Source organism: Bufo bufo, chromosome 1 (genome assembly GCF_905171765.1).
Source record: "Bufo bufo chromosome 1, aBufBuf1.1, whole genome shotgun sequence".
NCBI classification, from domain to species: Eukaryota; Metazoa; Chordata; class Amphibia; order Anura; family Bufonidae; genus Bufo; species Bufo bufo.
This window is the reverse complement of record NC_053389.1, coordinates 144,016,378-144,088,466: the sequence shown is the minus strand read 5'-3', so window position 1 is coordinate 144,088,466 and position 72,089 is coordinate 144,016,378.

Sequence of the window (72,089 nt, the reverse complement as noted above, 5' to 3'; positions counted from 1 at the left end):
AGATTGCTGGGTGGCCACCCTGATGGATCCCCGCTGCAAGGACAACGTGCCATCCTTACTTTCATGAATGGAGCGCAAACAGAAGATGCGCAAGTACCAGCGCACGCTGGTAGATGCACTATTGATGGCGTTCCCACCTGACAGCGGGGGCTCAGAGGAAGCACAAGGCGGAGGAGGAAGTCACCAATGCAGCTGGGGCACCACCACCACCACCTCAGAAGGGAGGGTTAAAATGGCCAAAATGTGGAAAAGCTTTGTCATCACGCCACAACATCCAGCACAACCATTTGATTCGAGCCGATTTTGCAGAAGGCAGCGTTTCAGCAACATAATGGAACAGTAATCTGCACGTACTGACTGATGGTCTGCCCCATTTGACTTCTAGGTCTCCATATTGGGCCTGAGCTTGCCCTTTACGCCTTGGAGGTGCTGGCTTGCACTGCGGCAAGTGTATTGTCTGAAGGTGTGTTTATCATTGTGGGGGGGGGGGGGGGGGGTTTGAACACAGACAGGCGCATCTGTCTGTCCACAGCCAACATGGACAACCTGACGTTCATTAAAATGATCCAGGCATGGATCCCACAGGACTTGTGTGTACCTTGGGTAGATTAGAGAGGTATACCGGCCGTACCCAGCTATTGTTATACTCTAGCAAACTTTTTGCACTCTCTTTGCTATTTCCCAATGTTTTAGGGTCTCCACAAACCAAAATGTAAAGAAAAATAATACAAAATAAAATAAATGTAAACATTTTTTGCTGGTGATTGTGTTTCATGTAAATGAGCCTGAGTTCCCACAAGGTTGCATAGGGAGGGGGAGGTTCTAACAAACCTCCTAGGGATTACTTCACCCTTCTCTCTCTAAAAGAAAGGAAGTCAGTACAGGACAGTGTGTGTTGTCTGAGGTAGAAGCAACAAATCAGCAGCCATTGTGGAGAATTATGTAGATTCCAGTGATAGTTTCATGCACCAGCCCCTAGAAAGCAAAGATTACAGAAGATCCAGGCAACCCAAAGAGGAAGTAAGAATATTTGCAAAGGAAGATAATTGTTGTTTATCAGGCTCTAGCCTCATCTGCATTTAGTGGAGACATTCAAAGCTACTAGCTGCCCACCATAACTAAAGACAGAAAGGCCACCTGTATTCCTAGAGAGGATACTGAAGCTATTGTGAACCAAAGTATATGACTACACAGTAGAGCAGAGCTAGCACATCCCTCCAGCCAAGAGAAACAAGACAGGAAGATTGATTGCTATAGAGGAAAACAACTCCTTATGCAACTTTTGGGAACTAAGCTGAGCCATTGTAGAAGTTGCCTTGCTGTAAATGACTTATGTGCATTGATGACCTTTGGATCAGCCTCAGTAAAGTACTGAGAATATGTTAAGAAAACTGGTCTCCTTATTGCGAGAACTTATCACCTACTTGCACCCAAGGGTGCTGGCATCACAAATCTCAGATACCCTGCCTTCCCTACACCTAAAACCCATACCACCAAGGGCACCTCGACTACCATCGGGCAGCAGAACCCTCAACGCCAGAGTGTGCCCCAAAGGAATCCGGTGCTATCCTTCCACTCACTGCACACCGAGTGGGAGCTGCATGAGTGTCAACTACTACACCAATCAGGCCACAACACACACACATTGCCTCTGAGGTCCCAATCACTGCAGATATGGACTGTGGGTACAGTCAGGCGAAATATAATGATCTGCATTTGGGCTGTGAGTGCAGTGTTCTGCTTGTGGCTAGTTACAGATGTATATTGTAAGATGGACTGGCACTCTCACCTAGGTAATTCACATGGATACACTGTAGATATACCATATATTTACACTGTGTGCAGAATTATTAGGCAAATGAGTATTTTGACCACATCATCCTCTTTATGCATGTTGTCTTACTCCAAGCTGTATAGGCTCGAAAGCCTACTACCAATTAAGCATATTAGGTGATGTGCATCTCTGTAATGAGAAGGGGTGTGGTCTAATGACATCAACACCCTATATCAGGTGTGCATAATTATTAGGCAACTTCCTTTCCTTTGGCAAAATGGGTCAAAAGAAGGACTTGACAGGCTCAGAAAAGTCAAAAATAGTGAGATATCTTGCAGAGGGATGCAGCACTCTTAAAATTGCAAAGCTTCTGAAGCGTGATCATCGAACAATCAAGCGTTTCATTCAAAATAGTCAACAGGGTCGCAAGAAGCGTGTGGAAAAACCAAGGAGCAAAATAACTGCCCATGAACTGAGAAAAGTCAAGCGTGCAGCTGCCAAGATGCCACTTGCCACCAGTTTGGCCATATTTCAGAGCTGCAACATCACTGGAGTGCCCAAAAGCACAAGGTGTGCAATACTCAGAGACATGGCCAAGGTAAGAAAGGCTGAAAGACGACCACCACTGAACAAGACACACAAGCTGAAACGTCAAGACTGGGCCAAGAAATATCTCAAGACTGATTTTTCTAAGGTTTTATGGACTGATGAAATGAGAGTGAGTCTTGATAGGCCAGATGGATGGGCCCGTGGCTGGATTGGTAAAGGGCAGAGAGCTCCAGTCCGACTCAGACGCCAGCAAGGTGGAGGTGGAGTACTGGTTTGGGCTGGTATCATCAAAGATGAGCTTGTGGGGCCTTTTCGGGTTGAGGATGGAGTCAAGCTCAACTCCCAGTCCTACTGCCAGTTTCTGGAAGACACCTTCTTCAAGCAGTGGTACAGGAAGAAGTCTGCATCCTTCAAGAAAAACATGATTTTCATGCAGGACAATGCTCCATCACACGCGTCCAAGTACTCCACAGCGTGGCTGGCAAGAAAGGGTATAAAAGAAGAAAATCTAATGACATGGCCTCCTTGTTCACCTGATCTGAACCCCATTGAGAACCTGTGGTCCATCATCAAATGTGAGATTTACAAGAAGGGAAAACAGTACACCTCTCTGAACAGTATCTGGGAGGCTGTGGTTGCTGCTGCACGCAATGTTGATGGTGAACAGATCAAAACACTGACAGAATCCATGGATGGCAGGCTTTTGAGTGTCCTTGCAAAGAAAGGTGGCTATATTGGTCACTGATTTGTTTTTGTTTTGTTTTTGAATGTCAGAAATGTATATTTGTGAATGTTGAGATGTTATATTGGTTTCACTGGTAAAAATAAATAATTGAAATGGGTATATATTTGTTTTTTGTTAAGTTGCCTAATAATTATGCACAGTAATAGTCACCTGCACACACAGATATCCCCCTAAAATAGCTAAAACTAAAAACAAACTAAAAAGTACTTCCAAAAATATTCAGCTTTGATATTAATGAGTTTTTTGGGTTCATTGAGAACATGGTTGTTGTTCAATAATAAAATTAATCCTCAAAAATACAACTTGCCTAATAATTCTGCACTCCCTGTATTGTGGTCATTCAAAATCTAATATACATATAAAATATCTAAAACACACATCTAAAATAATATACAGACTAAAAACCTGTGCATAGGCATATGTACCAAGAGGGTTTCTGCTTGATAGGTCGCAGAATCACTCCATACATATCATGTATCTCCACGCATATTTGGCTGCTGATATATTGCAGTATTGTAAAAACATGTAATAGTCCAGTGGATTCGTAGACTTTGCAATGTTTCCTCAATAGCAGGAATAATATGATAGGCTCATATATATTACCAGGGATGCGGCTTATGCTCTCGATTTGATTTTAGTGTATATCCCTTGAAAAGGTATTTGCAAGGATATATGCCCACTTGAATGTATTACTTACAGTTCCGTCGGTCAGCCCGTTGTGGCGTCCCACTTTAGTGGACTTACCTCACACTGTAAAGGGTAGTAGTGTATTTGATGTTAGCAAGTGGAGAAATAAGGTCTCAGCATGATGTTTCAGCCTGATGATGCGGCTGTGTTGGATCTCTGTGTCTCACGCTGTGCTCAGTGTTGGCGGTTCTCGTGATCCACATCTCGCGGGAACAAATTCGAATCATATGATCGTAAGTGTCCGATTTCTTTAGAATTTGCTGAAGCGCTTCAGACTTATTAAACTTTTGTGTATGCTTTCTTTTTTCACAATCATTCGGACATTGAATGTAGTCTATAATTACCAGATGCGTTTCAGGGAGTGTGCTCTCCTTCTTCAGTGGCTACATTTAATGCTTCCGGGTCCGATCTTTTATATCCTATTCCAGCTTCTATCGAATCCTGGTCTGGATTTTCTATATCCTGCAATTTTAGTTCCTTTGTGGTTTCAATGCGATATGCATGCGTTTTTTATGTGTGCATGAGTTTTTTGGTCCATATTTGCAAAATGGTGATTCATATCTCGCCTATAGGTTAAAAAGTCCATAATTATGACATATTGATAATAAAGTCGTAATCGATCGGACCCGGAAGCATTAAATGTAGCCACTGAAGAAGGGGAAAGCACTCCCCCGAAACGCGTCTGGTAATTATAGACTACATTCAATGTCCGAATGATTGTGAAAAAAGAAAGAATACACAAAAGTTTAATAAGTCTCAAGTGCTTCAGCAAATTCTAAAGAAATTGGACACTTACGATCATACCATTTGAACTTGTTCCCCCGAGATGTAGAGTGGATCACGTAAAGCGCCAACACTGAGCACAGCGTGAAACGCCGAGACTGAGCACAGCCGCATCATAAGGCTGAAACTTCATGCTGAGACCTTATTTCTCCACTTGCTAACATCGAATACACCATTACCCTTTACAGTGTCAGGTAAGCCCACCATAGTGGGACGCCACAAAGGGCTGACCGACGGAACTGTAAGTAATACATTCAAGTGGGCATATATCATTGCAAATACCTATTCAAGGGATATACACTAAAATCAAATTGAGAGCATAAGCGGCATCCCTGGTTATACAGTCAGGTCCATAAATATTGTGACATCGACACAATTATAAAATTTTTGGCTCTATACACCACCACAATGGATTTGAAATGAAACAACCAAGATGTGCTTTAACTGCATACTGTCAGCTTTAATTTGAGGGTATTTGCATCCAAATCAGCTGAACTGTGTAGGAATTACAACAGTTTGCATATGTGCCTCCCACTTGTTAAGGGACCAAAAGTAATGGGACAATTGGCTTCTCAGCTGTTCCATGGCCAGGTGTGTGTTTTTCCCTCATTATCCCAATTACAATGAGCAGATAAAAGGTCCAGAGTTAATTCCAAGTGTGCTATTTGCATTTGGAATCTGTTGCTGTCAACTATCAGGATGAGATCCAAAGAGCTGTCACTATCAGTGAAGCAAGCCATCATTTGGCTGAAAAAAATAAACAAACCCATCAGATAGATAGCAAAAGCATTAGGCGTGGCCAAAACAACTGTTTGGAACATTCTTAAAAAGAAGGAAAGCACCAGTGAGCTCAGCAACACCAAAAGACCCAGAAGACCACGGAAAACAACTGTGGTGGATGACCGAAGAATTCTTTCCCTGGTGAAGAAAACACCCTTCACAACAGTTGGCCAGATCAAGAACACTCTCCAGGTGGTAGGTGTATGTGTGTCAAAGTCAACAATCAAGAGAAGACTTCATTTGAGTTAATACAGAGGGTTCACCACAAGATGTAAACCATTGGTGAGCCTCAAAAAAAGGAAGGCCAGATTAGAGTTTGCCAAACTACATCTAAAAAAGCCTTCACTGGAACAACATCCTATGGACAGATGAAACGTGATGGGAAGAGAAGAGTATGGAGAAGGAAAGGAACTGCTCATTATCCTAAGCATACCACCTCATCAGTGAAGCATGGTGGTGGTAGTGTCATGGCGTGGGCATGTATGGCTGCCAATGGAACTGGTTCTCTTGTATTTATTGATGATGTGACTGCTGACAAAAGCAGCAGGATGAATTCTGAAGTGTTTCGGGCAATATTATCTGCTCATATTCAGCCAAATGCTTCAGAACTCATTGGACGGCGCTTCACAGTGCAGATGGACAATGACCCAAAGCATACTGCAAAAGCAACTAAAGAGTTTTTTAAGGGAAAGAAGTGGAATGTTATGCAATGGCCAAGTCAATCACCTGACCTGAATCCGATTGAGCATGCATTTCACTTGCTGAAGACAAAACTGAAGGGAAAATGCCCCAAGAACAAGCAGGAACTGAAGACAGTTGCAGTAGAGGCCTGGCAGAGCATCACCAGGGATGAAACCCAGCGTCTGGTGATGTCTATGCGTTCCAGACTTCAGGCTGTAATTGACTGCAAAGGATTTGCAACCAAGTATAAAAAAGTGAAAGTTTGATTTATTATTATTATTATTATTATTATTATGTCCCATTACTTTTGGTCCCTTAACAAGTGGGAGGCACATATGCAAACTGTTGGAATTCCTACACCGTTCCCCTGATTTGGTTGTAAATACCCTTAAATTAAAGCTGACAGTCTGCAGTAAAAGCATATCTTGTTTGTTTCATTTCCAATCCATTGTGGTGGTGTATAGAGCCAAAAATGTTAGAATTGTGTCGATGTCCCAATATTTATGGACCTGACTGTATATATGAACCTATCATATTATTCCTGCTATTGAGGAAACATTGTGAAGTCTACGAATGCACTGGACTATTACGTGTTTTTACAATACTGCAATATATCAGCAGCCAAATATGTTTGGAGATACATGATATGTACGGAGTGAATCTGCGACCTATCAAGCAGAAACCCTCTTGGTACATATACCTATGCACATGTTTTTAGTCTGTATATTATTTTAGATGTGTGTTTTAGATATTTTATATGTACAGTACAGACCAAAAGTTTGGACACACCTTCTCATTCAAAGAGTTTTCTTTATTTTCATGACTATGAAGGCATCAAAACTATGAATTAACACATGTGGAATTATATACATAACAAACAAGTGTGAAGCAACTGAAAATATGGCATATTCTAGGTTCTTCAAAGTATCCACCTTTTGCTTTGATTACTGCTTTGCAAACTCTTGGCATTCTCTTGATGAGCTTCAAGAGGTAGTCCCCTGAAATGGTCTTCCAACAGTCTTGAAGGAGTTCCCAGAGATGCTTAGCACTTGTTGGCCCTTTTGCCTTCACTCTGCGGTCCAGCTCACCCCAAACCATCTCGATTGGGTTCAGGTCCGTTGACTGTGGAGGCCATGTCATCTGGCGCAGCACCCCATCACTCTCCTTCATGGTCAAATAGCCCTTACTTTCAAAGTTTTCCCAATTTTTCAGCTGACTGACTGACCTTCATTTCTTAAAGTAATGATGGCCACTAGTTTTTCTTTACTTAGCTGCTTTTTTCTTGCCACAATACAAATTCTAACAGTCTATTCAGTAGGACTATCAGCTGTGTATCCACCTGACTTCTCCTCAACGCAACTGATGGTCCCAACCCCATTTATAAGGCAAGAAATCCCACTTATTAAACCTGACAGGGCACACCTGTGAAGTGAAAACCATTTCAGGGGACTACCTCTTGAAGCTCATCAAGAGAATGCCAAGTGTGTGCAAAGCAGTAATCAAAGCAAAAGGTGGCTACTTTGAAGAACCTAGAATATGACATATTTTCAGTTGTTTCACACTTGTTTGTTATGTATATAATTCCACATGTGTTAATTCATAGTTTTGATGCCTTCAGTGTGAATCTACAATTTTCATAGTCATGAAAATAAAGAAAACTCTTTGAATGAGAAAGTGTCCAAACTTTTGGTCTGTGCTGTATATTAGATTTTGAATGACCCCAATAAATATATAGTATATCTACAGCGTATCCATGTGAATTACCTATGTAAGAGTGCCAGTCCATCTTACAGTATATAATACTTACCATTGGAAGGGTGATTCAATAGGACTAGAGCACCAATCCTTGGACATGGAAGAGTGAGCCATTGCCTTATTTTTGCATAGTTACAGATGTAGCAGTGCTAGCGATCACGGTTTTCGCATAGCGTCACTAACGAATCCCGACTTCTCCTCTTTCACAAAACAACTGTAACAGCAATACAAAACAAGACCAGTAGATGGCAGTACTTACTGCAATATTTTCCTTTTATAGGATCTGGCAATCCCACGTATTGTTTTTCTATATTTGGTACTGCGATCCTCCACCTGGATCCAGTGCTGTCACATTCTGTGTAGTCATAATTATAGTCGCTCTAGAAAATTCTATTATATTCTAATTATAAGAGCACAGGGACACAAAGAAACAGTCAGCCACTCTAGGAACCTAGCTAAAAAATACAATCTCAGCAGCCATACACACCGGGGGGAGGGGGAGAACTGCAACATAATATCGCAATCATAACTACTGCTCTGTGCACAGCCAAAGCGGCAGAGTGAGGATCGGAGCCGGACACTGCGGTCCAGTATGTGCTGGGGATTCCTATAGCAACAAGTGGAAGAGCAGCAGAAGTTCCTGTGGTGTCACCGCGCAGCCTTACAGGGGGAAGTCATGAGGAATATGTAAATACTACTCAGTGTCCCCTCACTGGCCCTGGTGTCGGGGGAGACGATGGTGGCCACGACATCAGACAAAGACTTTTATAACCACTACCCATTTGGGTCCGGATCAGGGCTTGTAAACATTGATGACCAAGAACTTGCAGCATGGCCGGCCATGATCCAGCTTCCTTCTGTGATTTATTATTCATTTTTTGAATAACAGCAGGACAATAATAATTGTTAATTAAAAGCTCAGCCCTGCCATGTCAATATGCATTGCAATTTCTATTAAGCATTATTTTAGAGAACATTAGAAAAACATGAGTCTAGTCAAAGTATAGGAGAACAAAGCCGATAAATAGCTTATTTTTCCAGCTTTGTAGATAATTATATAATTTCAACATAAGCCTTAACACATGGGAATTTATATTTTCAGTGTAGCCGCGTAGTAAAAATAAACGATAACATAAAATATATATCTGTATGTATCATTGGCTACCAAGTAGCAGGGAAGCATTATGAAGTTATACAGATGGCAATAGAACTCATACTTATAAAACACTAAGCTGCCGACAGTACTGACTGCACAGTATGTATATAATTTGTTGGTGTCATTATGGAGTGCACAGCACCATTTAAAAATATGTGCCCATTCCTAAAACAATATACATTAGTATATGTTGATTAAGCCAAATCAGAAGACCTTAATCTTACTGTTAGTTCTAAGGAAATTATTAACAGACCTGGACTCATACAGTTAGGTCCATATATATTTGGAAACTGACAGAAATTTAGTTTTTTTTATTACCTGTTTACTAAAACATATTCAAGTTATGGACATGGACATAAAGTCCAGACTTTTAGCTTTCATTTGAGGGTATCCACATTAAAATTGGATGAAGGGTTTAGGAGTTTCAGCTACTTTACAGGGGGCACCCTGTTTTTAAAGGGACCAAAAGTAATTGGACAATTGACTCAAGGCTGTTTCATGGGCAGGTGTGGGCAATTCATTCATTATTTCATTCTCAATTAAACACATAAAAGGCCTGGAGTTGATTCGAGGTCTGGTGCTTGCATTTTGAAGATTTTGCTGAGAAGTAAGCATGCGGTCAAATGAGCTTTCTATCCGGTTGAAACAAGCCATCCTTGATCTGCAAAAACAGAAAAAAAACATCCAAGAAATTGCTACACTATTAAGAGTGGAAACATCTACAGTTTGGTACATCCTGAGAAAGAAAGCACTGGTGACCTCAACAATGCAAAAAGACCTGGACGCCCATGGAAGACAACAGTGGTGGATGATCGCAGAATAATTACCATGGTGAAGAGAAACCCCTTCACAACAGCCAACCAAGTGAACAACACTCTCCAGGATATAGTCGTATCAATATCCAAATCTACCATAAAGAGAAGACTGCATGAAAGTGAATACAGAGGGTTCACTGCACAGTGCAAGTCACATAAGCCTCAAGAATAAGAAGGCTAGATTGGACTTGGCTAAAAAAAAAAAACATCTTAAAAAAACAGCACACTTCTGGAAGAACATTCTTTGGACAGATGAAACCAAGATCAACCTCTACCAGAATGATTGAAAGAAAAGTATGGCAAAGGCATGGTACAGCTCATTATCCAAAGCATATCACATAATCTGTAAAACACTGCGCAGGCAGTGTGATGGCTTGGGCAGGCATGGCTGCCAGTGGCACTCGGTCCCTAGTGTTTATTGATGATGTGACACAGGACAGAAGCAGCCTGATGAATTCTGGGGTTTTCAGAGACATACTGTGTGCTCAAATCCAGCAAAATGCAGCTAAACTGATTGTTCATCTCTATTGTTTCATAATACAGATGGACAATGACCCAAAACATAAAGCCAAAGCAACCCAGGAGTTTATTAAAGCAAAGAATTGGAATATTCTTGAATGGCCAAGTCAGTCACCTGATCTGAACCTGATAGAACATGCATTTCACTTGTTAAAGACTAAACTTCAGACAGAAAGGCCCACAAACAAACAGCAACTGAAAACTGCTGCAGTAAAGGCCTGGCAGAGCATAAAAAAAGTGGAAACACAGCGTCTGGTGATGTCCATGAGTCAAAACTTCAAGCGGTCATTGCCAAGAAAGGGGTTTTAACTAAGTATTAGAAATTAACATTTTATATACAATTATTTAACTTGTCCAATTACTTTTGAGCCCCTAAAATGAAGGGATTGAGTTAAAAAATGTTTTAGTTACTCATAGTTTATGCAATCATTTTGTTCAACCCACTGAATTAAAGCTGAAAGTCTGAACTTCAACTGCATCTGAATTGTTTTGTTCAAAACCAAATGTTGTAAAAAAAAATTAAAAAAGAAAGTATGAAAAAAGATGAAAAAAAAAGAAAAATATATAAACAAATGAAAAAATTGTAATTCATGTGGAAATAGTGATGTGTTACTCAGAATTATTAGTTGATATTCAATTGCAGATATGTCATTAAATGTCCTTTACTTTGCCTAGTGCAAAATAATAAAAAATAAGAAATAAAATAAGTGATAGTGTCTTTATAATTGTTAGTTTTCTTTAGTCTATGTCCCTTTGATTATTTGTTTCTAGGTTGTTCCTTTGTTCGTCTATAGTACAATATTCATACTGAGCTTAGTATCTGTTAAAAGGGAATATTAATTATTGATATTTATGCAAATCTCAATAATTAATATTCATAAATAGGAGTGAGTCGTCTTATGATAGCTCCGCTTATTTATGCCTTACTTAACAACAAATCGCTACAGATTGTCTTACACTAATCACTAAACTAGCTGCATGCGCCTTACTATCACTATACTACGGCGGCGACTACTAAAAACACCATACACTGCATTATGAACAATAAGGAATATTTATTACACAATACAATTATACAAGTCAAGCAATACGCTATATCTATATATATTCATGGAGCAATGGATATGAATATATATATATATATATATATATATATATATATATATATATATACATACACACTCACCTAAAGAATTATTAGGAACCCCTTTTGCCAAGGTGCTGATAGCATTCTTTAGAAATATTGGCCCATATTGATAGGATAGCATCTTGCAGTTGATGGAGATTTGAGGGATGCACATCCAGGGCACATCCAGGGCATGAAGCTCCCGTTCCACCACATCCCAAAGATGCTCTATTGGGTTGAGATCTGGTGACTGTGGGGGCCATTTTAGTACAGTGAACTCATTGTCATGTTCAAGAAACCAATTTGAAATGATTCGAGCTTTGTGACATGGTGCATTATCCTGCTGGAAGTAGCCATCAGAGGATGGATACATGTTCTCATTCTGTTTACGCCAAATTCGGACTCTACCATTTGAATGTCTCAACAGAAATCGAGACTCATCAGACCAGGCAACATTTTTCCAGTCATCAACAGTCCAATTTTGGTGAGCTCGCGCAAATTGTAGCCTCTTTTTCCTATTTGTAGTGGAGATGAGTGGTACCCGGTGGGGTCTTCTGCTGTTGTAGCCCATCCGCCTCAAGGTTGTGCGTGTTGTGGCTTCACAAATGCTTTGCTGCATACCTCGGTTGTAACGAGTGGTTATTTCAGTCAACGTTGCTCTTCTATCAGCTTGAATCAGTCAGCCCATTCTCCTCTGACCTCTAGCATCCACAAGGCATTTTTGCCCACAGGACTGCCGCATACTGGATGTTTTTCCCTTTTCACACCATTCTTTGTAAACCCTAGAAATGGTTGTGCGTGAAAATCCCAGTAACTGAGCAGATTGTGAAATACTCAGACCGGCCCGTCTGGCACCAACAACCATGCCACGCTCAAAATTGCTTAAATCACCTTTCTTTCCCATTCTGACATTCAGTTTGGAGTTCAGGAGATTATCTTGACCAGGACCACCCCCCTAAATGCATTGAAGAAACTGCCATGTGATTGGTTGACATTGCATTAATGAGAAATAGAACAGGTGTTCCTAATAATTCTTTAGGTGAGTGTATATACAGTGGGATGCGAAAGTTTGGGCAACCTTGTTAATCGTCATGATTTTCATGTATAAATTGTTGGTTGTTACGATAAAAAATGTCAGTTAAATATATCATATAGGAGACACACACAGTGATATTTGAGAAGTGAAATGAAGTTTATTGGATTTACAGAAAGTGTGCTATAATTGTTTAAACAAAATTAGGCAGGTGCATAAATTTGGGCACTGTTGTCATTTTATTGATTCCAAAACCTTTAGAACTAATTATTGGAACTTAAATTGGCTTGGTAAGCTTAGTGACCCCTGACCTACATACACAGGTGAATCCAATTATGAGAAAGAGTATTTAAGGGGGTCAATTGTAAGTTTCCCTCCTCTTTTAATTTCCTCTGAAGAGTAGCAACATGGGGGTCTCAAAACAACTCTCAAATGACCTGAAGACAAAGATTGTTCACCATCATGGTTTAGGGGAAGGATACAGAAAGCTGTCTCAGAGATTTCAGCTGTCTGTTTCCACAGTTAGGAACATATTGAGGAAATGGAAGACCACAGGCTCAGTTCAAGTTAAGGCTCGAAGTGGCAGACCAAGAAAAATCTCGGATAGACAGAAGCGACGAATGGTGAGAACAGTCAGAGTCAACCCACAGACCAGCACCAAAGACCTACAACATCATCTTGCTGCAGATGGAGTCACTGTGCACCGTTTAACCATTCGGCGCACTTTACACAAGGAGATGCTGTATGCGAGAATGATGCAGAGGAAGCCTTTTCTCCGCCCACAGCACAAAAAGTGCCGCTTGAGGTGGGCTAAAGCACAATTGGACAAGCCAGCCTCATTTTGGAATAAGGTGCTGTGGACTGATGAAACTAAAATTGAGTTATTTGGCCATAACAAGGGGCATTATGCATGGAGGAAAAAGAACACAGCATTCCAAGAAAAACACCTGCTACCTACAGTAAAATATGGTGGTGGTTCTATCATGCTGTGGGGCTGTGTGGCCAGTGCAGGGACTGGGAATCTTGTCAAAGTTGAGGGACGCATGGATTCCACTCAGTATCAGCAGATTCTGGAGACCAATGTCCAGGAATCAGTGGCAAAGCTGAAGCTGCGTCGGGGCTGGATCTTTCAACAAGACAACGACCCTAAACACTGCTCAAAATCCACTAAGGCATTTATGCACATGAACAAGTACAATGTTCTGGAATGGCCATCTCAGTCCCCAGACCTGAATATAATTGAAAATCTGTGGTGTGACTTAAAGAGAGCTGTCCATGCTCGGAAGCCATCAAACCTGAATGAACTAAAGATGTTTTGTAAAGAGGAATGCTCCAAAATACCTTCAACCAGAATCCAGACTCTCATTGGAACCTACAGGAAGCGTTTAGAGGCTGTCATTTCTGCAAAAGGAGGATCTACTAAATATTGATTTCATTTATTTTTTGTGGTGCCCAAATTTCTGCACCTGCCAAATTTTGTTTAAACAATTATAGCACACTTTCTGTAAATCCAATAAACTTCATTTCACTTCTCAAATATCACTGTGTGTGTCTCCTATATGATATATTTAACTGACATTTTTTATCGTAACAACCAACGATTTATACAGGAAAATCATGACGATTAACAAGGTTGCCCAAACTTTCGCATCCCACTGTATATACATATAGACGTACACACCGCAGTACAGAAACAGTACTACAATAAACACAATACCAGCCTAACTACACTACACAGCACAATCCCAAATTCCACCCCACATACTATCTATACATTACAATAATACATTCATACACACAAATATCAGTAACCCACCCGCCTGACTAATCACTGTCCCTACAGGGTACAAGGGGTTAAACACAATGGTGGCTCTGCAGGGGTTAATACCTGCAGGCCAAGGAACACAGGGTTCTGGGAAAGGCAGGGCAAGGGGTCACTCAGTTAAGGGTTAACTCCTGGTATGGCAGGGGTTATTAGGGGTTAATGCTCTACAGAGACTGGGGAGCAGAGTTGCAGAGCAAGGGACTGTGAACTGGGGCAGCAGGGCAGGGGTTAAGGGCAGCAGCAATGCTGCTGGGATTGCAGGGTCCATTGGGGGACTACTGGGCACTGAAGGGGTTAATGGCAGGGGGGCAGTGAGATCCTAGGGCAATGCAGGAAAGGATTAGGGGTTCAGGGCAGCAGGGGTTAAGGAGGAGGCAGGACAGGGAAAGCGATACGTAGTCTGTTCAGCTTCTGCTCCGTCCTTCTGCTCTCCTCCTCTGGGCTGCTCTGGGCTCAACTGCTCTGGGCTCTCCAACTCTCTTCTCAGCTCTTGTTCCGGGTGCAGGGTTCAGTGCTGCCTGCGCTCTCTCTCTCCTCTCTGTGGGGGTGGCCGGTCATTTCTTCAGAGCGCAGCACATCGCTGCCTGCGCTCTCCTGTATGGAGGGGTCCCGTTCTGAGCACCGGATCCGCTCATCTTCAGGTGGGGGGTGCCGCCCAGCCCGAGCGCAGTGCTGCTGGGGTATTTAAACCCTGCAGCGCTCGCGCCCGTTTTAACGCCCTGCACCAGCCCGCTCTCCCAGGCAGGGGGATCCTTTGATCCTCCCGCCTGTGGAGATATCGCACATCTCTGGCGCTGTAATTACAGCGCCGGAGGTGAGCGGCACACAGGGGCATGGGAACTCTGTTAGGCATACCATCTCCAGCGCTGCCGGAGATGGTGACAAAGGGCAGAGGATCTTTATTGATCATCTGTCCTTTGAAGAGGCCGAAACTAGACATAATCTTCCAGTTGTCAGTCTCTCCCCACCCAGCAGGCACATTCCAGAGGGGCGGGGGTATCCATGGGAGCTTCTGGGGATAGTTTAACTATATATATACACTTATAGATGCTTGGGGCACATCCATAAGTATATATATATATATATATATATATATATAACACAGGGGGTCTCAATGGGCAGCAATAAGCCCACCTATACATATATTATATACATAGAGATGTATGCTGACAAAGGGGCATACATACATCTCTATGTATACACCTACTACCTGGACGGGCCCATGCAAAAGGGCCAATATATATATGCATATATGTAAGGGCACATATACATATATATTTAAATCCAACACTCCCCTCAACAATCCCCCTGTTGTCGAAATACGACAATAAACTTTGGGGAAGTGTTGGGATATATTTGCCCCCTCAAGGTAACAGTTCAGGAAGGACTGAAGTAATATGGCCCTTAGGTACCTAGTCATCACCCATCGCGCACTAACACCTCTGACCTGCCCTTCAACGTAACCAGGCGTCTCCATCCACAGAATACACCGTCTTCTTCTCGGGAACTTTCTTGATCTGTGGTCTGTCAGTGTCAATCTTCAGGTATCAGCCTCTCCCAATGACTCTGGAATGGCTTCACCCTCACAGTCTATGGGTCGATCCACGTAGTCAGACTCTGGGATAGCTCCACCCTCACGATCTCCAGGTAGTACGGTCAACCGTGGAATGGCTTCCTGTTAGTAACGGCACAACTTTTCTTCCGACACTGCTTCTTCCATCTTGATTGAAGAATCAGTTGTTGGGGAGGATCTCCCATGGACGGATACGTAGGTCTTTACAAGGCAGGTCAGAATTTCTGGTAAGAAGTGATGTCATGGTACCTAAATTCTAACTGCGGGAAAGAACACCGCACTGACATTCAGTCCAACCCTTATAAACGTCACCGTTCTTGGGGTTAAAGTGGCAAATGAACTTGGTAAAGGAGGGGGCCTGTCCCTAGGGAATCTACTCTTCCCCATTCACACAAAACCAGGTCACATCCCTCCCAACACCACCAAATTCCATTAAATGTGTGTACCCATAGAGACTCATGCAACCTGGCCTATCTTTCTACACCTCCAAAGACACAGGTAGGTCACAGACCCCCGTGTCAATGGGAAACGACTATAGGATGCAAATGTGTACAGCCAAGTTATAACTCACCGCAGTGTGTTGGGAGAGTTTCCCTGAGTATAGGCTGTCACACATTTGTACCTAGAGTGTCCATGGGTACACAATCAACAACAAACAAAATAAATATGTACATAGGGCTATGGGGTTTCAGGATAGCACAAGTTTAGTCCTGAACCCTTATAGGAAACAAAGTGTGTCCATAAAATTTTTGGCTACAGGACAATGTTTGAGTTATGTCCTGAGCCTCCTCCTCCGGTTAGTTCGGTAAAGTTCTGTCTGGTTCTGGTGTATTTAGTCAATAAGTCCCTTGACCCTCCGATATGACGATGACCAGAACCAGAAGAAGTTTCACTGTGTGAAACAAGTGATAATAAGCTCTTCCACCTGAACATCTCCAAGTCTTTCTCCAGAGCCGGAGATAATGCTCCCGCTGGATTGTGGCACAGTCCTCCATCTCTAGAACACCTCTGAACAAAGGTCGCTTGGTTGCCAAAATCCAGTGAGATCCTCTGGAGCCTCACAAGAGTGTCAGGGGGGGATAGCTAGTCTCTGTGGCGTCATCTGGGTTTTTCCTCTGATCCATATAAACACACCTATGGCAGAAGAAAATACCAGGCGCTCCTGGGGGGTTTCTCCCCTCACGGTGCAATAAATGTCAAAAATCCCAGCACCAATACCTTTGACCCATGAGTAGAGAAAGGTATTGGGCTGTCCTTTATCTCACAGGACCCCTCATTATCCTAACACTGGTGTCTGAACACCCTACCTTCAGAGGATCGCGTCCTCTGCTACACATCCCTCTGCACCAACAGATAAGGATGGCCACCCTACTAGGTTAGGATAACTGAAGTTCTGTGGACAAAGCACCATCTTGTTATTGATGGCACCGCATCCCTGTTCACCCATGTGTACCCAGGCTGATTTCCCCCTGTGATCCCGTCTTGTGGGGGCCCGCAGAACCAATGGTATAGTCATGCCCCGGCTCCCCAGGACCCCACAACACAAGAACACAGTCCACGCTCTGCTGCCAAACACTCTGCGTCCAATCCCTATCAGAGCTGTGCTACCTGCTCGGACTAGAATTAAGTGCGCAGCACAACATTATACCAATGTTGTCTGTCCGCCCCAGTCCCCAGCGCAACACAGCCCTACCGAAAACCTGGAGCACAACAGTGTTATCCGTATCGATCTGAGACCCTGGTTGCCCAGAATAATATCACATCATCCTTTGTGCAGGATTTCCCATGTGAAATTATCTGCTCGCGAACCTATACGTTCTCGATCCACAGTATAACACTGTTCCACTCCAAGGGGACACAGAATGAAACAAAAACAGCAGCGACTGGACTTACAGCAAGGAATGTAAACTACAAAAATCAGCATGGTGGAACACACTCGCAGACAAGGACCACCACCATCAACATCAAGAAAAACTTACAAACAGATAACAAAAACACACAACATGGACATGCACACGGAACAAACGGTGTAACAAATAGTACAGGGGTGTCAAATGTTGCCTAGCCTAGCTTGGTCATTCTGACCCCTCAGCAGCTGGTGATGCTGCCGAGAGGTAACTCCTTTATGGCCAAGCTGACTAGACCCCACTGCACAACTTGTTACCTGGCTAATACTACTGTTGGACACATTGCAATTACTTGCACAAGGGCAATTCCTTGCAATGTGTTCTTTGTTCCCACACCTGAAACACGTGACTCGGTTTCCTGTCCTGTGTGTTATGTTCCTATCTGTTTTGCAGTGTCTCGCTATGTGACCTAGGCCACCACATGCAAAACATCTGATGTTTGCTCTGCATGGCCCAGGTCCATCTACACTGCAGCCGTGCTCCCTTCTCCTGAATTGTTCCATCCTCAGGGACGCACTTTTCACAACCGTTCTTTTTCCAAAAGTCAGGGAAAAATCTCTGTTAGTCTGGACCGGCTTGGTCTGATGATTTGACCGGTCACAGACTACTCTCCCACTTTTTTGCCCTGCACAGGCCATACTTTTGGGAGATTCCGACCCTGACTTTACAGAAAAAGAAAGGGCCGGCACCAAATTGGTGATAACCTGTTGCATGCCAGACATTAGCTGGGACCTTACAGCAACCTCAGCCTTCAATTTGGCTACCGTCACGTCAGTAGAGGCAGCACGCTCCTTGAAGGCCTTGACCTCAGTATAAGACTGAGTCAACTTAGCCTCAATTTCCTCCTTCTGCCTCTGCAGCTCTACTAACTGTGACTCTATCCTAGCCAACTGCGCATCTCTGTCAACAGTAGACTGCACATTCTCTGCCAGCTGTGCCCGCAATGCCGAAACCTGGTCCGAATTACTGGCACAGCATTGGCAGTGAATGTTCGGAGGAATTGTCTCCGTTGACCGAGACACCAGCGCAACTTCCTTTGGCTTGCAGATGCTAACCTCAAATGTTTGCACAAGTTTGGCTAGCATCCGAAGCCGTTTGGTGGCTTTGTTCAACACCGTCTGTTTGTTAAGACATAGCTTGTCGTAACTACAAGCCTGTGTTAACAAATCGGACCACAGCATTTCTGCTGACTTGTGAGTGGTGGGGAGGATGGGGTTAAATGTGCTGTGTTTAGCTAGCTGGTGTAGTGTGGGGAAGTCCATACTCACGTTTTGATGAGAGGCCATCTTCCTTGGTGCTGTCCTTTGTTGTCTCTTGTGGAGAAGGTCCTGTAGTATCTGGAACGCCTTCTCCCGCTCAGCCGGACTTCTCTGTTCAGCTCCAACGGCGATAGTCCTCTCTTCAGTGACGTATGTGACGACTTATCTCCAGTGTTCAGTGGGCGTGCAAGGCAATCAGAAAATCGTTAATACACAAATCAGAAAGATTTAAATTCTCTGCTGTAGAGATTGCTCCGTGTTTGGTTCTGATTGAACAAAACGCTTTACCTGTACGAACTATCAGGCAATGGACGCTCAGAATCCACTGAACGCGTCCCTCCCGCCTGACTAGTAAGTAAGTGATTTTTTTCACCAAAAACAAACACACAAAACAAATTCCTAGCAGTGGGCCTGGCTCGCCAATGTTAAAGGGGAATATTAATCACCAATATTTATGCCAATATCGATAATTAATATTCATAAATAGGAGTGAGTCGTCTTATGATAGCTCCACCTATTTATGCCTTACTTAACAACAAATCGCTACAGATTGCCTTACACTAATCACTAAACTAGCTGCATGCGCCTTACTATCACTATACTACGGCGGCGACTACTAAAAACACCATACACTGCATTATGAACAATAAGGAATATTTATTACACAATACAATTATACAAGTCTAGCAATACGCTATATCTATATATATTCATGGATCAATGGATATGAATATATATATATATATATATATATATATACACACACACACATACACACGTACAGAAACAGTACTACAATAAACACAATACCAGCCTAACTACACTACACAGCACAATCCCAAATTCCACCCCACATACTATCTATACATTACAATAATACATTCATACACACAAATATCAGTAACCCACCCGCCTGACTAATCACTGTCCCTACGGGGTACAAGGGGTTAAACACAATGGTGGCTCTGCAGGGGTTAATACCTGCAGGCCAAGGAACACAGGGTTCTGGGAAAGGCAGGGCAAGGGGTCACTCAGTTAAGGGTTAACTCCTGGTATGGCAGGGGTTATTAGGGGTTAATGCTCTACAGAGACTGGGGAGCAGAGTTGCAGAGCAGGGGACTGTGAACTGGGGCAGCAGGGCAGGGGTTAAGGGCAGCAGCAATGCTGCTGGGATTGCAGGGTCCATTGGGGGACTGCTGGGCACTGAAGGGGTTAATGGCAGGGGGGCAGTGAGATCCTAGGGCAATGCAGGAAAGGATTAGGGGTTCAGGGCAGCAGGGGTTAAGGAGGAGGCAGGACAGGGAAAGCGATACGTAGTCTGTTCAGCTTCTGCTCCTTCCTTCTGCTCTCCTCCTCTGGGCTGCTCTGGGCTCAACTGCTCTGGGCTCTCCAACTCTCTTCTCAGCTCTTGTTCCGGGTGCAGGGTTCAGTGCTGCCTGCGCTCTCTCTCTCCTCTCTGTGGGGGTGGCCGGTCATTTCTTCAGAGCGCAGCACATCGCTGCCTGCGCTCTCCTGTATGGAGGGGTCCCGTTCTGAGCACCGGATCCGCTCATCTTCAGGGGGGGGGGGGTGCCGCCCAGCCCGAGCGCAGTGCTGCTGGGGTATTTAAACCCTGCAGCGCTCGCGCCTGTTTTACCGCCCTGCACCAGCCCGCTCTCCCAGGCAGGGGGATCCTTTGATCCTCCCGCCTGTGGAGATATCGCACATCTCTGGCGCTGTAATTACAGCGCCGGAGGAAAGCGGCACACAGGGGCATGGGAACTCTGTTAGGCATACCATCTCCAGCGCTGCCGGAGATGGTGACAAAGGGCAGAGGATCTTTATTGATCATCTGTCCTTTGAAGAGGCCGAAACTGGAGGGGGCATCCATGGGAGCTTCTGGGGACAGTTTAACTATATACAGTGGCGGAAATAATTATTTGACCCCTCACTGATTTTGTAAGTTTGTCCAATGACAAAGAAATGAAAAGTCTCAGAACAGTATCATTTCAATGGTAGGTTTATTGTAACAGTGGCAGATAGCACATCAAAAGGAAAATCGAAAAAAATAACTTTAAATAAAAGATAGCAACTGATTTGCATTTCATTGAGTGAAATAAGTATTTGAACCCCTACCAACCATTAAGAGTTCTGGCTCCCACAGAGTGGTTAGACACTTCTACTCAATTAGTCACCCTCATTAAGGACACCTGTCTTAACTAGTCACCTGTATAAAAGACACCTGTCCACAGAATCAATCAATCAAGCAGACTCCAAACTCTCCAACATGGGAAAGACCAAAGAGCTGTCCAAGGATGTCAGAGACAAAATTGTAGACCTGCACAAGGCTGGAATGGGCTACAAAACCATTAGCAAGAAGCTGGGAGAGAAGGTGACAACTGTTGGTGCGATTGTTCGAAAATGGAAGGAGCACAAAATGACCATCAATCGACCTCGCTCTGGGGCTCCACGCAAGATCTCACCTCGTGGGGTGTCAATGGTTCTGAGAAAGGTGAAAAAGCATCCTAGAACTACACGGGAGGAGTTAGTTAATGACCTCAAATTAGCAGGGACCACAGTCACCAAGAAAACCATTGGAAACACATTACACCGCAATGGATTAAAATCCTGCAGGGCTCGCAAGGTCCCCCTGCTCAGGAAGGCACATGTGCAGGCCCGTCTGAAGTTTGCCAATGAACACCTGAATGATTCAGAGAGTGACTGGGAGAAGGTGCTGTGGTCTGATGAGACCAAAATAGAGCTCTTTGGCATTAACTCAACTCGCTGTGTTTGGAGGAAGAAAAATGCTGCCTATGACCCCCAAAACACCGTCCCCACCGTCAAGCATGGGGGTGGAAACATTTTGGTTTGGGGGTGTTTTTCTGCTAAGGGCACAGGACAACTTATTCGCATAAACGGGAAAATGGACGGAGCCATGTATCGTGAAATCCTGAGCGACAACCTCCTTCCCTCTGCCAGGAAACTGAAAATGGGTCGTGGATGGGTGTTCCAGCACGACAATGACCCAAAACATACAGCAAAGGCAACAAAGGAGTGGCTCAAGAAGAAGCACATTAAGGTCATGGAGTCGAAAACCTATGGAGGGAGCTCAAGCTCAGAGTTGCACAGAGACAGCCTCGAAACCTTAGGGATTTAGAGATGATCTGCAAAGAGGAGTGGACCAACATTCCTCCTAAAATGTGCGCAAACTTGGTCATCAATTACAAGAAACGTTTGACCTCTGTGCTTGCAAACAAGGGTTTTTCCACCAAGTATTAAGTCTTTTTTTGTTAGAGGGTTCAAATACTTATTTCACTCAATGAAATGCAAATCAGTTGCTATCTTTTATTTAAAGTTATTTTTTCGATTTTCCTTTTGATGTGCTATCTGCCACTGTTACAATAAACCTACCATTGAAATGATACTGTTCTGAGACTTTTCATTTCTTTGTCATTGGACAAACTTACAAAATCAGTGAGGGGTCAAATAATTATTTCCGCCACTGTATATATATATATATATATATATATATATATATATACACACTTATAGATGCTTGGGGCACATCCATAAATATATATATATATATATATATATATATATATACACACATATATATAACACAGGGGGTCTCAATGGGCAGCAATAAGCCCACCTATACATATATTATATACATAGAGATGTATGCTGACAAAGGGGCATACATACATCTCTATGTATACACCTACTACCTGGACGGGCCCATGCAAAAGGGCCAATATATATATGCATATATACATATATATTTAAATCCAACACTCCCCTCAACAGTATCCATATAAACATATGCATATTCAGATTGTTATCACTGCTATGCAGCTTAATTACCGCCTCCTTGCTACTCCTGGTGAAAACAACGAGGCGGTAATTCAGCTGCATAGTAGCGATAACAATCTGAATATACATATGTTTATATGGATATTCTCAGCAGCCGTACACATAGGGGGAAGTTATAAGGAATATGTGGATACTACTCAGCGTCGCTTTGCTGGCCCTGGTGTCGGGGGAGACAATGGTGGAGCAGTGGATACAGATATACACTGCTCAAAAAAATAAAGGGAACACTTAAACAATACAATGTAACTCCAAGTCAATCACACTTCTGTGAAATCAAACTGTCCACTTAGGAAGCAACACTGAGTGACAATCAATTTCACATGCTGTTGTGCAAATAAGATAGACAACAGGTGGAAATTATAGGCAATTAGCAAGACACTCCCAATAAAGGAGTGGTTCTGCAGGTGGTGACCACAGACCACTTCTCAGTTCCTATGCTTCCTGGCTGATGTTTTGGTCACTTTTGAATGCTGGCACTGCTTTCACTCTAGTGGTAGCATGAGAGAGAGTCTAAAACCCACACAAGTGGCTCAGGTAGTGCAGCTTATCCAGGATGGCACATCAATGCGAGCTGTGGCAAGAAGGTTGCTGTGTCTGTCAGCGTAGTGTCCAGAGCATGCAGGCGCTACCAGGAGACAGGCCAGTACATCAGGAGACGTGGAGGAGGCCGTAGGAGGGCAACAACCCAGCAGCAGGACCGCTACCTCCGCCTTTGTGCAAGGAGGAACAGGAGGAGCACTGCCAGAGCCCTGCAAAATGACCTCCAGCAGGCCACAAATGTGCATGTGTCTGCTCAAACGGTCAGAAACAGACTTCATGAGGGCCCGACGTCCACAGGTGGCAAACTCCATGAGGGCCCGACGTCCACAGAGAACACCAAGATTGGCAAATTCGCCACTGGCGCCCTGTGCTCTTCACAGATGAAAGCAGGTTCACACTGAGCACATGTGACAGACATGACAGAGTCTGGAGACGCCGTGGAGAACGTTCTGCTGCCTGCAACATCCTCCAGCATGACCGGTTTGGCATTGGGTCATTAATGGTGTGGGGTGGCATTTCTTTGGAGGGCCGCACAGCCCTCCATGTGCTCGCCAGAGGTAGCCTGACTGCCATTAGGTACCGAGATGAGGTCCTCAGACCCATTGTGAGACCATATGCTGGTGCGGTTGGCCCTGGGTTCCTCCTAATGCAAGACAATGCTAGACCTCATGTGGCTGGAGTGTGTCAGCAGTTCCTGCAAGACGAAGGCATTGATGCTATGGACTGGCCCGCCCGTTCCCCAGACCTGAATCCAATTGAGCACATCTGGGACATCATGTCTCGCTCTATCCACCAACGTCACGTTGCACCACAGACTGTCCAGGAGTTGGCAGATGCTTTAGTCCAGGTCTGGGAGGAGATCCCTCAGGAGATCGTCCGCCACCTCATCAGGAGCATGCACAGGCGTTGTAGGGAGGTCATACAGGCACGTGGAGGCCACACACACTACTGAGCCTCATTTTGACTTGTTTTAAGAACATTACATCAAAGTTGGATCAGCCTGTAGTGTGTTTTTCCACTTTAATTTTGAGTGTGACTCCAAATCCAGACCTCCATGGGTTGAAAAATTTGATTTCCATTTTTTTATTTTTGTCTGATTTTGTTGTCAGGACATTTAACTATGTAAAGAACAAAGTATTTCAGAAGAATATTTAATTAATTCAGATCTAGGATGTGTTATTTTTGTGTTCCCTTTATTTTTTTGAGCAGTGTATAATAGAGCGGTGTATACAGATGTAAAATGTAGCGGTGTACAAAAATATATAGTCCAATATTCCAGATGTACTTAATTAAAATGACGATTGATCCATAAATATTAGAATGTACAGTTAGTACACCGCTCCATTATATATCTGTATCCACCGCTCTATTGTATATCTGTATCCACCGCTCTATTGTATATCTGTGTAAACCGCTCCATTATATATTTGTGTACACCGCTCCATTATATATTTGTGTACACCGCTTCATTATATATCTGTATACACCGCTTCATTATATATCTGTATACATTGCAACAAATCCGCTACACTGTATCACCGAGGGTTATCAAAATGTAATCCACTATAATGTATTAGCAGATGTTATCAAAATCTAATCCACTTGTATCACAGATATAAAGAAATAATTGAGCGGTGTATACAGATATACTGTATAATGAGGCGATGTAGACAAATATATAATGAAGCCGTGTATACCGATATATTATAGAGCGGTGTATACAGATATATAATAGAGCGGTGGATACAGATATATAATGGAGCGGTGGATACAGATAATAATGGAGCGATGCATGCAAATATATGATGGAGCGATGTATACAAATATATAATGGAGCGTTGTATAAAGACATATAATAAGTTCTCTATATGCGGCATCATATAGGGATTTATGGCGACATCACTATATCTTATGTCCACCCCATACCGGCTATATCTTATGTCCACCCCACACTGGGATATGCGATGTACAGTATCTAGCGCTTCACAACAGTGTGAAGTGCCATAGTACAGCACCCCACAATGCACTCCATCATGTAATTGAGGCGGAGATCCCGACACCCTGCTGTTGCTGAGAAGTCACCCCCTACCCTGGATACAGCACTTCGCAGGGACATCGGCTCAATCAGGGCAGCAGCCGGCATCCTCCTGTGACAGGGACGGCAGTGCTCATCCCTCTACAACCAGGGCGGCAGCGTGCATCTCTTGGTGACCTAAAGAACAAAGCACATTTCTCCACAACCAAATACTAAGTATTAATGTCATCACCAATAAATAAATATAACCATGAGACTTAATAAACATCAGTGCACTTCTATAATGGAATCTAGTAGCTAACACCATTGAGGTCTCTGCACTGATACCTAATATTTATTAAAGAACCACGGCACTCTATAGCTGCTTTAAGTTGCTTGTTTTATTTCGTTTCATTAATTCTTTTTCTTTATCCATCCAAAAATTAGCCACTGGCCAACGTTTCAGTCTAGTCTTAGACCTTGTTCACGGCCTGGTGTATAGACAAGTGAATATTAGATCAATATATACAATAATGGAAAGAGTTACTTCATAGATGACATATTATATAGTAGACAATGTGCTCTACGGTATAACATGATTGAGGAGAATACATGTATCTTTTAAAGGGAACACACAACGAACCAAAATCATACATGATTTATACATTTGGATAATATGTTATCAGCATAGTCTGACAATAGAGAGTAACAGTAGTCTAGATTAGGAGGGTGAGATAATAATCCCCAGGTAAAGGTGGCAGGATGTACGTAGGATATCTGTGGAATCCAAACAATACGGTATTAGATATAAGATAAAAGAGTAGTCCAGTCATATGTGTAACAGTGTTCATGTTTATCAGTTCCTGAGAAAGCAAAGTTAGTAGAAGTATAAGTATAACTGAGGCATAATATACAGGCAGACCACTTGAATGTAAAGCTAGTACAGATATAATGGCCATGGTAAGCCTAGATATCTTAAGGGGACACCTAGAGCTCGTTATATTGGACATGGTCACAGATCACAGCAAGATCCTCAGCCACTTGTAGTTGGAGAGCACATACCTTAGTCTTCGTAGGAGGGAGTATATAGGATGGTGTGGGGACGCCATTATCCTGGCCAGATTATATAGATGGCGGGGAGATGAGCATCCCGCGCTTGGTAGGTGAAGTCATGTGCGGGCGCATGTGCAGAGCAAGTCTATGATGCAAGGGGCGGGGAATTGTGTATCTCACGCCAGGTGAATGACGTCATATGCGGGCGCATGCGCAAAACGGATCTATGGTATAAACAGGGAACTGGCAGAGCGCGTTCACATACTAGGGGATGGGTGCATGCGCAGTGGCAATAATGAATCTAATAGAAATACTGGCGTGATGCTAGGAACATGTAACGGGCAATATGTGTCTCATATGGGAAATACTCTCAATTGAAGGTAGTCAATGTCTACTTATTTGAGGTAGGAATTCCTATTAAATAATATAGGGTAGTTACTAAGTACATTATACAGGGTGGGCCATTTATATGGATACACCTTAATAAAATGGGAATGGTTGGTGATATTAACTTCCTGTTTGTGGCACATTAGTATATGTGAGGGGGGAAACTTTTCAAGATGGGTGGTGACCATGGCGGCCATTTTGAAGTCGGTCATTTTGAATCCAACTTTTGTTTTTTCAATAGGAAGAGGGTCATGTGACACATCAAACTTATTGGGAATTGCACAAGAAAAACAATGGTGTGCTTGGTTTTAACGTATTTTTATACGTTATAACTTTATTCTTTCATGAGTTATTTACAAGTTTCTGACCACTTATAAAATGTGTTCAATGTGCTGCCCATTGTGTTGGATTGTCAATGCAACCCTCTTCTCCCACTCTTCTCACACTGATAGCAACACCGCAGGAGAAATGCTAGCACAGGCTTCCAGTATCCGTAGTTTCAGGTGCTGCACATCTCGTATCTTCACAGCATAGACAATTGCCTTCAGATGACCACAAAGATAAAAGTCTAAGGGGGTCAGATTGGGAGACCTTGGGGGCCATTCAACTGGCCCACGACGACCAATCCACTTTCCAGGAAACTGTTCATCTAGAAATGCTCGGACCTGACACCCATAATGTGGTGGTGCACCATCTTGCTGGAAAAACTCAGGGAACGTGCCAGCTTCAGTGCATAAAGAGGGAAACACATCATCATGCAGCAATTTCGCATATCCAGTGGCCTTGAGGTTTCCATTGATGAAGAATGGCCCCACTATCTTTGTACCCCATATACCCCACCATATCATCAATTTTTTTGTTCCAACAGTCTTGGAGGGATCTATCCAATGTGGGTTAGTGTCAGACCAATAGCGGTGTTTTTTTTTGTTAACTTCACCATTCACATAAAAGTTTGCCTCATCACTGAACAAAATCTTCTGCGTAAACTGAGGGTCCTGTTCCAATTTTTGTTTTGCCCATTCTGCAAATTCAGTGCGCCGATCGGGGTCATCCTCGTTGAGATGCTGCAGTAGCTGGAGTTTGTAAGGGTGCCATTTGTGAGTAGCTAATATCCGCCGAAGGGATGTTCGACTAATGCCACTCTCCAGTGACATGCGGCGAGTGCTACGCTGTGGGCTCTGAATGAAGCTAGGACAGCCACTGATGTTTCTTCATTAGAGACAGATTTCATGCGTCCACATTTTGGCAAATCCAACACTGAACCAGTTTCACGAAACCTATCAAGCAGTTTGCTAACTGTAGCATGGGAGATGGGTGGTCTCGTAGGGTGTCTTGCATTGAAATCTGCTGCAATGACCCGGTTACTGCATTTACCAGACATCAACACAATTTCTATCCTCTCCTCACGTGTTAACCTCAGCGACATGTCAATGGCTGTAAACAAAGAGAAACTTGTAAATAACTCATGAAAGAATAAAGTTACGTTAAAACCAAGCACACCATTGTTTTTATTGTGCACACCATTGTATTTATTGTGCACACTCCAACCAATACAGGTTATCATGAAGTCACAGCTTCACTTAACACATGTGACATCCACATAAAATAATAAACACTTGCCCGGCTAGGCTCTAACTAACACAGAGTTTCCTGACTCACCTAAGTCCTTGTTCACACCCTGTGAACACAAGCGGCTTTCTCAGCCAATGTCCCACAGCCTCCTGGCTGTACAGAGCACAGTACGCCCACTGCCTCCAGTCCAGTGTCTCAGCAGACATGGAGAATAGTGGCCTCTCAGCCCTCCTGGCTTGGACCACACAGAGCCTCCAGGCCTCTGTCCACAGGCAACACACTCCCCCCCTTTCTGACACTCTGGGAGGTGCCTTATGCCAGGCTGATTACCTCCAGCTTCTCTCACCTGTGGTGGAGCAGGGGTGTGGACCGCACTATCCACCCCTTCCTTGCCTCTAACCTGAGTGAGACCTGTCACTGTCTCACATATCCCCCCCCCCCTTTGTTCAAGCCTGTGAGGGTGAACACCTGCATAACCACGGGAGGCTGGTGAGAGGGTATCGACCTGGCCTGGACGTGGGGAACAGCCACCCACCCTGCTCTTTGGCTGCTCCCAATAAGAACCGGCCCAGATTGGCTTTACAGCCACACTAAGTAACCCAGTGTCAGCGAGCACTAGCTGCCGCTGACACAGAAAATTACCGGTTCTTATTTCACAGAGGCCAGGAATCTCGGTGACACGTACCCTCCCTTTGTTCTGCCAGACCCACGCCAGCAGAGCTTGGTTTATCACCAAAACCAACATCTTGCCTAACCGAAACTGCCTAAAGGCCTCATGTGCCCATCTCATGGCCAGATACTCTTTTCTTACTCTTTCCCGAGTGATGATGATGCGCTGTCGTATATTTTGATCTCTCTCTCTTTTTAGATCCTCTGGCTCCTGTACATGCGCCTCACGTCCTTTCTTGGACTGCTGCAGCTCTTGCCTGAACTGTTCCGAGTCATGGTCATATCCCAACACTTTCTCCTTTGCTTTGCAGGGCTCCTTCAGCAGAGCATGCTTGCCCCTACTCGCTTCTTTTACGTGCATCTGGGTCACTTCTTCCTTCTTTCTAACAGTAGTTACTCCAGCTACTATGACAGTTTTAGAGACCTCTGCTTCTTTAGCGGCTTTTTCCACTTCGGCCGCGGCTCCCTTTGGCTTAACTTTGGTCTCTGTAGAACCTGGGGACTTCATGTCAACCAACATATCGGCCTTAACTTTTTCAGTCTTTGTCTTCATGAAGTCTCCAGTGTCTTTGACCGCCTTCTCATCCTTCTCGGACATGGCACCATACACTTTCCCTGTTAACCCCTCCCCCTCTTTCTCATCGAGGCAGGAGGCACCAGGGTCTTCAGCAGACTCCTCGTCTTCTGTCATTTTCTCCAGAGGCTCACCCAGGACCCTGTTCTCATTTTGTGGAGGATTCATGAGATACAGCCCATTGTAATAGCCCGGATCCGAAAACTGATCGTTCACCTCCTCGTACTTCTTCCCCAGCAGGCTGCTGGCCATTTGGAAGGCCTTGTATGCAGAGGGGACGTCTTCCAGGCCTAGGCTACACGCTACCACGGGTCTGTGGTCTTCGGCATCCACATCAGCCCCATCATCTGGTTTAGCAGAAGCATCTTCCATCTTCTCTGCCACAGCCAGCACCACAGTGCCACCCTCTCCAGTCCCATTTTTAACAGGCTCTGGCTTCTTGACGTCTTCCAGAGAACTCTCCTCTTCAGGTTTCTCACCTTCCACCTGCTGCTTGAGAGCACACTTAGATTTCTCCAACTCATCTTTTAAGCTCATGAGATTTTCAGTCTCTGCTCTGAGTTGCTTGTTCAGCCTCTCCAATTCAGCATGCTCCTCAAGCGCTTTTCCCAGGGCTTTAGCCAAGGAGAGGGCCTTGGTCTCCCTTTTCCCAAGCATCAGTCTCTGTTTGGTCACGTTTTTCACCATATCGAGCCGAGATGTATTTCTCTTCAGCTAGGAGCCAGTCACACTTCTCCTGTTTCTTCGTTGGATTAGACATAACTTGCTTCTGGTGGTCCAGGTCCACCATCAGATCATCCAATCCTCGCTGAAGTTTGTTCTTGGTTTTTTCCACCTTTTTGTATGTCACACCCTGTTTCTCCAGGCGCTGAACCACCAACTCCATGTTTTTCAGCAGTTTCTTTTCAGCTTTTTGCACAAGATTGTGGGAAGTACCCCGCTTTTGGGCCTCCGGTTCCAGCTGCTCCTTGCTCGGCTCTGCTGCAGCAGATGTAGGAGTATCACCATTCTCTTTCTTTGCCCTTTCTGAAATTTTCTTCAGTTGCTCTGTGAAGACAGCTAGTCCCGTCTCTAACGTTTCTAGGGAGCGTGAGGAGAGAGAGAGAGATCATCCTCCTGTTTGCAGTTGTACTGTCGTGTCAGGTCATCTACAACTGTCTGGATATGGGCTTCAGACCCTAGGCTGATGTCACCCGACTTAATTCCCATCTCGTCAGATAGAACTGTCTGGTCGCTACTAGTAACCACCTTTGTTTCACAGGACCTTGACATGGTAGCTTCACTCTCTGGGTTGCTACCGGTCACAGCACATACGTCACCTATACCGCTCGTGTCATTATTAATTCTGACCTCTAGGGGCACAGATGAGCTAATCCCCACTTGGGACACTTCCTTAGTAACCAACCAACATTGTGGAGACTGCATTTCCACCTCTGGTACATGCGGTACACCCTCTAGCCCTATCATATTTTCCTGCACCTTCAAACACTGAGCTGGAGCTGGGCTTTGCTCCACACTACTTATATGCATGTCTTCAAACCTTTTGATTACGTCATATCGCGCTTCATGAAACATAGCAGATGCAGAAAATAAAGTTTCATCATCATTTACATTTTTACCACCAGGGGCGCGTCTCCCCTGACCACAACCTGCAACGGAAAAGTTATATCACTGTCACATATTTCATATGACATCATATTTTCCTTATGCATTTCCGCACTTTTGTCAAAATCACTTTGCACTTGACCAGCACCATTGTTTCCAATGGTCAATATTCTTTCCCCATGCAGGTCAAAGTGCAGCTCCCTTAGATCCTCACTTAAAGGGACAGGTACAGGTTCTGCAGGAGTTTTGTCACTATCTGCAGAAGTGTCTACCTTACCCCACAGCAACAAACCGATATCACGGCCCAACACTCCCTCATGCATGAGCGTATCTGTAACATCAAATTCATCAGTATCTGTTCTCATTGGAGTCTCACGCTCAGTGAAAATCAGCGGATAGTCCTTATCCGCACGACTGTCCAGCACCTTTAATATTTTACCAGTCTCAGGTTTCAATATTGTGCTCTTACCCGGGCTAGCATGGGATCCCGGATCCTTGTCATCCCAAAACTAGCTTTGGTCATGGGCAACTGAGGTAACACAGAAACCTTCTCCCCTGTAGATTTCTGCGAGGGAGCGATCACAGCAGGCTTATCCGCCTGTCCAGACAGTTTTTTCTCTGTGTGACTTATTACCTACCGGCCCAGCAGGTATCCCCTGCCGCCGGCTCACTGTCACTGGGTCTGACACACAGTTAATAACAGGAACAGTCTTACCCTTTGTAATCAACCATTCTGGTAAACCAGTGACATTCTCTCCCGCGGACTCATCAAGGTTGTGGTTGCTCCTAGCAACAGCGTTACTGCACCTCCACACTTCCTCTCTAGGACTCCGGACACAGTCGCAGGGAAGATATGCACTCCTGAGAACCGCATCACTCTCCACCTCTTTGTCTTCCCGACGGTTTCCCTTGGCAACGGCATATCTTTGCCTTTTATCAGGAACTCCGCTCCACAACTGCCCAAACAATGGAAAGTCCTTGCCCAGTACAAATTCCACTTCCAGTGTCTCACATTTTGACAGCTCCCATTGCACAGAGCCATAGTCCGTCACAAAGGTTAGTGACACCGTAGTTTTGTCTCTGGCCCCCTTGTTACAAAGTCCAGAATTTCAGGCAGGACCCGAGACACTTGCTGGCGGGAGTCTAGAATGACCCTCAGCGGGATTCCGCCGATCACTAACTCGCAGAATTTCTACCACGGGCTATACCATTTTGCAGCCATTTCCACTGCTCAGTCTCTTGTACTAGGCTTCCGTCCCTTTAAATCACTGCACAGCAACACAGCAATTCCTTGGCAACATTCAGCAGCACCTGCTCTTTTCTGTCAGGTCGTTGCCCCTAGCAACCTGCTGTTGTTATTGCCCGCATTCTCCACCAATTGTAAGGGATCGCCTCTTATTTGGGGGTCATTCTCACAGATACGACTTTAGGACACCAGGTTTCAGGTCCAAACCGTGCATTTATTGTGCACACTCCAACCAATACAGGTTATCATGAAGTCACAGCTTCACCTAACACATGTGACATCCACATAAAATAATAAACACTTGCCTGGCTAGGCTCTAACTAACACAGAGTTTCCTGACTCACCTAAGTCCTTGTTCACACCCTGTGAACACAAGCGGCTTTCTCAGCCAATGTCCCACAGCCTCCTGGCTGTACAGAGCACAGTACGCCCACTGCCTCCAATCCAGTGTCTCAGCACACATGGGGAATAGTGGTCTCTCAGCACTCCTGGCTTGGACCACACAGAGCCTCCAGGTCTCTGTCCACAGGCAACACACTCCCCCCCTTTCTGACACTCTGGGAGGTGCCTTATGCCAGGCTGATTACCTCCAGCTTCTCTCACCTGTGGTGGAACAGGGGTGTGGACCGCACTATCCACCCCTTCCTTGCCTCTAACCTGAGTGAGACCTGTCGCTGTCTCACAGTATATATATACAGGGCCGGTACAAGGCAGGGGCCGAAGGAGCGGGTGCCCTGGGCGCTACCATTTGCGGACAGGAGGGGGGCGCAGGTGAAGTGCCAGCCACGGCCCCCCCTACATCATGCTGTGCCCCCCCAACTAAAATGACCCCCCCCCCCCCAAGTGAGCAGCCGCCGCCGGGCACAGGGAGATGAGCGCTTCCATTGCGCTCATCTCCATTGTAAACTGTCTGTGCCAGCGGAGGTGCAGGGGAGGGAGAGGCGTGTCCCTTCCCTTTCCTCTGATAGGCTGCAGGCAGGCACCGAAGTGGAGGAGAGGCCCCGCCCCCTAATTACTCCTGTTTACCTTTCTAAAGCTAAAGGACCTTTGATGATGTCATCACAGGTCCTGTAAGGGAACTGCACAGTGTAAAGTGTAGTTCCCAGGTTAGAACAGTGCATCTGCCAGGACCTGTGATGACATCATCTTCAACATCACAGGTCCTGCAGAATCTAGCAAAGGAACTGCACCAAAAATGGTGTAGTTCCTAGGTTTCAAAGGTACATCTGCCAGGACCTGTGATGACATCATCACAGGTCCTTCAACCCCTAACAGCAAGTATTAAAAGTTCACAAGCAGCTCTGTATTGATCCATACAGACTGGAATGGAGAGGTAAGAGGAGGTCCTCCACTTTTCATCATTTACCCCCCCCCCTCCATGCCCTGTTTTTACTCATTGCTCACTCATGTATACTACTTCAGACAGTTACCACTACCTCATGTACCTCACAGTGACTATAATGCATAACTGACCACATATTTCTATAAACACTGCATCTACAGTATTATACCTTCTATGTGTCACACTGCTCTGTATATATATATATATATATATATATATACGCACACATACATGCACACACACTGCATATATTACACAGTATTATACATGCAATATGTACAGATATATAGTATATACTGCAGTGCACTGATATGTGAGGTATGAGGTATAATAGATGCTGTGTGTACAGATATCAGTACACTTCTGTATATACTATATATGTGAGGTACGAGGTATAATAGATGCAGTGTGTACAGATATATAGTATATACAGCAGTGTACTGATATGTGAGGTACGAGGTGTCAATACACTGCTGTATTTACTATATACCTGTACACACTGCATCTATTATACCTCGTACCTCACATATTACACTACTGTATATACTGTATACACTGCATATATTATACCCCGTACCTCACATATCAGTACACTGCTGTATATACTATATACCTGTACACACTGCATCTATTATACCCTGTACCTCACATATCAGAACACTAGGGAATATACTATATACCTGTACACACTGCATCTATTATACTGCGTACCTCACATAACTGTACACTGCTGTATATAATATACATCTGCATCTATTATACCTCTTTTGTGTGCCAGGGCTGTTTTGTAATCCCATTCCGGCCCTGATGGCATAAATTATAAAACGCAGCAGCAAGAATAGTTCATGGAACAAAGGGAGGGGCTATAAAAGGGGAATGGGGGCCCAATTTAGATTCCTGCTATGGGGCCCAGTGATTTTTATGTACGCCCCTGGCTGCAGGCACTAGGCCGGCAGCCTATCAGAGGCCGGCGCAATGACGTCATCGTGCCGCCTGAGCCTTACATTACAGCGTGGGACACAGGAAGAGGCTGCATCGCATCGCTGACACTTAGGTAAGTATAAGTGTTTTTTTTTTGTTTTTTTTTACAATAGTGTTACTGGCACATTGGGGGGGCTTATTACAAAACTGGCACATGATGATGGGGGGACTTTATACTGGCACATGATGATGGGGGGGAACTTTATAGTGTCTGTGACTTTCAAAGTCCCACAGTCCTTTGTTCTATTGCTTTAAGTATATTCTTGTTTTGAAACAACATTGATTCTTTCTTAAAAACGGGGGGGGGGGGGGGGGGGGGCGCAGTTTGCCATCTTCGCCCTGGGCACCAAATGGCCTTGTCCCAGCCCTGTATATATATATATATATATATATATATATATAAAACATATTAAGGCGATGGCATGATACTACCTGTCTGACAGTGGTCATTTCACCTGTAGAAAATAGAGAGGAGGGGGGCAGGGAGAGGAAAATTAATATCAGGAAACATATCTAATATATATCTCATATATAACAACAGGAACTTTGAACTGTAGGAGTACAGAAAGTTAGTGGAGAACTTGTCCAAATTTCATGGAAATTGGAATGGCAGTTTGAGCTTGTGTCTTCAGTGTCTGTGTGAAATTTCATGTGTCTAAGAAGCATAGTTTTTGAGTTATTGGCCCTAAAACACAAGTAGGTTTTGGAAAACGCGGCTTTGAGTCGGCTAAATTTGCATATTGCGCAGGGGCCCTTTAAGGCAACGGAGTGAGTCAGGTGTCAAAACGCTCGTCTTCGAAGGCCCTTCGAAATTTCACCTTCAGATTTCAAAAATTCTAACGTTTTTTTTTTCTCAACTGGTTGCCAAATGTGACAAAATGTAAAAAACATTGAAAAACGGTCACCGTCTGTGCGATTGTTTTCAAAACGGAAACTTAAGCTAAGGGTTGCGCGAAGTTTCCACTCCACATCGACTCACAAAAATCCGCGCAATTTTGGCCGAGTTAGTCTTTGGGGGTTTGCGCCATATATGGCACAGATTACCGACTTCAGGTCAACCCGAAATCCCATACAAAACTTTATAGTCCAGAATGATCAGGGGGTCCCAAAACATGCCCCCCTGCGAAAAAAACATTTTTGAGAAATCACGCGATAACCCGATGAGTTAGCCTATTGAGGATGACACTATCCGCACCTTCAATCTAATATACCCTTTTATGGATCGATTTAAACTTGGCCTGATACAGCAGAAACCACTGATTTAGGGAATTGCTAAGTTGGGAATTGTATTTCAACCCAGAACAAAAACTGTGCTTTGGCGGACACTAAATGAATTGACCAGCCACAGCAATAACCACAGTCAGATTTAGCTGAATATAAATTTTAGGCCTATTATTTAGGCGCTGGGTGACAGGTATACATTTACGGACAGAATTAAACTTGGAAATGCACGGTAGCGTGTGAAGTTATTGAGGATGACACTATCCGCACCTTAAATCTAATATACCCTTTTATGGATCGATTTAAACTTGGCCTGATACAGCAGAAACCACTGATTTAGGGAATTGCTAACTTGGGAATTGTATTTCAATCCAGAACAAAAATATATCCTTTGCCAGACAGCAGACAGTGATACAATTGGCTAGCCACAGCTGAAACACCCGATTTAGGGTACTGCTATTTTGACAATTGTATTTCACCCCTCAATAAAATAGCAAGCACAGCCAAGCCCCTGATGTAGGATATAGCAAAAAAATAACCACACTATTGATGGTTAAATGGACTTGGTGGCAGCTTGTGCTGGCGCACCACAAGACACAAAAGGGCCGCCGATCACCCAAGAAAAAAGTGACATAAAAACGCTCTGGGCAGCCTAAAAACAGTGAGCAATTAAATAGCAGCAGTTCAATGATCCACAGCTGTAGATCGATCACTGAATTAAGTGTTTTTGCTGAGTTAATCACTGCCTAATCTCGCCCTAACAGCAGCTGCAACCTCTCCCTACACTGATCAGAGCAGAGTGACGTGCGGTGCTACGTGACTCCAGCTTAAATAGAGGCTGGGTCACATGCTGCACTGGCCAATCACAGTGTCACGACTGCTATCCCAGCAGCAGTCGTGTCGCACCAGACGGAGGGGAAGGGGGACCCTTATCTACGGATGGGAAATAGAACGGCCACCCCTGACTAACCCTAAGCTGGCACCTGTCTGCCCTGATACCCTAGACGGGGTGTGAACCCGTGCGGCGAGCAGGATGCCTAAACCCTCAGTCACCCTAACTAGACTAGACTGGGGAAAGGCAGATGGGAGCACTAGTCACCATCACTCATGTCTAGGAGAACAACAGGGGAAGACAGCAACAAACAAACAATCTACAGCAGATAGACTTATCCAGTCACGAGCAGAGAAGGCGATCCCAATCACGACAGTCCACGCCGGACAAGAGCTCCACAGCAACACCGTCAAACGATCTCCTTCAAAGGTCAGAATAGCACTGGAAGTAAGGACTATATCTGGCAATGACTGCAAGTGAAACTGAAACTAATATAGTAGCTGGGAGTGGCAGACAGTACTCACCTGAGAAGGATGCGTACAAACTCCCTGTCAGGACAAAAAGGTTCACAAGGCAAAACCCTGATGACATACCCTGAACCACGGAGCAAACTCACATGCTATCGTGAGTAGCAAGTCGCTGCGACCTTCTCCTCCCAGACCTGTCTGGATCAGTCATAGTCGTGACAGTACCCCCCTTTCTATGAGGGGCCACCGGACCCTCAAGACCAGGCCTCTCCGGATGGGACCTATGAAAAACAGAAGAAGAAAGAGCCCGCGCTGACCTTGTTCCTACCTATAAGGTACACTACTAATGTCACAATGGATGTGGTAGACACTGCCCTATAATTTCTGGTGCCTATTATAGTACCTCTATTTTCATTAGTTTATAATCAATTAGAGCATATGTTCTGTTCCAGGTACATGCGGTAAATATTGCACAGTAATATAATACTACTACTACTAAGATAGTTTGCTGTGGCAGTGGTTTACACTTACTGTTATGTGCCCCGCTCAGTCCGTTCCTGAAAAAAAACGCTGTTGTTGGTAAAGATGCTGGTAATCCTCTTCTCTTGTCCCGTTCTATCTTCAGCTTGCTTTGTGTTGCGTGCGCAGCTCCGGCCGGTAGCTTGCGCGCGCACAGAGCAGCCGTTGTTAGGTTCGTTGTCCTGGAGACCTGCAGTGTGACGTCACACCCGAGGCTACGGAAGCCTCTAGGGTCCACAATTCCTCCAACGCGTTTCGGAATAGACGTATTCCTTCCTCAGGGATGAAAAATATCTGGATTGGGATATTATCCCAAAAGGGTTAAAAATTTACAAAACCCTAGCAGGCGACGTAGGGGATGAACACACGCAAAAAGAATGGGATGAGCTCTTCCATAATTTTTCAAGACAAACAATGCGTTTCATCATTGACAAAAGGAGAAATGGACTAATCAATACCAATAGGGAGATCACCGAACTATTTGAGAGTCTCAAGCCTTTCAAAGATCACCCAGACATCATTTATCTACAGGGATCAATCAAAAATAGAATAAAAATGAAAGAAGATGAAATAATAAGCAAAAAGAAACAAAAATTTGACAGAGATTGCATTCCACAAATAAGTGCACCAGACATTAGAAATTTTATGTCTGAGAGATCCACCCTGAACACAATAGATGAAACCAATTGTGATGACACATATAAAAGTGACTACACACTGCACAACACGAGTATAATAACAACAATAGAAGAAGAGAACAACTTCGTCCCAATAACCCCAGTAGTTCACATATTGAGGAAACATCATACCAAGGAGAAACATAATAGAGGGGATAAAATCATCCCAACCATCCCACCCACTCCAACAGTCCACACCCACAATAGTCAACAGGTGGAGACAGTTCCGAGCAGCCCCTTGGAATTATCAAATAGATACAGTCCACTTGAAAATACATTTACCAATAGATCAAACCCAGATGAAAATAACTCAGGCGTGGGTACCCCAGGCCTTCTAAGTTACAGTGCAGTAGTCCAAAAGAATGATCCAAGAAAATCCCACAGATCCAATTATGCCATGAATACGAGAAACTCATCTAATCAAGGCACAGGGAACACCAGCATAGTGAAAAAATCTATCAGGAAGGATTTTTTTCAACCAAGAACAGCAAAAGAAAAACACAAAAAAGAGGACAGAGGGGAAAAAGACTATCCAAAAAGGAAATCAAAATAACAGGCCAAAAAATCTTCAATCTCAGCAAATATATACTAACCAACAGTGACATAAACCTACTGCAAAAAGGACTTAAGTTCGCACCCTCTGCCAAATTTCACCCCTTTGACGCCTTCATTGGCCTAAAAAATTTTTTACGTCACTTGGCCTTGAAAAAACATTTTTTAAAGAAAAAAGAACCCCAATTTGACTACTACAAATCAGTGAAAGAAAAGAGGCTGACAAAATATGTGAACAGGGTAGTGATTGAAGAAAATAAAAGCAAAAGTACAGAGACTAATTTCCTACACACCCAACTAAAAAATAAATCCTGGTTCAACCCACTGAACGAATATTCAGAATCATTCAAAACGTTTGAAACCCTAGTCACCAGGGATTTAAGGAAAATTAAGTCAAAAAACAACAAACTACGTAAGAATAATCTCAGCAAACAGGAACAAATTAGCATCAAAACACTACAGACCAACAATGACATCATTATTCGACCCGCCGACAAAGGAGGGGGTATAGTGATACTAAATCATGTAGATTACCTAAAAGAATCTAATAAAATACTTAAGGATGGAAAAACATACAGAATAATCAAGAATGATCCTACAGAACAATATAAGCAGAGACTCAACAAATTGATATTAAAGGGAAGGAGACTAGGTATTTTAAACAAAGAAGAAGCTGATTTTATAAATATAAGACATCCCCGCATATCTTGTTTTTATTATCTGCCAAAGATCCATAAATCAGAGTCACAACCACCCGGGCGCCCAATAATTAGCGGCATAGGCAGTCTTACTAGTAACCTCTCTAAATATGTGGATACGATTCTTCAAAAATATGTCCAAGAATTGCCGGCCTACCTAAAAGATACACAACATATTCTACAAATTTTGGAAACAGTAAAATGGGAACCAGACTACATCCTGGGGACACTCGACGTCAGGTCCTTATACACGGTAATAGAAAATAATAAAGGGAAGGAAGCGGCTCAACACTTCCTGGACAAAAAGGGACACATTCCACCAGAACAAATAGACTTCCTTGGGGAATGCATTTTATTCATCTTGAATCATAATTATTTTAAATTTGAGGACAGTTTCTTTCTCCAGACGTGGGGGACCGCCATGGGGACCAGATTCGCGCCGAGCTTCGCTAATCTATATATAGGAAGGTGGGAGGAGCTTACCATCTTTCCCAATGGCGGGCTCCGCGTGAACCTGGTCCTCTGGCGGAGATTTATAGACGACATTGTTTTTATATGGAAAGGGGGGATGCCGTCCCTACAAAAATTTTTAAATGAAATAAATAAAAACGATTTTTATTTACAATTCACGTCCACCTATAATACCCAGGAAATCAATTTCCTGGATTTAACCATTAAAATTCAGAATAACAAAATACTAACCCAAAAAAACACAAAACCTACAGACAGCAATGGCTTCATTGCTCTAGATAGTTGCCACCTTCCAGTCTGGCTTACCAATATTCCACGTAGCCAATACATCCGCTTACGGAGGAATTGTACCCTGAACGAACGGTTCGAACACTAGGCAACTAGTTTACAGCAAAAATTCATGGAAAAGGGGTATAATGCCACCAAACTAGAAGAAATTAAAAATGAAGTTATGAAAATAGAGCGGCAATCACTGATTCAGAAACACCAAAAAAAAGAAAAAAAGAAAGATACAATCTCAGATAGCGAAAAAAACATACCGGAAGAAAATAGCGATTTTGATATACCCATAATAACCCAATATCATGAAAAAGAATACCAGTTCAGAAAAATAATAACAAAAAAAAAGTGGGACATCCTAAAGCACGATAAAATCATTGGAGAGAAATTACCAAAGGCTCCTAAATTTATTTTTAGAAAATCAAAAAATTTGGGAAATTTAATAGCCCCATCAATTAGAACCACAACTAAAGGGAAAAACAAAAAGGCCACTATACCAGACGATAAAAAAGTTTTTTTTCCCTGCAGAACATGTAAGGCCTGCCTAGCGTCAAAACAAAAAGACATTATTAAAGAAATTATTAGTGAAAATAATTCATACAAAATAAAAAACCGCCTGTCTTGCTTTTCAAAGGGGGTCATTTATTATATCAAGTGCCCGTGCGGGAAGGTGTACGTTGGGAGAACAAAACGCGAACTAAAGGTCCGGATATGGGAACATGTAAAAAACATAAGTAAAAAATTTGTGGGCCATCCACTATCACGTCACTTCTCGGAAAAACATAAGGGCAAATTCGAGGGCTCATCCTTCGGAGGTATAAAGCAAGTGAGCCATGATCCCAGAGGAGGTGACTATATAAAAGCAATTAGTGATGTCGCGAACATAAAATTTTCAGTTCGCGAACAGCGAACGCGAACTTCCGCAAATGTTCGCGAACTGGCGAACCGGGCGAACCGCCATAGACTTCAATAGACAGGCGAATTTTAAAACCCACAGGGACTCTTTCTGGCCACAATAGTGATGAGAAAGTTGTTTCAAGGGGTCTAACACCTGGACTGTGGCATGCCGGAGGGGGATCTATGGCAAAACTCCCATGGAAAATTACGTAGTGGACGCAGAGTCGGGTTTTAATCCATAAAGGGCATAAATCAACTAACATTCCTAAATTGTTTGGAATAACGTGCTTTAAAACATCCAGTGTGTGTATACGATCAGGTATGATGTTGTATCGATCAGGTAGTGTAAGGGTTACGCCCGCATCACAGACATTGACAGACCAAACTCCCCTTTTAATGCACCGCAAACAGTTCATTTGCACAACCGCAAACTCCCCATTTGCACAAGGTTGGATACCAAGCTAGCCACGTCCCGGTGATGTCATTGAAGGTTTCTTCCTCCACCCAGCCACGTACAACACCAAGGGTCCCCGAAAGGTCAATTGAATTGATTTTTCGAACGGGGAGATGGTTAAAAAAACGCTGGCTCCCTCCCCTTTGTTTTTATCCACGGTGACTGCGTCTGCGCCGTGCAATTTACTGTCACACCCGATATGAGTGGTATTTTCTGTAGTACTATTCTCATCAGTTTAATCCCTCTAACGTCCCCGACTCCCCAATCTGGGGGCCATTTATTAAACAGATTTTTCGGACGGGGAGATGGTTAAAAAAACGCTGGCTCCCTCCACTCTGTTTTAATCCACGGTGACTGCGTCTGCGCCGTGCAATTTACTGTCACACCCGATATGAGTGGTATTTTCTGTAGTACTATTCTCATCAGTTTAATCCCTCTAACGTCCCCAATCTGGGTGCCATTTATTGAATAGATTTTTCGAACGGGGAGATGGTTAAAAAAAACCTGGCTCCCTCCACTCTGTTTTAAACCACGGTGACTGCGTCTGCGCCGTGCAATTTACTGTCACACCCGATATGAGTGGTATTTTCTGTAGTACTATTCTCATCAGTTTAATCCCTCTAACGTCCCCAATCTGGGTGCCATTTATTGAATAGATTTTTCGAACGGGGAGATGGTTAAAAAAACGCTGGCTCCCTCCACTCTGTTTTAAACCACGGTGACTGCATCTGCGCCGTGCAATTTACTGTCACACCCGATATGAGTGGTATTTTCTGTAGTACTATTCTCATCAGTTTAATCCCTCTAACATCCCCAATCTGGGGGCCATTTATTAAATAGATTTTTTGAACGGGGAGATGGTTAAAAAAACGCTGGCTCCCTCCACCGATATGAGTGGTATTTTCTGTAGTATTATTCTCATCAGTTTAATCCCTGTTACGTCCCATATCAGGAATTGCCTTTTATGAAAAAAAATTTAGGCCGGGTACCTTCGACTGCCTTCACAGTGACAGACCAAACTCTCATACACTAAACTGAATTGATTTCAGGAACCGGGAGATGGAAAAAGCAGCTTGGTCGGTCCTCTTACTCCCAAATTGGGGCACTGCGCGTGCACAGAGCAATGTGCTGTGACACCCTATATGAGTGGTGTCTTAACTAGTACTATTGCTATCAGTTTAATCCCTGTTACGGACCCTATCCGGTCGAATTGATTAACCATTGTCGAATCCCCCATTGACATCCCCCTTATAAGCTGTGTAAAGCATATTTTTTAGTTTGGTTTTGAACTGCTGCATCCTTTCCGACTTTTGGTAATTTGGTAACATTTCTGCCACTTTCTGCTTATACCGGGGGTCTAGTAGCGTGGCCACCCGATCGCTTTTGGTCTGACCATAATGAAGCAACGGCCTTATCATCTGGGGTGTGGCAACATTGCCAACACACTTTTATAGAGGTGATGATGATTGCTTCATTGTGATACGCAAGCCCCTTCACCACAACAAGGTAACGATCACGAAGGGGAATTGACACTTGTATGTGCCTTTTTTTTTTGGTTTGTTTTTGCAGCCACAGTGCTGCACCATAGGACAGAAAAATTAGGCATGTACACATGCCTGAAAAATAATGGCACTGTTGCAGACGCTATTGTAGCAGCGGCCGGAAAAATTTATGTTTTCCAGGCAGAAAAGTGACTAAAACATTACGGCTTGAACCCTAGTTGGTGGTGGAGAATTCACGAAAGTCATCCGGTATGCAGACATTAAATACAGCAGCGTGGGGACCATTTTGAGGCCAAGGCATGTAATCAGGCCTTTTGTTAGTCAAACGTATCCCCCACTGTCAGTCCCTTCGGGATCCATGCCTCATTCATCTTTATGAAGGTGAGGTAATCAACACTTTTTTGACCGAGGCGACTTCTCTTGTCAGTGACAATGCCTCCTGCTGCACTGAAGCTCCTTTCTGACAGGACACTTGAAGCAGGGCAGGCCAGAAGTTCTATCGCAAACTGGGATAGCTCAGGCCACAGGTCAAGCCTGCACACCCAGTAGTGAAGGGGTTCATTGCTCCTCAGAGTGTCGATATCTGCTGTTAAGGCGAGGTAGTCTGCTACCTGTCGGTCGAGTCGTTCTCTAAGGCTGGATCCCGAAGGGCTGTGGCGATGAGTAGGACTGAAAAAGCTCCGCATGTCCTCCATCAACAACACATCTGTAAATCGTCCAGTCCTTGCCGCCGTGGTAGGAGGAGGATTACACTCACCTCTTCCCCTGTTAGATTCCCGTTGTGCTGTGACATCTCCCTTATAAGCTGTGTAAAGCATATTTTTTAGTTTGGTTTTGAACTGCTGCATCCTTTCCGACTTTCGGTAATTTGGTAACATTTCTGCCACTTTCTGCTTATACCGGGGGTCTAGTAGCGTGGTCACCCAGTACAGATCGTTCTCCTTTATCCTTTTTATACGTGGGTCCCTCAACAGACATGACAGCATGAAAGACCCCATTTGAACAAGGTTGGATGCAGAGCTTCTCATTTCCCGTTCCTCGTCCTCACTGATGTCATTGACGGTCTGTTCTTCCCCCCAGCCACGTACAACACCATGGGTCCCAGATAGGTGACAACAACGAGCACCCTGGGGTGCCTGCTGTGGTTGGTCTTCCTCCTCCTCAAAGCCGCCACATTCCTCCTCTGACTCCTCTTCCTCATACTCCTCTTCCAGCGTTGCTGCAGGTCCGGCAAGCGATGATGACAAGGCTGTTTCTGGTGGTGATGGTGACCACAACTCTTCCTCTTCCTCTTCACGCTCATCTACAGCCTGATCCAGAACTCTTCGCAGGGCACGCTCCAGGAAGAAAACAAATGGGATGAGGTCGCTGATGGTGCCTTCGGTGCGACTGACTAGGTTTGTCACCTCCTCAAAAGGACGCATAAGCCTACAGGCATTGCGCATGAGTGTCCAGTAACGTGGCAAAAAGATTCCCAGCTCCGCAGAGGCTGTCCTAGCACCCCGGTCATACAAATACTCGTTGACGGCTTTTTCTTGTTGGAGCAGGCGGTCGAACATTAGGAGTGTTGAATTCCAACGTGTCGGGCTGTCGCATATCAAGCGCCTCACTGGCATGTTGTTTCGCCGCTGAATATCGGAAAAGTGCGCCATGGCCGTGTAGGAACGCCTGAAATGGCCACACACCTTCCTGGCCTGCTTGAGGACGTCCTGTAAGCCTGGGTACTTAGACACAAAACGTTGTACGATGAGATTCAACACATGTGCCATGCACGGCACATGTGACAACTTGCCCAAATTTAATGCCGCCAACAGATTGCTTCCATTGTCACACACCACTTTGCCGATCTCCAGTTGGTGCGGGGTCAGCCACTGATCCACCTGTGCGTTCAGGGCGGACAGGAGTGCTGGTCCTGTGTGGCTCTCTGCTTTCAGGCAAGTCAACCCCAAGATAGCGTTACACTGTCGTATCCGGGATGTGGAATAGCCCCTGGGGAGCTGGGGGGAATCAGTTGATGTGCAGCCAGACGCCGCAGCAGAAGAGGACTCAGCCGAGGAGGAAATTAAAGAGGATGGAGTAGGAGTAGAGGAGGTGGCAGTAGGTCTGCCTGCAAGTCGTGGTGGTGTCACCAACTCCGCTGCAGAGCCACGCATTCCATGCTTGTCAGCCGTCAGCAGGTTGACCCAATGCGCAGTATACGTGATATACCTGCCCTGACCGTGCTTTGCAGACCAGGTATCAGTGGTCAGATGGACCCTTGCCCCAACACTGTATGCCAGAGATGCCATGACTTCCTTTTCAATGACATGGTAGAGGTTTGGGATTGCCTTTTTTGAAAAAAAATTTCGTCCGGGTACCTTCCACTGTGGTGTCCCAATAGCGACAAATTTTTTGAAGGCCTCAGACTCTACCAGCTGGTATGGTAAAAGCTGGCGGGCTAAGAGTTCCGTCAAGCCAGCTGTCAGTCGCCGGGCAAGGGGGTGACTTTGTGACATTGGCTTCTTATGCTCAAACATGTCCTTGACAGACACCTGACTGTGGGCAGATGAGCAGGAACTGCTGAAGGTGAGAGATGGAGTGGCGGGTGGTTGAGAGGGGGCAGGGAGGACAGCAGTGGTTGACGTGGCTGAAGATGCAGGACCAGGAGGAGCATGGTGGCTTTGAGTTTGTGTGCTGCTTGTACTCATGTGTTGATCCCATAGGCGTTTGTGATGTGAGATCATGTGCCTTCGCAAAGCAGTTGTACCAAGGTGGGTGTTGGACTTCCCACGACTCAGTTTCTTTTGGCACAGGTTGCAAATGGCATTGCTTTTATCAGAGGCAGACACACAAAAAAAATGCCACACTGCTGAGCTTTGCAATGACGGCATTCTAGTGGTGGCAACAGCATGCGTTGACTGGCGTGCTGTCTGGCTGACCCCAGGTGCCGATACATGCTGTCTGACTGTGCCACTAACTCCTTGCGACGACCTCCCCCTGCTTCCAACTCGTCTCCTCATTCTCTCTGTCTCCCCTTCAGAACTTTCCCCCTCTTCTTCTCTTCGAGCAGGCACCCACGTGGCATCCGTGGACACATCGTCATCATCAACCGCTTCACTTGTATCTGACACCTCAGCAAAGGAAGCAGCAGCGGGTACAACATCATCATCATCACACTGTACGTCCATGTGTGTAATCCTGCCTGACTGAGACATATCCCCGTAATCTACATCATCTGGCAATAATGGTTGCGCATCACTAATTGCATCCAACTGATGTGTAAATAACTCCTCTGACGGATCAAGTGAAGCGGCTGTGGTGGCTGTGGTGGTAGTGGCGACGGGCGGGTGCGTGGTAACTTGAGAGCAGGTGACCGAAGCTGAGTTGGAGGAGGATGGTGCGTCAAGGTTCTTAGCGGAAGCTGTTGAAGATTGGGTGTCCTGTCTAAGCCAGTCAACTACGTCCTCTGAATTTTTCGGGTTCAGGGTACGTGGCCTCTGAAAACTGGGCATTATTCCAGGGACAGTGGAAATCACAGCACCACGACGGCCCCTGCGGGGTGGCCTGCCTCTGCCTGTCATTTTTTTTTTAGATAAGTGGTACTACGCGTGCTAGGTACTGTGCCACCCGGTATGAGTGGTTGGCACTGGCAGTGGGCACACTACAGTCTGTGGAAGTGGGCCTGACACACACTGGCAGCAGGCAAGCAACTGAATTTAGACTACTGTCTAAAAATTAAATGCCTTATTTATCGGCAAGCTACTGTGCCACCCGGTATCAGTGGTTGGCACTGGCAGTGGGCACACTACAGTCAGTAGAAGCGGGCCTGACACACACTGGCAGCAGGCAAGCAACTGAAATTACACTAAAGTGTAAAAATTAAATGCCTTATTTATCGGCAAGCTACTGTGCCACCCGGTATGAGTGGTTGGCACTGGCAGTGGGCACACTACAGTCAGTGGAAGAGGGCCTGACACACTGACTGGCAGCAGGCAAGCAACTGAATTTAGACTACTGTCTAAAAATTAAATGCCTTATTTATCGGCAAGCTACTGTGCCACCCGGTATCAGTGGTTGGCACTGGCAGTGGGCACACTACAGTCAGTGGAAGCGGGCCTGACACACACTGGCAGCAGGCAAGCAACTGAATTTAGACTACTGTCTAAAAATTAAATGCCTTATTTATCGGCAAGCTACTGTGCCACCCGGTATCAGTGGTTGGCACTGGCAGTGGGCACACTACAGTCAGTAGAAGCGGGCCTGACACACACTGGCAGCAGGCAAGCAACTGAAATTACACTAAAGTGTAAAAATTAAATGCCTTATTTATCGGCAAGCTACTGTGCCACCCGGTATCAGTGGTTGGCACTGGCAGTGGGCACACTACAGTCAGTGGAAGCGGGCCTGACACACACTGGCAGCAGGCAAGCAACTGAAATTACACTAAAGTGTAAAAATTAAATGCCTTATTTATCGACAAGCTACTGTGCCACCCGGTATCAGTGGTTGGCACTGGCAGTGGGCACACTACAGTCAGTGGAAGCGGGCCTGACACACACTGGCAGCAGGCAAGCAACTGAATTTAGACTACTGTCTAAAAATTAAATGCCTTATTTATCGGCAAGCTACTGTGCCACCCGGTATCAGTGGTTGGCACTGGCAGTGGGCACACTACAGTCAGTAGAAGCGGGCCTGACACACACTGGCAGCAGGCAAGCAACTGAAATTACACTAAAGTGTAAAAATTAAATGCCTTATTTATCGGCAAGCTACTGTGCCACCCGGTATGAGTGGTTGGCACTGGCAGTGGGCACACTACAGTCAGTGGAAGAGGGCCTGACACACTGACTGGCAGCAGGCAAGCAACTGAATTTAGACTACTGTCTAAAAATTAAATGCCTTATTTATCGGCAAGCTACTGTGCCACCCGGTATCAGTGGTTGGCACTGGCAGTGGGCACACTACAGTCAGTGGAAGCGGGCCTGACACACACTGGCAGCAGGCAAGCAACTGAATTTAGACTACTGTCTAAAAATTAAATGCCTTATTTATCGGCAAGCTACTGTGCCACCCGGTATCAGTGGTTGGCACTGGCAGTGGGCACACTACAGTCAGTGGAAGTCGGCCTGACACACACTAGCAGCAGGCAAGCAGCTGAAATTACACTAAAGTGTAAAAATTAAATGCCTTTTTTATGCAAAGTCCTGTGCCAGCCGGTATGAGTGGTGGGCACTGGCAGTGGGCACACTACAGTCAGTGGAAGTCAGCCTGACACACACTGGCAGGCAACTAACCTTAGATTAAAGTGTAAAAATTAAGTGCCTATTTTTTAAGCAAAGTCCTGTGCCACTCGGTATGACAGGGGTGGGCACTGGCAGTGGGCACACTACAGTCAGTTGAAGTCGGCCTGACACACACTAGCAGCAGGCAAGCAGCTGAAATTACATTAAAGTGTAAAAATTAAATGCCTTTTTTAAGCAAAGTCCTGTGCCAGCCAGTATGAGTGGTGGGCACTGGCAGTGGGCACACTACAGTCAGTGGAAGTCAGCCTGACACACACTGGCAGGCAACTAACCTTAGATTAAAGTGTAAAAATTAAGTGCCTATTTTTTAAGCAAAGTCCTGTGCCACTCGGTATGACAGGGGTGGGCACTGGCAGTGGGCACACTACAGTCAGTTGAAGTCGGCCTGACACACACTAGCAGCAGGCAAGCAGCTGAAATTACACTAAAGTGTAAAAATTAAATGCCTTTTTTATGCAAAGTCCTGTGCCAGCCGGTATGAGTGGTGGGCACTGGCAGTGGGCACACTACAGTCAGTGGAAGTCAGCCTGACACACACTGGCAGGCAACTAACCTTAGATTAAAGTGTAAAAATTAAGTGCCTATTTTTTAAGCAAAGTCCTGTGCCACTCGGTATGACAGGGGTGGGCACTGGCAGTGGGCACACTACAGTCAGTTGAAGTCGGCCTGACACACACTAGCAGCAGGCAAGCAGCTGAAATTACATTAAAGTGTAAAAATTAAATGCCTTTTTTAAGCAAAGTCCTGTGCCAGCCGGTATGAGTGGTGGGCACTGGCAGTGGGCACACTACAGTCAGTGGAAGTCAGCCTGACACACACTGGCAGGCAACTAACCTTAGATTAAAGTGTAAAAATTAAGTGCCTATTTTTTAAGCAAAGTCCTGTGCCACTCGGTATGACAGGGGTGGGCACTGGCAGTGGGCACACTACAGTCAGTTGAAGTCGGCCTGACACACACTAGCAGCAGGCAAGCAGCTGAAATTACATTAAAGTGTAAAAATTAAATGCCTTTTTTAAGCAAAGTCCTGTGCCAGCCGGTATGAGTGGTGGGCACTGGCAGTGGGCACACTACAGTCAGTGGAAGTCAGCCTGACACACACTGGCAGGCAACTAACCTTAGATTAAAGTGTAAAAATTAAGTGCCTATTTTTTAAGCAAAGTCCTGTGCCACTCGGGATGACAGGGGTGGGCACTGGCAGTGGGCACACTACAGTCAGTTGAAGTCGGCCTGACACACACTGGCAGGCAACTAACCTTAGATTAAAGTGTAAAAATGAAGTGCCTTTTTTTTAAGCAAAGTCCTGTGCCACACGGGATGACAGGGGTGGGCACTGGCAGTGGGCACACTACAGTCAGTTGAAGTCGGCCTGACACACACTAGCAGCAGGCAAGCAGCTGAAATTACACTAAAGTGTAAAAATTAAATGCCTTTTTTATGCAAAGTCCTGTGCCAGCCGGTATGAGTGGTGGGCACTGGCAGTGGGCACACTACAGTCAGTGGAAGTCAGCCTGACACACACTGGCAGGCAACTAACCTTAGATTAAAGTGTAAAAATTAAGTGCCTTTTTTTAAGCAAAGTCCTGTGCCACACGGAATGACAGGGGTGAGCACTGGCAGTGGGCACACTACAGTCTGTGGGCCTGCAGCTCCTCACACACAGGCAGGCCAGGCAACTGCAATATGTATATAAAGGAAAAAAAAAAAGCAGACTAATGTTGCAGCCCTAAAAAGGGCTTTTTGGGGTGCTGTCAGGACGCTGTCCTTACAGCAGAGATCAGATGAGTCTTTCAGGACTGGAGTGGACACTGAATTCACTAGCCTAGCTATCGATTTCCCAATTAAATCAGCAGCAGTTACAGTCTCCCTCCTCTCACTAAGACTGCAGCTTCAGAATGAATCTAAAATGGATGCTGTGCAGGAGGTGGGAGGGTCTGGGAGGGAGGGTATGCTGCTGATTGGCTGGAATGTGTCTGCTGACTGTGAGGTACAGGGTCAAAGTTTGCTCAATGATGATGTATAGGGGGCGGACCGAACATCGCATGTGTTCGCCCGGCAGAGGCGAACGCGAACAAGCTATGTTCGCCGGGAACTGTTCGCCGTCGGATAGTTCGGGCCATCTCTAAAAGCAATGTCCCGCAAAGAAAGTGAGTGGATCTACAACCTAAATACCCTGGCCCCTACAGGCCTGAACCAAGAAATCGAATTGTTCGCATTTTTATAATTTCTTTATATATGAAGTAACAAGATACTATTATGTAAGAAAATAATAACAATAAAAAGACTATTCAAATATTCAGGCCCTTTCCCCATACTAATTAATATACACCTCACCCACACTATGGAATCTGATAATTTGGGGAATAATAGTTTAAAAGAATCAAAAGGACTCAAACAAACACTATATATACCATATAACAACTGCATATGCTCCTTTTTGTTCCTATGTCCCCTCATACTTCTTGAAGTTTTTTGTACTGCTGCTCTATTGTCCTGTAAACAAAAAAGCATCTCCATGGAAACCTGCAAGCTTAAAGATCGGCTGAATAGGCTCTACAGTCATCCCTGAGGAAGGAATACGTCTATTCCGAAACGCGTCGGAGGAATTGTGGACCCTAGAGGCTTCCGTAGCTTCGGGTGTGACGTCACACTGCAGGTCTCCAGGACAACGAACCTAACAACGGCTGCTCTGTGCGCGCGCAAGCTACCGGCCGGAGCTGCGCACGCAACACAAAGCAAGCTGAAGATAGAACGGGACAAGAGAAGAGGATTACCAGCATCTTTACCAACAACAGCGGTTTTTTCAGGAACGGACTGAGCGGGGCACATAACAGTAAGTGTAAACCACTGCCACAGCAAACTATCTTAGTAGTAGTAGTATTATATTACTGTGCAATATTTACCGCATGTACCTGGAACAGAACATATGCTCTAATTGATTATAAACTAATGAAAATAGAGGTACTATAATAGGCACCAGAAATTATAGGGCAGTGTCTACCACATCCATTGTGACATTAGTAGTGTACCTTATAGGTAGGAACAAGGTCAGCGCGGGCTCTTTCTTCTTCTGTTTTTCAATACTAGGTTTTCTCCTATTCTGTGGGCTGTTTTTTGGCAATTAACCCCACAGCAGAACCCAGCAGCGACGGGGCGCACACATAGTCCTTTTTGTGTGAGCTCACCTCCACCCCACTTCACCCAGACGGCAGCGCGAGTGTTTATTCATTACTCCGGGACCTATGAAAAGCCTGAATGAGTCTGTCCGCTTTTATCTCTGATGCTGGCACCCACATTCTCTCTTCGGAACCATAACCTCTCCAGTGCACCAGGTACTGAAGAGAGCGGCGAACATATCGTGAATCCACAATCTTTTCTACCTGAAACTCAAGACTGCCATCAACAACCACCGGTGGAGGCGGTAGTGGCAATAGTTCAGGAGGTTCTACATATCTCTTAAGCAGAGATCTGTGGAAAACATTATGGATCCTTAGAGTTTGAGGTAGCTCCAGACGAAAAGCTACCGGGTTAATGATCTTAATTACCCTATAAGGACCAATAAATGTCGGACCTAATTTCCACGAGGGAACCTTCAACTTGATATTTCTGGTAGACAACCACACCATGTCATTCACCCCAAGGTCCGGACCTTCAGAGCGCTTCCTATCATCCACACGTTTATATCTACCACCAATTCTCTTCAAACTTTCTTGCACACTCTGCCACACTGAAGAAAGTGAAGACGCAAATCGTTCCTCCTCGGGAATCCCAGACGGCCCCCCTCACTAAACGTACAAAACTGAGGATGGATACCATACGCACCAAAAAATGGTGACTTATCGGTGGATTCTTGACGACGATTATTAATGGCAAACTCGGCTAACGGTAAATAAGATGACCATTCTTCCTGATTTTCGGAAACAAAGCATCTCAAATATGTCTCTAGGTTTTGATTGGTACGTTCAGTCTGACCGTTGGACTGTGGATGGAAAGATGAAGAAAACGACAGATGAACCCCTAAACGAGAACAAAAAGCTTTCCAAAATCTAGAAACAAATTGGGTACCACGATCCGAAACAATATCGGAAGGGACCCCGTGAAGCTTCACGATGTGGTCAAAAAAACCTGAGCCAGTGTGTTAGCATTAGGCAATGCGGCAAGAGCAATAAAGTGCACCATTTTGCTGAATCTGTCAACAACTACAAGAATAACAGTCTTCCCCGCTGATACTGGTAGATCCGTAATGAAATCCATTGATAGGTGCGTCCAAGGCCTGTTGGGGATGGCCAGAGGTAAAAGACGCCCTGCCGGACGAGTATGATCTACCTTACAACGAGCACAGGTAGCACATGCAGACACAAAATTCAACACCTCCTGGCGCCACTTAGGCCACCAGAACCGACGAGACACTAATTGAGAGGTTGCCTTACTACCTGGGTGTCCTGCCAGTGTGGAGTTATGGTGTTCTTTTAGTATCTCCAGGCATAAATCTTCTGGCACAAACAGTTTACCCGAGGGGCAGGAGGCCGGGGCGTCCCCCTGAGCTTCCAACACCCTCCCCTCTAAACCTGAGTGTAATGCAGAGACCACCACCCCCTTTTGCAAAATAGGCTCTGGTACATCAACATCACCCCCTCCAGGAAAACTTCCGGACAATGCATCCACCTTGGTATTTTTTGCCCCTGGGCGATAGGTTATTACAAAATTAAACCTAGTAAAAAATAACGACCACCGAGCCTGTCTAGGGGTGAGACGTTTAGCAGACTCCAGATATAATAAGTTTTTGTGATCAGTAATCACCGTGACGGGATGAACCGCCCCCTCCAAAAAATTATGCCACTCTTCAAAGGCCAACTTAATAGCCAAAAGTTCCCTGTTGCCAATATCATAGTTCCTTTCTGCAGTAGACAATTTCTTCGAAAAGAAAGCACACGGACGCCATTCACCAGGGGACGGGCCCTGAGATAGTACCGCTCCCACCCCCACCTCTGATGCGTCAACCTCTACAATAAAAGGAAGCGAGACATCTGGCTGTACGAGAATAGGGGCCGAGGTGAATCTCTCCATCAGAGATGTAAAGGCAGTTTTGGCTGCATGTGACCATTTGGAAAAATCGGATCCCTTTCGGGTCATGTCCGTCAGTGGTTTGACCACCAAGGAATAGTTCTTTATAAACTTTCTATAAAAATTGGTAAACCCCAGGAAGCGTTGCAATGCCTTTAGGTTCTCAGGCAGATCCCAGTCCATAATCGCCCGGACTTTCTCTGGATCCATGCGGAAACCTGAATGTGACAACACATACCCCAGAAATGGCAGTTCTTTTACGGCGAACACACATTTCTCTAATTTAGCAAATAATTTGTTGGCCCTTAATATCTGCAGCACTTGTCTCACATGGATCTTATGTGTATCCAGATCCAGAGAATAGACCAGGATGTCATCAAGATATATCACAACAAATCTCCCGATAAGGTGACTAAAAATATCGTTGACAAAATGTTGGAACACCGCAGGCGCATTAGTAAGACCAAATGGCATTACCAGATTTTCATAATGCCCTTCCGGAGTATTAAAAGCCGTCTTCCACTCATCCCCCTCTTTGATGCGAACCAGGTTATAGGCTCCTCTGAGATCCATTTTGGAGAACCATTTAGCACCAGCCACCTGATTAAAGAGGTCAGGAATGAGAGGAAGAGGATAGGGATCTCGGATAGTTATCCGGTTTAATTCCCGGAAATCCAGGCAAGGACGAAGGCCCCCATCTTTCTTTTTAACGAAAAAGAACCCTGCAGCCACGGGTGAAGAAGAGGGTCTGATGTGTCCCTTAGCCAAACTCCCCGAAATATAATCTTGCGTAGCCTTCCTCTTCAGGCCGGAAAGATTGTATAACCGGGTTTTAGCTAGTTTTGCCCCAGGTACTAGATTAATCGGGCAATCATATGGACGATGAGGTGGTAACCCCTGACAACCCTTCTCAGAGAACACATCCATAAAATCTGACAGAAAGGCAGGTAAAGATGTTACAGAGAGTGTAGAGCACCTACTACTCAAGCAGTTGTCCTTACAATGTTCACTCCACTCCACAATCTCCCCGGCCTGCCAATCCACCACTGGATTGTGAGTCACCAGCCAGGGAAGCCCCAATACCATAGGAGCCGGAAGACCGTCCAGGACATAACAAGAGATATGCTCTTTATGGAGGTCCCCTACCTGCAGATAGATATTATGGATGATCTGAGTTAACTCTCTCTGAGTAAGAGGGGAGGAGTTGATGGCAAAAACAGGAATAGTTCTGCGTACCGGTTCCGGAGTAAAACTCAGAGCCTGAGCAAACCGTGAATCCACCAAGTTGACCCCCGCCCCACTGTCCAAAAAGACGGAACAGATCTGAGTCTTATTGCCCGCCTCAACGGTAGCGGACAACAAAAACTGAGACATGCGTATGGAGGAAACGAATACGCCCAAACTGTTATCCTCCGCACAATCTGGGGACTCTAGTTTTCCGGCGGCTCCTTTGTTTGTGGCCTCTTGGGTTCTGAGGGACATACCTTAACAAAATGACCCCTCCCCCCACAACGAAAACAAACCTCTGACCTACGGTGGACCTTAGGAGGATTTACCCGTCTAGTGGCGCGCACTATTTGCATTGGTTCGACTGGATCATAACAAACCGATCCCTGCCCTATAGAGGCCTCCGTCAAATTTAATAGTCTCTCCCTGAATCGTCTGTCGATTCTTATGGACAGAGATATGGCAGCCTCAAGAGACCCAGGGACCTCGTATACCGCCAGCGCGTCTTTTAATTTTTCAGACAACCCCTGGCAGAACTGACTCCTAAGGGCCGAGTCGTTCCATAATGTATCAGTAGCCCACCTACGGAATTCGGAACAATATAGTTCAGCAGACCGGTTCTCTTGCCGAAGTCTACGTAGCTTAGTCCGGGTCATCATATACGAGAACCAGGGCTTCAAAAAACTCCTCCACTGATCGTAAAGCCGGAGAGTCTGATGGTAGGGAGAAAGCCCAAGGGTGCAGATCTCCTTGCAGGAGAGAAATTACAATGCCCACCCGTTGTTCCTCACCGCCGGAGGATCTAGGGCGTAACCTGAAGAACAATTTGCAAGCTTCTCTGAAGGTTACAAATTGGTCTCTCCCTCCTGAGAACCTATCAGGTAAAGCCACTTTTGGCTCAGGAGTACCTTGGTCACCCGTAGCAACGGTGGAACCCAAGGATTGCTGCTGCTGCTGCAGCACTGTTGCTTTTAATCCTGCCACTTCAAGGGATAACCCCTGTAATTGTTTCGCCAAAACCGTAACCAGATCCATAGTGGAACAGAAAAATACAAAGCAACAGCAAGCAAAAAAAAAAAAAAAGAAATGTCACTTTTTTTTTTTTTTTTTAAAAGGCCAGATATACTGTCACGACTGCTATACCAGCAGCAGTCGTGTCGCACCAGATGGAGGGGAAGGGGGACCTTACAGTTGTGTTCAAAATTATTCAACCCCCATGGAAATTGAGTGTTTTGGCCAGTTTGACATTGATTTTGATCATTTCAGTCATCTTGTTTACAATTAAATCAAAGAGGCACTTGTAAGTCAGACAAATATAACATAACATTTATAATGAAATAACCACAAATGTCTTTTCTGTGCTCACATCATTATCAGTTTTATTCAACCCCCAAGTGACATTCAATCTTAGTACTTAGTACAACATCCTTTTCCAGTTATAACAGCTTTTAAACGTGAAGCATAGCTTGACACAAGTGTCTTGCAGCGATCTACGGGTATCTTCTTGCCCATTCTTCATGGGCAAAAGCCTCCAGTTCAGTCACATTCTTAGGCTTGCGCGCTGCAACTTCTTTCTTTAAGTCCCACCAGAGGTTCTCAATCGGATTTAAGTCTGGTGACTGCAATGGCCACTTCAAAATGTTCCAGCCTTTAATCTGCAACCATGCTCTAGTGGACTTGGAGGTATGCTTGGGATCATTGCCCTGTTGAAAGGTCCAACGTCTCCCAAGCCTCAGGTTTGTGACGGACTGCATCACATTTTTATCCAATATCTCCTGGTACTGAAGAGAATTCATGGTACCTTGCACACGCTGAAGCTTCCCTGTACCTGTAGAAGCAATACAGCCTCAAAGCATGATTGACCCCCCGCCATGCTTCACAGTAGGCAAGGTGTTCTTTTCTTCATAGGCCTTGTTCTTCCTCCTCCAAACATAGCGTTGATCCATGGGCCCAAACAGTTCTAATTTTGTTTCATCAGTCCACAGCACACTATCCCAAAACTTTTGTGGTTTGTCCACATGACTTTTGGCATACTGCAGTCGACTCTTCTTATTCTTTGGAGACAGCAAGGGGGTGCGCCTGGGAGTTCTGGCATGGAGGCCTTCATTACGCAGTGTGCGCCTTATTGTCTGAGCTGAAACTTCAGTACCCACATCTGACAAATCTTTTTTCAGTTCCTCAGCAGTGACACGGGGACTTTTCTCCACTTTGCGCTTCAGGTAGCGCACAGCAGTCGAAGTCAGCATCTTCTTTCTGCCACGACCAGGTAGCGTTTCAACAGTGCCCTTTGCCTTGAATTTGCGAATGATGCTTCCTATGGTGTCTCTTGGTATGTTTAACATCTTTGCAATCTTCTTATAGCCATTGCCCTTCCTGTGAAGAGAAATCACCTCTTCTCTTGTCTTCCTGGACCATTCTCTTGACTTCACCATGTTTGTAAACACACCAGTAAATGTCTAGAAGGAGCTGAGTATAAGTCCTTTTAAATCTGCCTAATTGGTGCTTATTATGCTTGATTGCTGCTCCTTGACATCCATAGGTGTTTTTAATACCTGCTCGAAAACACTTGAATGAACCTCTGTTCTTAAGAGTGGTAGTCTTTAAGGGGTTGAATAATTGTGTCAATGAAGAAATCACAAAAAAACATTTAATACTGTTCTACAAAAACAATTGATGTCATTTTAGTTGCATTTGGTTCTTTAAAATGTTCTTGTAAGATTTCATTCTGAACACAATTACAAATGTACACTAAATTCCCTAAAACCCTTTACAGCATTGGGGGTTGAATAATTTTGAACACAACTGTATCTACGGATGAGAAATAGAACGGCCACCCCTGACTAACCCTAAGCTGGCACCTGTCTGCCCTGATACCCTAGACGGGGTGTGAACCCGTGCGGCGAGCAGGATGCCTAAACCCTCAGTCACCCTAACTAGACTAGACTGGGGAAAGGCAGATGGGAGCACTAGTCACCATCACTCATGTCTAGGAGAACAACAGGGGAAGACAGCAACAAACAAACAATCTACAGCAGATAGACTTATCCAGTCACGAGCAGAGAAGGCGATCCCAATCACGACAGTCCACGCCGGACAAGAGCTCCACAGCAACACCGTCAAACGATCATCTTCAAAGGTCAGAATAGCACTGGAAGTAAGGACTATATCTGGCAATGACTGCAAGTGAAACTGAAACTAATATAGTAGCTGGGAGTGGCAGACAGGACTCACCTGAGAAGGATGCCTACAAACTCCCAGTCAGGACAAAAAGGTTCACAAGGCAAAACCCTGATGACATACCCTGAACCACGGAGCAAACTCACAAGCTATCGTGAGTAGCAAGTCGCTGCGACCTTCTCCTCCCAGACCTGTCTGGATCAGTCATAGTCGTGACACACAGCCATGCCAATAGTAGGCATGGCTGTGATGGCCTCTTGGGGCAAGTAGTATGACGCTTGTTGATTGGCTGCTTTGCAGCCTTTCAAAAAGCGCCAAGAAAGTGACGATTACCGAACCCAGACTTTTACGAAAATGCTCGGTATCGGGTCCGTGTCACGGACACCCCAAAATTCGGTACGAACCCGAACTGTACAGTTTGGGTTCGCTCATCCCTACTTCTGATCTGTCAGAAAAACTGAAAAATGAAAAACACAACTGATCCTGTGTTTGGAGAATCCATAAGGGTTCTATCACACAATCATTTTTTTGCATCAGGAGTTGCTCATGATTTGAAGGAGTCTGTCCAAAACATAGAAAACATGCAGGACTTCTTTTGCATCTGAATTAAAATGATTTCAGAGGCTAATAGCTAAAACTCATGCAAATTGAGAATGAGGCCTCTATCACACGGTCAGTATTTTGCATCAGGATTTGCTCATGATTTGGAAGCCATGCAAATATTCTCATCACGTGTCATCTCTGTTTTGGACCCACTCCTGTTCGTTTTTGGCCTTAGTAATACTGATTAATTACTGATCAAATACTGACTGTGTGAAGGTGGATGCTCAAAAGACAGGATCCGTTTCTTTGGGGTTGTTCTTGTGATGGATCAGAAGAAGGGAAAAATAAACAGTGGCATCAACACAAACTTACTGCTGACACCCTCTTCACTCTGTTATGAGCCCAGTACTTGTCAGCCTGTAACAGAACAGGTTCTTAAGCAATCTATGTGGAAACAGCAGACGGTGTAATGGGTAGAGTGAAAGATGCCACTGCATGCTAACATCGATAAATCTCCCCTACTGTGTTTCAGTGTTTTCAGTCATGGTACAGTGCTGTTATTCAATCATGATATGGTGGTGTTATCCAGTTACTGTATTATGACACTGTTCAGTCATTTGTATTGTGGTGATATTCAGTAATGGCATAGAGGTGTCCCTCAGTCATGGTATGTTAGTGTTACCCAGTATGGGGTTATTTTGCAATCATAGTATGGTAGTATCATTCAGCCACAGTATGGTGCTGCTATCCAGTCACAGGATAATGGTGTTAATCTTGTCACAGAATGGTATTGTTATCCAGTAATGGTATTGTGGTGTTATCCAGTCATGGGATGATGGTGTTAGCCAGTCATGGCTAAGGTGGTATTATCCAGTCACAGTATGATGGTGTTAGCCAGTCATGGTACCGTAGTGTTAGCCAGTCATGGTACAGCGGTGTTAACCAGCCATGGTATGGTGGTGTTATCTAGTCACAGTATGGTGGTGTTACCCAGTCACAGTATGGCGGTGCTATCCCATCATGGTATGGTGGTGTTGTCTAGTCATGGTACGGTGTTGTTATCCAGTAATGGTATGGTAGTGTTAGCCAGTCATAATATAGAGGTGTTAGCCAGTGATGGTATGGTGGTGTTAGCCAGTCATGGTATGGCAGTGTTAGGCAGTCACAGTATGGTGGTTTTACCCAGTCGTGGTATAGTGGTGTTATCCAGTCATGGTATGGCAGTGTTATTAAGTCACAGTATGTTCATGTTATCTGTCACTGGGTGCCATTATCATGCTACTACTCTATTTGCTTTCACTTTCAGCATATCAGATAATAGAGAATCTTTAAAGTAATATTTACAACTCTTATGGCCATCATGTCCATACTTCAGTTCGCATTGTGTATTTTCTCACACCCATCGATAGAAAGCAATATTTTTTTGTCCCCAAACAGGCCAGAATAACACATGTTCTATAATTTGTGAAATGACCAGACGGATCCGAAATATATGTGCATGGCGCCCTAAAAATGAATGGTCCAGTAGGTTATAAAAATGTGGATAGTGCATGGATTCAGAATATAATTGAAGATTTTCCTAGCTATTGTAATGGAAAATATAGATTTTATTGAAGACAGGAGGCGAACATTGTGCTTAACTTTCTTTTACTACTCCCATAGCAGCAAGAACTATTACAACAGGTGAATGAAAAGTTTTTTCAAAACAGGTAAATTAGTATGTAAATGAGGAATCACAGGTAGCCAATCAATAAGCATCCCAGTTTATATAAGGTGAAGAGAGCATATAGACCCTTCCTCTTTCTTGATGACGACCAGAGAAGGAGTGGATCCGGTTTGAAGTAATTCGAATAATGCAATCATGGAATAGTCGTAGGTTTAGACGATAGGAAACTGGAGTAACAGGAACTTTTGAGGATGTATGAAACTGTGAATTATCCAGGATGTTCTAGTATGCTACGGAGATAAAATATATACAGTTAGGGTTGGGTTAATAGGGAGGGATAATGTTCGCCTCCTGTCTTCAATAAAATCTATATTTTCCATTACAATAGCTAGGAAAATCTTCAATTTTATTGCAACAGGAGGCTCTCATTGTGCAAGTTTAAAGCTAAGTAATAAAGATTCATAACATAGACATAGAGACATGAGAGTCAGGTTTGAAATAAAACATTTTAAAAGTGGATTCTGAAGACCAGTCTGCGGCCTCCTTTTTGGAATACTTTAGTGGATACTGCGCCTCGAACTGAATGGGCACCAAAGATTGATGTGTTAATCCCAGCCATCTGCATGGTGAGCTTAACCCATCTGGATAGCGGAGGAGAGAATACCGGAAGATGTGGTTTACGAAAAGAGATAAGAAGTTGGGGCGCTTGAGGGGTGCGTAGAGTTTGGGTCATAAGTTCATATGTCTTTATACAACGGACAACACATAATTTATTATGGGAGGGGAAAGCTGGGTAGAAGACCGTGTGTTGATTGGTTTTGGTTCGTCGAACAATACGGACGGTTACTCCATTAGGGGTAAAAGATCTGTTAGGGATGTCCAACGCTCTGACGTCTGAGACTCTCTTAATAGAGATAAGACATAAGAGAACCGTGAGTTTAAAGGAAAGTAGTTTTAGGGATAGGTGTTCGTTGTTTTCCCAAGATGAGAAGAGGTTTAGGAGGAGGGTAATATCCCAAGTAGAATGATATCTAGGCTCAGGGGGATTCCTAAAACGTATGCCCTTCATAAGTCTGCAGACCATCGGGTGTTTACCAACAGGGATGGAGTTAACGGGGGTATGTTCCGATGATATGGCAGATCGGTAAAGGTTTATGGTTCTATAGGCTTTTCCTGATTCAAAGGATGCGGATAAAAAATTTAAGATGTGGGTAATAGATGCATGAACGTGATCCAAGTTCCGTTGAGAGCACCAATGAAGCCAAATTTTCCAGGCTGATCTATAAGCCTTTCTGGTACCTGGTGCCCATGCGTCAGAGAGGATGTCGAGAGTAGATTGTGAAAGGCTGTGATCGAATCTTGATTGCCCGAGATCAACCAGGCTACTAATGATAGGTGTCCCGACAAAGATCAGAGGATGAGGATGTCCTGAAGGATCTTGGAGGATATCCTGGGAAAGTGGGAGAATTCTTGGAATATCTATGGCCAGGCTGAGTAAAGTGGGGAACCATGTTTGAGACAGCCACCAAGGAGTGATGATCACTAATATGGATCTCTGGGATATCATCTGAAGCAGAACTCTGGGGATTAAAGCGAAGGGGGGAAAAGCATAAAGGCGTCTCTGTGGCCAGATTTGGCGAAGGGCATCCATGGCCAGAGCATCCGGATCTGGGCGCCAGCTGAAAAAGACCGGTAGTTGGGTGTTTAGTCGTGACGCAAATAGATCCATGTGGAGGGGACCCCATGAGTTGTTGATTTTTTGGAAAAGGAGAGGATTCAGTTGCCAGTCGCTGGAATCCGATAGGTATCGGGAGTTCCAATCAGCAACCGAATTGATCAAACCCGGAATGTATTCTGCTTTCAGGGTAATGTCCTTGTCCAAGCAGAAATGCCAAAAATCCTTGGCAATGTCGCTCAACATTTTGGAAGTGGTGCCCCCTAAACGATTGATGTACTGTACTGCGGCAATATTGTCCATATGCAGTAGGATGCAGCAGTGTGACTTGTCTTTCGCAAAGCTCTTCAGAGCGAAAGAAGCTGCCAGGAGCTCCAAGCAGTTGATGTGTAGGAGAGATTCTGTTTCTGACCATTTCCCTCCTGTGGAATAAGGGCCGCAACGAGCGCCCCAGCCTGATTGACTGGCGTCTGATTCTAGGACCAGATCTGGTAAGGAATTGAATATCATTTTCCCATTCCAGATCTGGATGTGTTGGAGCCACCATAGAACCTTTGTCTTCTGGAGATAGGGAAATTTTGTTGGAATATTGTAGGCCTTCCCGTAGATGTTGTGCCTTGAGTCGTTGAAGGACCCTGTAGTGTAAGGGGGCGGGAATGATGGCTTGTATGGAGGCCGATAACAGCCCTACTATCCGTGTAATAGTGCGTAGGGATACCAAATGTTTGTTTTAATACTGATGGGAATTTCCTTCCGAATCAGGGAGAGTTTCCTGGTAGGGAGACTCAGGAGAGCGGAAACAGTATGTATATTGAAACCTAGAAATTCTATTTCCTTGGATGGGGAAAGAATGGATTTCTTGGAATTGATTAGGAACCCCAGATTGGTGAGAAGGGATAATGTGCACTGTGCATGAAGTCGAATTAGAGGAAGGGACTGTGCCATAATTAGGATGTCGTCCAAATAGATGTTTAGACGTACACCCCAGGATCTTAATGAGGAGATCACTGGTTTCATTAGCTTGGTGAAGCACCAAGGGGCCGATGATAGGCCAAATGGGAGGCAAGTAAATTGCTATTTTTGGTCGTTCCAAAAGAATTGTAGGTAAGATTGATGGTGAAGGTGTATAGGAACAGTAAGATAGGCGTCTTTTAGGTCTATCTTTATGAGCCAATCCTGAGGGAGTAACAAGTCCCTGAGAAGATGGATTCCCTCCAAGTGATGGTAAGTTACAAAGTCGTTGAGGGTTCTTAAAATTATGACCGGTCTGTGACCACCATCTTTCTTTTTTACTAGAAAGATGTTGCTGATGAAACCCGGTGATAGGAGGGGAACTTGGATGATGGCTCCTTTGTAGAAGAGATCTTTTATCTCTGATTCTATGAGGTTTTGGTCTGTGGTAGAGAAGAGTATTGGCTGAGATATGTGGTTTTGGGATGGAGGGGATAGGAAATCTATTTGATAACCTGAGATAGTATTCATGATCCATGAGTCTGAGGTTAGCGAAACCCAAGTCTGGAAAAAAAAAATTCAGTCTTCCCCCTAAGGGTATGTGGGAATAGTTTAGGGTAGAAAAGCTTACCTGATGATGGTCTTGATCTAGGGAAGCCTCGATAGCCTCGGGCTCTCCATGGGCGTCCTCTGGTAGGGAAGAATGGTGTAGGTATGGCAGAAGATGTGGAGGTGGTAAGTCTGTTTTCTGTGTGGTAGGGGGCCTGTTGAGACTGTCTGAAGTATGAGGTTCAGTTGGGAAAGAGACCCCTGCCTTTCCCAGAACTGCACAAAAATTTTTGTTGCCCTACTTTTCTAAGGGATGTTTTTGCTTTGTCGAGAGAGGTAAATACTCTGACAAATTTTCCAATTTCTTTAATGAGGGTGTCTCCGAAGAGAAGACCCTCTGCCGAGGAATCTGGTTCTGAGTTAGCCAGGTGAGAAAGCTGTGGGTCCAGCTTCATTAAGATATTTAGTCTTCGATCTGCGCTGATCGCAGAATTAATATTGCCGAAGAAGCATATTGCTCTTTGGGCCCAGCCGCGGAGTACTGCAGTATCTACTGGTAGGCCTGAAGCGGCAGCTTGTTCGGAAACATAGTAACATAGTAACATAGTACATAAGGCCGAAAAAAGACATTTGTCCATCCAGTTCGGCCTGTCATCCTACAAGTTGATCCAGAGGAAGGCAAAAAAACCCTGTGAGGTAGAAGCCAATTTTCCTCACTTTAGGGGAATAAAAAATTCCTTCCCGACTCCAATCAGGCAATCAGAATAACTCCCTGGATCAACGACCCCTCTCTAGTAGCTATAGCCTGTAATATTATTACACTCCAGAAATACATCCAGGTCTAGTATTTTTGTTAGAGGTCCTAATAGGTCTAGGAGTTTGCCTTGACATAATTTGAATGATCTGTCCAGGCCTCTTTTGGGATTTCTACCCGTTTAATTTAGCTATTTGGTGATGATGGGGTCTAATTCCGGAGTCTGGGAGTCTCCGAGTGCAGAAATTCCCTGCCTAGGAGGTCACCTCTGAATTCAGGAACACTTGGGAACAAGGCTTATCCCAGTGCTCCAAAATACTTATGGGAATGCTTATTGAACATGATAAGGACCTGCTGCGTCGGACAAAGCAGAGATTGGTTGAGCTTGAGAACAGGCTGTTAGTACATGACAAAACTAAAATAGATAGTTATTATACCAGACTAAGGGAAACACTAGATAAATATGACAAAGAGATAATGTTGGGTAAGAAATCTAAATTTCAACGGGATAAAACTGACTTTGAAAACAAACAGGTTTTCAAATGGAAACATGCAGGGAACATGCGGGGTCCAGGTAGAAATAAGGCCATGAATCCATCAACAAGAAATGCTGGGGGTCATTCTGAGCTAAGTATTTAGAGCTTAAGTGAGGGGGATTTTTTATCCGAAACCAGCGACGACGGAGGTCAAGGCGGGGACTACGCAAATCCAAGAAAGCGAGGACCTCAACATCGCATGAACAGCAACTATCCACTCTTCCAGAAAAGACGACTACAACAATATTAAATGGTATCGAAGCTAACACCTTACAGGTCATTAATTTGTCTGGAAATAATCTGACCCCCCTTGAAAAGTCAGTTTTGGAAAGGGGTCTTTCCTTTTCCCCAATGCGGACCTTGGATAAATTTGAATTTGTTAAAGATACATATTTGTTTTGCAGACAGCTTTGTTTCAAGCTCCTATACAACCAACCATCAATACTACAAAATTTGGCTGACGATGAGCGCGGTGTATTTATGGATCTCATGGACCTATTGCGGGAGAGTGAATTTGATGCAGGTAGGAGGTGTTTTACTTTGAACAGACCCTCCTCTCTTACTCCTTCCCTACAACTATTCCCAAATATTCAGCTTTTCTTTCAAGCGGTGGTGTATGAAATACGTAAACTAAAACCCGATTCCACATATGGCAGGAATCTGAACAAATCGGAATCCGACACCATACGCAAACTACAGGCAAATACCAGCTTTATTATTAAAGAGGCGGATAAGGGCGGTAATGTGGTCCTAATGGACATTGACCTGTACACTCGAGAAGCGAATCGTCAGCTCAAGAATCGGATTTTCTATACACCTCTGCCCTACGACCCGACTATGGTCTTCAAGAAGAAACTGGATCAGCTATTAAGAGGAGCACGGGATATGTTCGTAATCACCAAGAAGGAACATCAATTTTTGGAGGTGAGTCAACCGATTATTCCAACTTTTTATATGCTCCCTAAGGTCCACAAGGATCTTCAGGACCCACCTGGGCGACCGATTGTGGCCGGCATTGGGGGCCTGTGCGAGCAGGCCTGCTCCTACATTGATTTCTTTCTTCAACCCCTAGTCTTGGAGCTACCTTCCTATATTCGAGACTCCCTTCATTTGATTGAGACATTGGAACATGTGACTTTTGCATCGGACGTACTATTGGTAACTTGCGACGTCGAGTCTTTATATACCAATATAGCGCATAAGGATGGGATTGCGGCTGTTTCTCATTTTCTGGAGGGGTCGGCCTCTGCGGAGCCAGCCCACCGCGCATTCTTGGTGAGTCTCCTGCATTTTGTTTTGCATCATAATTATTTTGTTTTTGATCGTAATTTTTATAGGCAGGAGTCCGGAACGGCGATGGGGGCGCGTTGCGCGCCATCGTACGCCAACCTCTTTTTGGGTTGGTGGGAGGGGGTGCACGTATACCCGTCGCCGTTTTTCCATGAGTGTGTGGTAGGCTGGTTCCGCTATATTGACGACATTTTGTTTTTTTGGCAGGGCCCAAGAGAGAAATGCACCAAATTCATTGATGCACTTAATGACAACAACCTCAATATTAGTTTAACATACACCATATCAGAGATTTCAGTCGACTTCTTGGACCTAAAAATATGTAGAGAAGAGGGACGGATCAGCACTTCCTTCTTTCGAAAAAGTACTGCCACTAACAGCTTGTTGCATTATGGGAGCTTTCATCCGGCACATATGAGAAATAGAATTTCGAAAGGTCAATTCCTCAGACTACGACGCAACTGCACGCACTTGACCGACTTTAGGACAGCCTCAGAAGACTTATCTTTGCGTTTCAGGGACCGCGGTTACCCCAAGAAAATTGTATCTCGTGCTTATGAGGATGCCAAGAGTACCGATCGAACAAATCTGTTCACTCCAAAACACAAAACCAGGGATGGTAAGATACATCTCATTACTCGTTACAATAACCAGTGGACAGCACTTTACAAGGTCTTGGAAAATCATTGGTTTTTACTCATGTCCGACCAGAAATTGGTACCCTACATAGATGAAAAACCTAAAATCATTGCACGCAAGGCACCTTCTCTTAAAGATCAACTTGTGCGGAGTCACTTCCAGCGCCCCAAACAGGGTTTGGGGAGGGGGGTCAGATTGAAGGGGACACATCTGTGTGGTCAATGTAATGTCTGCCCTTTTATGTTGGGCAAAGACACGTTCACAAAGGATGATCAATGCATACGTCTCAGACCTTACATTAATTGCTGCACAAGAAACATCGTATATGGCATTATTTGTCCATGTAAGAAAATATACGTGGGGCAGACCTCACAGGAACTAAGGAAGCGAATCCAGCAACACATGTCTAACATCACTTTGGCTGCCCGGGATAGGTCTGAAAACGAGAAACCTCTCACTTCTGTGGCCACTCACTTTTTGGATTATCACGCTGGTAAGTATAATGGTTTGGAGGTGGTGGGTCTAGAAAAGATTCAGTCTAATATTAGGGGTACACATATGTCACAATGTCTACTCAAAGCTGAATCCCGATGGATTTTCAATCTAGATAGTCTATCCCCTCGGGGTCTTAATGAGGAACTTTTATTTACAGGTTTCTATTCTGGATAAAAAAGTTGTCACGTTATATTTTAATAACAATATAATATTCTTTTCTTTTCTTTGTTCCTTTTTTAGATGTCTATTTGTAGTGTACATTTCTTCACTTTGATCACCGTTTCTTCACTTCGGCAATGACCGTATTCTATAATATTTCTCCTATCCTACCCGTAACAGCCGGATTTTAAAGTACTAAGAAGTTTTTGGATCCTTACCTGCGGTTTCCTTCCTTTCCTCCCTTATTGGATGATGCAAACTCGGAAGACTCATTGTTCTTTTTATGGACTTTTCGAACAGTATCTTGAATCGCAAATTGGGACAATATATGGAATAACTCCATCATTAAATGTGTCATAGAGGGTCTCCCCTGTCGGTTTCCCTTCTCTCTGGTCTTCCTTTTTTCCCCCCTGCCCCTCTCTCCCCTTTCATTTGTGGGAAGTGAGTGGGGGCTCTGTGGACATTTGGCTTGCTTTTTCTGTTCATCCTTTTTTTTTTTTTTTTATATTATATTTGAAAATTGATTCTATATGAACTATAAATTTCAAATGATATCTAGAACCGAATGTAATATGGTGCCAATATGGTATCAAAAACAAATAATATGTATATAATTCAATATAAATTAATAATATATATAAAAAATAATAATATAAAAAATAATATAAAAATCTATAGTATACACTGTGTGCAGAATTATTAGGCAAATGAGTATTTTGACCACATCATCCTCTTTATGCATGTTGTCTCACTCCAAGCTGTATAGGCTCGAAAGCCTACTACCAATTAAGCATATTAGGTGATGTGCATCTCTGTAATGAGAAGGGGTGTGGTCTAATGACATCAACACCCTATATCAGGTGTGCATAATTATTAGGCAACTTACTTTCCTTTGACAAAATGGGTCAAAAGAAGGACTTGACAGGCTCAGAAAAGTCAAAAATAGTGAGATATCTTGCAGAGGGATGCAGCACTCTTAAAATTGCAAAGCTTCTGAAGTGTGATCATCGAACAATCAAGCGTTTCATTCAAAATAGTCAACAGGGTCGCAAGAAGCGTGTGGAAAAACCAAGGCGCAAAATAACTGCCCATGAACTGAGAAAAGTCAAGCGTGCAGCTGCCAAGATGCCACTTGCCACCAGTTTGGCCATATTTCAGAGCTGCAACATCACTGGAGTGCCCAAAAGGTGTGCAATACTCAGAGACATGGCCAAGGTAAGAAAGGCTGAAAGACGACCACCACTGAACAAGACACACAAGCTGAAACGTCAAGACTGGGCCAAGAAATATCTCAAGACTGATTTTTCTAAGGTTTTATGGACTGATGAAATGAGAGTGAGTCTTGATGGGCCAGATGGATGGGCCCGTGGCTGTATTGGTAAAGGGCAGAGAGCTCCAGTCCGACTCAGACGGCAGCAAGGTGGAGGTGGAGTACTGGTTTGGGCTGGTATCATCAAAGATGAGCTTGTGGGGCCTTTTCGGGTTGAGGATGGAGTCAAGCTCAACTCCCAGTCCTACTGCCAGTTTCTGGAAGACACCTTCTTCAAGCAGTGGTACAGGAAGAAGTCTGCATCCTTCAAGAAAAACATGATTTTCATGCAGGACAATGCTCCATCACACGCGTCCAAGTACTCCACAGCGTAGCTGGCAAGAAAGGGTATAAAAGAAGAAAATCTAATGACATGGCCTCCTTGTTCACCTGATCTGAACCCCATTGAGAACCTGTGGTCCATCATCAAATGTGAGATTTACAAGGAGGGAAAACAGTACACCTCTCTGAACAGTGTCTGGGAGGCTGTGGTTGCTGCTGCACGCAATGTTGATGGTGAACAGATCAAAACACTGACAGAATCCATGGATGGCAGGCTTTTGAGTGTCCTTGCAAAGAAAGGTGGCTATATTGGTCACTGATTTGTTTTTGTTTTGTTTTTGAATGTCAGAAATGTATATTTGTGAATGTTGAGATGTTATATTGGTTTCACTGGTAAAAATAAATAATTGAAATGGGTATATATTTGTTTTTTGTTAAGTTGCCTAATAATTATGCACAGTAATAGTCACCTGCATACACAGATATCCCCCTAAAATAGCTAAAACTAAAAACAAACTAAAAACTACTTCCAAAAATATTCAGCTTTGATATTAATGAGTTTTTTGGGTTCATTGAGAACATGGTTGTTGTTCAATAATAAAATTAATCCTCAAAAATACAACTTGCCTAATAATTCTGCACTCCCTGTATATAACACAAAAAATAAAATATATATAAAAAATAAAAATAAATAATAATATTAAAAGATAATGCATAGAGAATGTATATATAAAAAATAAAAGATAAAAAATAACACAAAAAATACAAGAAATAAATAAAATTAAAAAATAATAATAAAAAAAAAAAAATAATAAATATGAAAAATTAAATAAATCAAATATAAAATAATAGTAAAAATAACAGGAAATAAAATCGCACAAAATAGTATTAAAATAGTATCGAAATATAATTAAAATAAAATCATAAAGTAGAAGTTTGAAATCACAACGGAGAAATCTCTTAATTGGGTTCATGATTTATATTTATTGCATAGTGAAGGGTGATTGCATGTATATATAGATATGGTATATGCAGCAGCGGACTGAGTATTTGGGTAGATGGCATGTTGCCATATGGATAAATTTGGGGTTTTGTTTGATGTCATGGTCCACTGTTGCATATTTCATATATTCGATATTCGGTTTTTCTTTTTCTATTCAGGTTGGATAAACATTTTTTTGGTCCTTTCTTTCTGTTTTCTATAAACTTTATTTCTTTTCATCCTTCTTTGTATTTTTTTTATATGCCGCCGTGTCCGCAGAGAGCCCCCCCTCAATGTGCGCTGATGCCGATTCTATTCACTCCGGAATACTTCCGGTCTTTGACATGCAGGTTACAGCCTGTGAGCATGCGCGCCTTGCTGTTTCTGGTCTATGGAACGCAAGACGCGCTGTCTCGGCGGCGCACGTGGATGCGCACCATCCTTGGCTGACATTCATGCTGCCGGCGAATCATGGTTGCCGTTCGTCTGCAGCACTTACATGACATACAGAGCCCTCTCTTTTCCTTCTCCCTCTTCACCCCTCCTTCCTCCTGTATCTCTGGCCGCCTGTTTGAAGGGCTGCAGGATCTATGCCCTCCCTCTTTTCCTTCCCTAACTCCCCCTCCTCCGCTGCCGCCCAAACACAGGTGATGTTTTTGATTATCATTAGTGATTATTATCTGTGCATATAAGGATTCATTGTGGCATTCAGAAACAGGCACCCCTGAGGAAGCCAGCAGAGCCTGGCGATACGCGTTGGGATTGTTTCCTGACCACCACGCATACCTCCATTATGTCATCTTTCATGATAAGTATTTAGCTTTCCACTCATTTCATTGTTGATGGATTACATGTACTATATGCTTCTGTTCATTCATATGTGTGGGGGTTTGCTCATTTCAGTCTGGTGAGTCAGGTAGGGCATGTTATATGATTCACCTACATGGCCCAGATTCATTGTATACAATGTTTTTATTGAATCTTGTGTTGTGTCTGTTGTCTTTAATAAATTTGATAGTTTTATAGATGTGCGGCTTTTATCTCGGTATTCTTTCTCTTTTTTGCATTAATATAGTGTCTTTCATACCGTGTGCCGGCACTCTTACCCTATTTTTGATGTGCCCCCTTTCTGTTTTGGATTACAATATAGGAACAGTAAGATAGGTGTCTTTTAGGTCTATCTTTATGAGCCAATCCTGAGGGAGTAACAAGTCCCTGAGAAGATGAATTCCCTCCAAGTGATGGTAAGTTACAAAGTCGTTGAGGGTTCTTAAAATTATGACCGGTCTCTGACCACCATCTTTCTTTTTTACTAGAAAGATGTTGCTGATAAAACCTGGTGATAGGAGGGGAACTTGGATGATGGCTCCTTTGTAGAAGAGATCTTTTATCTCTGATTCTATGAGGTTTTGGTCTGTGGTAGAGAAGAGTATTGGCTGAGATATGTGGTTTTGGGATGGAGGGGATAGGAAATCTATTTGATAACCTGAGACAGTATTCAGGATCCATGAGTCTGAGGTTAGTGAAACCCAAGTCTTGAAAAAAAAAATTCAGTCTTCCCCCTAAGGGTATGTGGGAATAGTTTAGGGTAGAAAAGCTTACCTGATGATGGTCTTGATCTAGGGAAGCCTCGATGGCCTCGGGCTCTCCATGGGCGTCCTCTGGTAGGGAAGAATGGTGTAGGTATGGCAGAAGATGTGGAGGTGGTAGGTCTGTTTTCTGTGTGGTAGGGGGCCTGTTGAGACTGTCTGAAGTATGAGGTTCAGCTGGGAAAGAGACCCCTGCCTTTCCCAGAACTGCACAAAAATTTTTGTTGCCCTACTTTTCTAAGGGATGTTTTTGCTTTGTCGAGAGAGGTAAATACTCCGACAAATTTTCCAATTTCGTTAATGAGGGTGTCTCCGAAGAGAAGACCCTCTGCCGAGGAATCTGGTTCTGAGTTAGCCAGGTGAGAAAGCTGTGGGTCCAGCTTCATTAAGATATTTAGTCTTCTCTCTGCGCTGATGGCAGAATTAATATTGCTGAAGAAGCATATTGCTCTTTGGGCCCAGCCGCGGAGTACTGCAGTATCTACTGGTAGGCCTTAAGCGGCAGCTTGTTCGGAAAGGTCTAGTATTTTTGTTAGAGGTCTTAATAG